This window comes from Cucurbita moschata, unplaced genomic scaffold (assembly GCF_002738365.1).
Source record: "Cucurbita moschata cultivar Rifu unplaced genomic scaffold, Cmos_1.0 Cmo_Scf00006, whole genome shotgun sequence".
NCBI lineage: Eukaryota > Viridiplantae > Streptophyta > Magnoliopsida > Cucurbitales > Cucurbitaceae > Cucurbita > Cucurbita moschata.
In genome coordinates this window covers 3,797,391-3,867,317 of record NW_019268522.1, presented here as the reverse complement: position 1 = coordinate 3,867,317, position 69,927 = coordinate 3,797,391, and the positions used below count along the sequence as shown (strand labels likewise).

The 69,927-nt window shown below is 37.1% G+C and overlaps 7 protein-coding genes across 14 annotated transcripts; 3 read left to right on the top strand and 4 right to left on the bottom strand.

Moving 5' to 3' along the window:
• Window positions 1-2,309: 2,309 nt before the first annotated feature.
• LOC111444069 (ubiquitin carboxyl-terminal hydrolase 23) lies at window positions 2,310-10,042 on the bottom strand. 3 transcript variants are annotated; one of them, XM_023082002.1, is made up of 12 exons: window positions 9,820-10,041; window positions 9,517-9,738; window positions 8,654-8,768; window positions 7,893-8,003; window positions 7,329-7,501; window positions 6,869-7,198; window positions 5,949-6,074; window positions 5,213-5,827; window positions 5,003-5,104; window positions 4,230-4,908; window positions 3,529-3,619; window positions 2,310-2,807 (listed from the first exon to the last, which is right to left on the bottom strand). In XM_023082002.1, exons 1-12 carry the CDS (start codon window positions 9,829-9,831, stop codon window positions 2,648-2,650), a joined length of 2,736 nt encoding a protein of 911 aa, XP_022937770.1. In that variant the 5' UTR covers window positions 9,832-10,041; the 3' UTR covers window positions 2,310-2,647. The 3 variants fall into 3 exon arrangements, with proteins under 3 accessions (XP_022937770.1, XP_022937769.1, XP_022937768.1); XM_023082001.1 differs by having other exon boundaries at window positions 5,249-5,827; window positions 9,517-10,042; XM_023082000.1 differs by having other exon boundaries at window positions 9,517-10,041.
• Window positions 10,043-25,812: 15,770 nt separating this feature from the next.
• LOC111444214 (transmembrane protein 184B-like) lies at window positions 25,813-36,316 on the top strand. Its single transcript, XM_023082224.1, has 8 exons — window positions 25,813-26,011; window positions 26,104-26,263; window positions 26,414-26,570; window positions 29,968-30,041; window positions 30,536-30,685; window positions 34,152-34,437; window positions 35,322-35,555; window positions 35,647-36,316. The coding sequence occupies exons 3-8, from the start codon at window positions 26,415-26,417 to the stop codon at window positions 35,989-35,991; spliced, it is 1,245 nt and encodes a 414-aa protein (XP_022937992.1). The 5' UTR covers window positions 25,813-26,011; window positions 26,104-26,263; window position 26,414; the 3' UTR covers window positions 35,992-36,316.
• Window positions 36,317-37,933: 1,617 nt separating this feature from the next.
• LOC111443901 lies at window positions 37,934-39,981 on the top strand. Of its 3 annotated transcripts, XR_002710596.1 has the most exons (4): window positions 37,934-38,411; window positions 38,593-38,706; window positions 38,789-38,845; window positions 39,639-39,981. XR_002710596.1 is itself a non-coding variant. In XM_023081745.1 (3 exons), the coding sequence occupies exons 1-2, from the start codon at window positions 38,211-38,213 to the stop codon at window positions 38,842-38,844; spliced, it is 552 nt and encodes a 183-aa protein (XP_022937513.1). In that variant the 5' UTR covers window positions 38,073-38,210; the 3' UTR covers window position 38,845; window positions 39,639-39,981. The 3 variants fall into 3 exon arrangements, 2 of the variants coding, with proteins under 2 accessions (XP_022937513.1, XP_022937511.1); XM_023081745.1 differs by having other exon boundaries at window positions 38,073-38,706; XM_023081743.1 differs by lacking the exon at window positions 39,639-39,981 and adding an exon at window positions 39,013-39,173 and having other exon boundaries at window positions 38,074-38,706.
• A 2,041-nt stretch (window positions 39,982-42,022) lies between these two features.
• Window positions 42,023-43,996, bottom strand: LOC111444388 (germin-like protein 5-1). The gene is made up of 2 exons (XM_023082477.1): window positions 43,735-43,996; window positions 42,023-42,779 (listed from the first exon to the last, which is right to left on the bottom strand). The coding sequence occupies exons 1-2, from the start codon at window positions 43,844-43,846 to the stop codon at window positions 42,244-42,246; spliced, it is 648 nt and encodes a 215-aa protein (XP_022938245.1). The 5' UTR covers window positions 43,847-43,996; the 3' UTR covers window positions 42,023-42,243.
• Window positions 43,997-49,994: 5,998 nt separating this feature from the next.
• On the top strand, window positions 49,995-56,640 carry LOC111444459 (protein NRT1/ PTR FAMILY 4.5-like). Its single transcript, XM_023082555.1, has 6 exons — window positions 49,995-50,082; window positions 50,522-50,739; window positions 51,419-51,841; window positions 52,907-53,034; window positions 54,666-55,029; window positions 55,984-56,640. The coding sequence occupies exons 1-6, from the start codon at window positions 49,995-49,997 to the stop codon at window positions 56,638-56,640; spliced, it is 1,878 nt and encodes a 625-aa protein (XP_022938323.1).
• Window positions 56,641-58,085: 1,445 nt separating this feature from the next.
• Window positions 58,086-59,406, bottom strand: LOC111444189 (transcription factor MYB86-like). Its single transcript, XM_023082185.1, has 3 exons — window positions 59,235-59,406; window positions 58,957-59,086; window positions 58,086-58,882 (listed from the first exon to the last, which is right to left on the bottom strand). The coding sequence occupies exons 1-3, from the start codon at window positions 59,365-59,367 to the stop codon at window positions 58,363-58,365; spliced, it is 783 nt and encodes a 260-aa protein (XP_022937953.1). The 5' UTR covers window positions 59,368-59,406; the 3' UTR covers window positions 58,086-58,362.
• Window positions 59,407-63,208: 3,802 nt separating this feature from the next.
• On the bottom strand, window positions 63,209-69,516 carry LOC111444298 (transcription factor PIF3-like). 4 transcript variants are annotated; one of them, XR_002710676.1, is made up of 9 exons: window positions 69,159-69,516; window positions 68,483-68,593; window positions 67,362-68,352; window positions 67,174-67,275; window positions 67,017-67,082; window positions 66,816-66,881; window positions 65,220-65,699; window positions 63,645-63,828; window positions 63,209-63,593 (listed from the first exon to the last, which is right to left on the bottom strand). XR_002710676.1 is itself a non-coding variant. In XM_023082345.1 (9 exons), the coding sequence occupies exons 2-9, from the start codon at window positions 68,551-68,553 to the stop codon at window positions 63,757-63,759; spliced, it is 1,764 nt and encodes a 587-aa protein (XP_022938113.1). In that variant the 5' UTR covers window positions 68,554-68,593; window positions 69,159-69,514; the 3' UTR covers window positions 63,209-63,756. The 4 variants fall into 4 exon arrangements, 3 of the variants coding, with proteins under 3 accessions (XP_022938113.1, XP_022938111.1, XP_022938112.1); XM_023082345.1 differs by having other exon boundaries at window positions 63,209-63,828; window positions 67,362-67,657; window positions 67,742-68,352; window positions 69,159-69,514; XM_023082343.1 differs by having other exon boundaries at window positions 63,209-63,828.
• Window positions 69,517-69,927: the final 411 nt, after the last annotated feature.

The following is a 69,927-nucleotide window of genomic DNA, read 5'->3' as shown; positions in this document are numbered from 1 at the left end:
GTAAGATTCCAACCGTAAGTTTACTTATCTTGATTGCGGGTATATATATACTTCAATTCTCCATGTTTTCAAAGATCAATTTCAGGTATTCAATCTAAATTCATTTATAAAAATCAATACTAGCTCGTAACCAATTCAATCCTATAAGTAAAGGCTTGAAAGGTATTCCCAATTTTGAAAAATTGTTTAAAATATATCAAACCAAGCCAACACCACCAAATGGACTTGAAAGGAAGAAGAGAATTGTGTCGGCCAAAATCTCTTGGACGGACTGAGATCAGGAAATTTTGTGTTGATGGTTGATTTTTATCATTGACTTTTTATGTTAACTTCGATTGAACCCAATACTGAATGAATCTTACTCAACTCATTTATGTCGCTAGTTAATAATAATTTTGATTGTTTTCTTTAGAATTTAATATTATTTACTGTATAAAAAATCTAAGGTTGTTAGTATAATTTTGAATAATTTTGATTGTTTTCTTTAGAATTTAATATTATTTACTGTATAAAAAATCTAAGGTTGTTAGTATAATTTTGAATAATTTTGATTGTTTTCTTTAGAATTTAATATTATTTACTGTATAAAAAATCTAAGGTTGTTAGTATAATTTTGAATAATTTTGATTGTTTTCTTTAGAATTTAATATTATTTACTGTATAAAAAATCTAAGGTTGTTAGTATAATTTTGAATAATTTTGATTGTTTTCTTTAGAATTTAATATTATTTACTGTATAAAAAATCTAAGGTTGTTAGTATAATTTTGAATAATTTTGATTGTTTTCTTTAGAATTTAATATTATTTACTGTATAAAAAATCTAAGGTTGTTAGTATAATTTTGAATAATTTTGATTGTTTTCTTTAGAATTTAATATTATTTACTGTATAAAAAATCTAAGGTTGTTAGTATAATTTTGAATAATTTTGATTGTTTTCTTTAGAATTTAATATTATTTACTGTATAAAAAATCTAAGGTTGTTAGTATAATTTTGAATAATATGGGGTTGACATATCATGAATTATATTCAAGTAATAACTTAAGGTGTCTAAAGTATATGGATAATATTGGATGTCTTATCCCAATAACACTTTTAATATTTAATATGACCCACCTTATAATTGTTACAAATTATTCGATAAAAAGGCATGTGAGTAGAAGTGTCTTATATAATGAGTTTATATAAGATTGAACCACAAAATATTTAACCTTTCTATAAATCTGTTATACGACTCAATCTTAATATTAAGTCAATTATTACTCCTACAAGTGATCTGTTATACGACTCAATCTTAATATTAAGTCAATTATTACTCCTACAAGTGAAAGTTTTGTTCTTTAGTTTGCATTAGTGAGAATGAGTCAATTCAATTGTTGGATCGGTATGAAACCCTTGATAAGCTAATTGCACAAAAATTATGAAAAATTACCCCCAACTTTTAATTTAAAATTTTAGATTGTTGACTAAAATTTAAAAATGTAATTTTTTTTTAATAAATATAATATTTCATGTTATAAAAATCATTTAATTTTTGTTAATTCGAAATATGTATAGTATGTTGGTAACTAATTTATGGTTCATAAATTAGTATATCATATGATAAGTATACAAAACATATTCATAAATTAATTAATTTATGGTTCATAAATAGATTATCAACCGCATTTTAAACGATAGCAACATAACCTAGAAATTGAATCTCTCTCTTAATTCATTTGTAAATTACTCGGGGATCATGTAGCCCATGCTCGATTAATCGTATTCTGAGCCAGAGTGAACCTATTTGAAGTGGCTCATTTTGTATATGAGAAGCTCATGTATGGACAAGGATTAATTTTACTTCCCCACGAAGCTACTCTAGGATGGGGGTAGGTCCCAATGGGGAAGCTATAGACACCTTTCCGTACTGTGTCTGGAGTACTTCACTTAATTTCCTCCACAGTATTAAGTTTTGGCAGTATTTATCATGCACTACTGAGACCCGAGACCCTTAAAGAATCTTTTCCATTCTCGAATCCTATTAATATCAAATCAACTTTATATCTTCCAATACATTCCTACTTTTTTTTAAAAATTACAAATTCGAAGAATCAACTAGAATAAAATTGGATTAAAAAACAAAGCTTTTTTAAGAGAAAATGAAAGAATTTACAAGTCCAACAAAAAAGAGAGCAAGAACTAATTACAGAAACAACAAAGGCTTGAATCCAACAAAATCAAACCAACACCTTTAAAGTCTCTAGCTTATAATTCAACCAAAAAGCATCAAAAGATTCGTACTGAGATGATCCAGAGCCAAAGAACAGAGTTAGAAACTTTTATGAGTTTAAATAGAAGAATGATAAAACAGTTCACCAAGTTGGAAGTGACACAATTAATTATCAGTCTCATTCTCTCATGAAGTCAAATTCATCATATAAAAACTCTAAAGATTCTATCATCCTCTTTTCCCAAGGGGGAAGGGGGGGAAATAACAACACACACACTTAATCAATGGACAGCCTTCAGACCGACAAGAATGCTACACATCAAACATCAAAATTGATAGAAGTGTTACCCGCAAGTAGAGTTGTAGTTGTGGTTGGTCGGTCAAGTGGCAAAACTTACAGCCGCCTTGTGGACACCTCCTCTCCTGCTTTCTTCTTCATATCCTAAATGGTTCGTTTCCAGATCCACATCTTTCCACCTTTACCTTCTTAAACTGTGATTTCTTGGTAGCTATCTCTTGGAAAGGATTTGGTCCATCAAATGTGTGTTTAAATTGTCGGATCTTCTTCCTCTTCCCTTGATCGTATTCTTCGTCCCTGTAAATTTGGCATATATATATAAACGATGTCAAAATAACTTACATTCGAGTTATAGCTTGCACCCACCTCGACTATTTTCACAAGACTTCGGGTGAGAATATAACTCGTAGGATATTAAATTTTAGGTAAGGAGTCACCATGGCTTGAACTCATTCCTTCTGACAACTACCCCTTTTTTATTATTTACATGGTCCTTATCATCGAGCACTAAACTTACCTACCAATATGTATTTCGTTAAGCATACTAACTTCTGGGTTTGTGTGTGTTTGTTTTGGAAATGGATATCTTTTATCTAATATTATAGTTGTGAGATTCCACATTGGTTGGGGAGGAGAAAAAAGCATTCTTTATAAGGGCATGGAAACCTTCCCTAAAGAGAACAGTATCTCTTAGCGGTGGGCTTGGGCTGTTACCATAGTTTTACCACTTTGGCCTATTATTAGTCTTTCTAAGACAACCACAAACACGAACAATAGCGAATATGGTCAATATTCACACCCAGAATGCTAAACAAACGGTATTGACCAGATTGAAGTGGTACTAGACTATTGGATCAGTCATTAGTAAAATCTGTATATGCGTTCAAGATAAAAATTGAAATAAAGCTACACTACAGCTTGTAACTTCTCCTCACAACTTTCGTCATCTTGAACCGATTATTACCACCTAACAAGCATTGGTAAATAAGAAAGGGTCAATGAGAAACTTTTAACTCACCATTCATCTGCAACGTAGCCGATGCTAACATTTTCCATACCAGTGAACCCATTCCCAGATGAAGGCATGTCTATCCCATCCCACTGCTTGACTGCAATAAATTCAATTTTTTTGACTCGTTAGAAATATAAATAAGCCGAACAAGTTTCAGCGTCCGTAATCAATAGTAGTATAAAGTACAACACTTGATCTTCCCATCAGAACTAGACAAGTAACACTTTATAAGATTTCCGTGAATCAATGTGTTATCTTCCCATCAGAACTAGACTAATATGTGTAATATTTGGTTTGGGACTTACAAAGGCTAGTCTTTCAATCAACGTAAGAAAGCTACAAAAGAGAAATGATCAAAACCAGGGAATGCTTTACTGAATATGCAATTTCAAAATGAGATTGCCTATGTATAACAATGAAAATGTGAATATGACTAAAGAACGCCTTTCCAGAGGAAAAAGTGCACAACTGAAATCTTAAGAAGCAGTCTGAAAGGCATCATTTCTGATACAGATACACAAAAATAATAATAATAATAATACCATAGATAAGGTTGGAATTTCTCATCTGATGTAGAGTTTACATATCTTAACATGTAGCAGGAAGGTTATGCAATTAAAACAGGTTCATAACAAGCGTCAGAGAAAAATGCTTCCAGACCTGAAGTATAATAAAAAAAATGTAGGAACGCAGCATAAATTGCTTACCAACTGTATCTTGAAAACCATTGGTAAGAGCACGACACGAGCCATCTTGATTAGAACTTCTTTTTCTATCTTTTAAACCATTCGTTTCAACAGACTCATTGTGATTAGCCACTATGATAGAGTGAGTACTACAATTCAATGTGTTCATAGTTGCAACCACAGAATGTACCTCTGTACTTCTCTTTTCACCTTCTTTATCAACTATATTAGTCACCGACTCCACTTTATGACCTTCTTTCCTTGCGCAATTACCATTACTTTCTCTAGAACCATGCTTATCCTTCTTCCTGGACTTAGAAACTAAGCAAATGGACTTGGATTTCTCAGATGTAGATGGACCAAAATCAGATGACAGATCGTTTCTACTGAACAAGCTCTCCACAGTGAGACTTTTGGAGCCTGGAGATTGGCGTTTTTTCCTTCTATGTTTCTTCTTCTTACACAGGCTTAAGGATGTCTTGAAAAGAATGTTTGAGCTGAGATGCAAACTTCCCGAAGGATACTTCAAAAGTTTTCTTTTCAATCCTCTGCCATGCTTCGAATCAAGAGTTTTTGAGAGCAAAAGTCCCTCTAACATAGTTGAACTTGATATTTTATTTGACTCATCGGGCATCTTCTTACAATTAGAAGCATCCCCAGAAGACAAGTTACCAGCAGAAATTTGATCTGAAATGCCAACCTGGAAGAGTGAATGAACAAGAATAAGTTGAAGAGACCAGAAAACTACAATTGTGTTGAGGGCTAAGGCATTTCAATGGAATATAAAGGTGGACCTTGCTACTTTCTGACATTGGTTGATTTGGTACTACTTCAGGGTCAGATTTCTTCAACGTTTTACAGCCAGACTCTAGGATTGAAGCAGCAGCATTATCATTCTGCAAGTGAAACCAAAAGCTTTTAAGCAAAATGGGTCTTTTTGCAAATCAAATTGGTAACAACAAATACTCCAACCTGTAAGAAATGGAAACCAAGCATCAACTTACAGCCTGAAGAATGGCAGATGCGTTGGCATCAATTACACTGAGAGAAGTAGCAACTGAGACACCCAAGCTTCTGTCGACATGGTTGATTTCCGAATCAGCTGCTTTGGCCAAAGAGCTCTTGGAATTAGTAGCATGAAAGCTACTGTTCATACCTCTGGGTAACGATGGTAAATCTTCTGCAGAACTAGGGTTCGGAATAATTTCCTTGTTAAAAGTTTTTAGTGACGAGATTCCCAGTGAAGGAGATTTTGGCATGGACGATGCCTCCGGTACTGAGCATTCTTTACTTGCCCGTTCAGTTTCTCTCGGGACAGATGGTCCATTTGAAATTGTTGTTTTTGATGTACCTACGTTTGATGAGTCTTTTAACTCTTTTACCAATTCATCATTGGAGGGGCCATTTAATTTTTTTTCAAATGTACGATTCTGTGTACAGTTGACCTTCTGACCTGGGTTGACAATGGAACCAGGTTTATTTAAATTGGTAGATGTTTTCATATTCTCTTTCGAAGCAATGTCGACGGGTTTCTTTGGAACAACTTTTCTTCGGTCCCGTACATAAAATAACATGTACGCCTGTTGCTCAAAAACTGTCCTGTCACCAACATGCGAAACCTGTAACAAGCAAATGAATTCAATTTAAATTGGGGGTAGGTTAAGTGGAGATGGAAATTTCATCTATATAACTATTCAACACAGTTCTCTTAGGTAGAACCATTAACCTTATATCACATACCCGATTGTCATCAAGGGCATACCACATTCCACTGGATGTTCGAACGTAACAATAATAATGACCACTACGGGTGCTACCACCATGATGAACCAGAACCCCATAAAGAGTGTACTTCAAATCTCCATCCTGGTAATGCAAGAAGCTCAGTAAAACCATAGGATTGCATAAGCACATAAAGATACAGATAATGAAAGCCAAAACAAACTATAACCAAGTCGCATAGGTTCAAGGGATTTGGCAATTTTATATTAATATCTCACTTTTCACGAAACAAAAACAATGTTAACTTATTGGAGTCATTGTACTATGACAGTACCAATCAACCCTTTTATGTTTTCTGTTCATTGTTAAAAATATAGCCATATAAATATTTGATCATCAACACAACACCATAGAGCAATCAACAAGCTCAGAAAATGGAACCTAACAAGATATCATAGCAAAGGTATGTTTAACAGGCATGAAACAATTTTTACAGAAGAGTATCACTGTCATAATGAAAGAAAAGGGAAAGCCAATCTGTTCCATAAGCCAGAGTTTAACACACTTATCATTTATATGATTTATCCAAAGAAGCTCAACATACACTCTTATCTCCCTCTTCACGTAGCTTACTGATGCATTAACCAAGCAGCAACCAGTAATAAGCTAGAAGCCTAGTACCATTATAAATTTCTGTAAAATGAGCAGGGAATTGCTGAGGACTGTATCAGAGAACAATTACATAAGATTGAATTTAGTTGGAATTAAAATACAAATATTGCTAGTTGTTAATTGATGATTATGCTTTTTTCAAGGGAAATTGAATGATTAGCTTGCAACAGCAGACTATTAGCAAGCTAATAGTGCACAATACAATAAACAACGACCAAGTCTATAGCACCCAAATGAAATAAAATGTGTATGAATGAGAAGCTTACAGCATAGGAACCACTGACAAAAGGAGCCAGATCCAATGTAGGGCTAAATTGAATCTTTTTGTGGATCTTTTCTTCAAGATTGTACGACTGGAATCGCTTGAGATGAATAGTTAAAACATAAGGCGCCTTGTAAACTGTGAACTGCTTAAGAGCCTTAACTTTTTGCTTGCATCGTTGACATTGATATTGCCTTTCCCCTCCATCCAACAGCTCAGGAGTAGTGAAGTTTTTAAATGCTTTATGAATAGAATCAGCCTTCACTATGTCCAGACTTAGATCTAAAAATGGATCAAACTTGTTGGAGCAAAAAGAACATTGCATGCATTTGACCTGAAATGAAGTAGAGGAATTACATGTCAACAGAAGAATTTACATAGAGGACAATGCAACCTTTAGATATCATTCTTTTTTCCACCATTTCAGGTTGTGACAGATCTGCTGATCCCAACTAAGAGATTACCTGACTTCGGAGGCGACCACCAAAAATCTTGTGTACCAAACTCTTCTCATAGGCACTAGGAGATTCACTTGGCAGGCCTAAAGGCAAGCAACACCTATGCATTGATTCAAGCAAGTTTACCATGTACTCATGAGCATCTTCTTGTCTAGCATTTTTGAAGTTGCGAGATATACCTAAGAGAACGGTTAAGAATTGAACAATCCAACATCATAGGGAGATAAAAGACAGTCTACATCCAGCTAAAATGGTTACTACTAAGAAAAATAATAAATATACCAACTTTAAGATATGATAAACTCGTGCGGTTTTTATTATGAAAGAGCCAGCCCACAACATTTGACTCTTTGTTGTCTCTTAGATGACAAGGACATTCTTAGACCATCTTTTCAATGAATAATTTTTTTCCCTGATAAGAAGCAAACATAACAAAGGTTCCTCTTCAACTTTTTGCCTTAACTGTTGTTGATAGCATTTATACTATATAACAGTTATCCGTTTCCCAAGAATCTCGAGTAAAACTAAACAATAAAGAATTATATTAACTGTAGCGAATTATAAGGATACATCGCAAATTAGAAACAAGATCCTTGGGTGCTAATATTCTCCCACTTGACTGCAAAGCACGGCTGACATGCTTCTGGATGGCACATAGAGCACAGAATCCAGCTACATGGCCTTCACAAATTACGAAACTGAATTAGGCAAGACCAAGCATAAAAATCTTAATGCAGACATTAAAACAAACCGAGCGTATTTGCATGCGACCCTATACATACAATGTGCATGTGTCCTAATTTTGCATAAAATGACAGATTGCATTATGCTCCTAGCTTTTAGACGCTAGCATACTCAGAATACATCATACCAGCTCAATAAAATTGGGAACTTAAACTCATTTTTCAAATCTAAACTGAATCAAAAAATAGAACCTAGGCCTAAATTTAAAAACATTAATTATCAACATGAGCATAAATTAGTAGTTCAAGTATCTACTCCTTTCCTTACATTTGTAGTACTAAAATCAAATTTAAAAATATGAAATATAATTCTAATAGAAATGGGAATTCAACCCCAAATATATAAATGTCAAACGCATGTGTTAGAAATAAATTAGTGTAGATATATGAACATATATATTTCCTGTTCAAAATAGAACAAATCTTCTATAAAATATATAAGATTTTGATAGAGGAAAGTCGAAACTATTTCACATTAGGCTTACGGTTAAAAATAAAAATGGCAAGGGCAAGTTTGCTAAAATGTATATCAAATTTAAATTCATTGTGTTCTAAATCTAAGGAAGAGGAATATGCAGAATAACACACAAGAATTTTGATGCTTCCCGCTTTGAAGATATGCAGCCAGAGGCTCTGTATATGTCAAACACTGCAACACAGAGTTGAGAAAACATGTGTTCCCAAGATTTTGCAAACCAGCACCCTGCGAAAGGAAACCCCGTAGTCCTTAAGTGTGATTTCGAAAAAAATAATTGATATTCAAACTTCAAGAAAATAACATCCCAGGCAATAAAGAATCTATGAGCCATCTAAATGAAGTAAAAAAAAAACACCCAATTCAGCACGAATTACAAAACAAAAGATGAACATTTAGAAATTGAAGAGACAAATTCCTAGAGATCCAAGGTTCAAAATTTTATTGAAAAATCGAGCAATGTGAAAATGTAAGATTTAAAAAAACCAGCAGCAACAGACTGATAGTTACAATGGTCTGGATCAAAGACCATCTGGAAAGAAATGAATTCCAAAACTTTATGATAAACATATGCATGATACGTTTTCTTGAGATAAAAGGCGAAATTAAACAATTCTGGTAGAAGTACAGATACGAAGAATATAATAGAAATAGATTATAGACAGCTTGTAAAATGAGGCAACAACGAAACTAATTAGCCGCAAATTAGCACTAAAACGCGCACAAGATTCAAAATACGAGTTCTCAAGAACGCCGAAGATGCCCTTTAAACTACAAATAGACAGGGCATGAAGCCACTGAACAGAGTAGAGAGTAACAACGAAAAGAAATGAAAACGGCCACATCAAATCTGGGTCCGAAACAAAAACTGACAATTATAACGCATGGGTACCCATCAATCAATCAAACACTCAAATAAAATCTTAAAACCGACATATAATGACGCAATATCAACAGAAATCATAAAGCCACTTACAATTCGGCGAAAGGTGATCTCGAAACTGAGCTCGGGGTCCAACCCATTTTCCAAAAGCTCCGACCCATCCAATTTCTTCCCCTTTAGAGCCGAATGATCCACATTAGAACCAGATTTCTGACCAAACGAGCTATTGGGGTTTAGCGTCGTGAGTTCAAAATCGCCGCCGCCGTTATCAAACCCCTTGAAAGTTCTCCTAGCTGGAACATAATCCACCCTCTTCTGAAACAGAGAAAACACTAAATCAGTCGATGTCCCAGGACAATCCGACTGATTATCACCAAGCTCCGGTTTGAAAACAACCCCGTCAGCCATTGGAAAGCCTTTCCAACAAAAAAGGAAAAAAAAAACGCGATTCCAAAGAGATCAAAACCCTCCTCAGATTCTAAAGCGGATTTTGAGAAACAAAATCGTGAAATCTCCTTGAGAGGGCGAAGGATTCAGGGATTGGGCTGAGAGGCAATTGATTTGCAGAGCCTTCGCGCGTTAGCACGGCTTCTGCGAAAGAGGGAGAGAGTGAAAGGCGAAAGCGCCAGTATTAAACCCTACAGAAGTCTTTTTTGGCTTTTCTTTTTTCTTTTTTTTTTTTCGGAATTGGTGCAGCTTAGATTACGGTGGGCGCGCTACAGCGGATTCTGGCTTCGCTGACTTAGCCAATAGATGAACGCCACGTTTTGATTTGAGGAGAAAACCGTACTTTCACAATGTCACTCGGAATCTGCCATAGCCAATTAAAGAATGAAACGTGGAAAATAGACTCAATTTCCCACCCCGAAAAATACGTTCTTTTTTGTGTTTTAAATAATAAAAATAATGATTTCAATTCAATTCCACGTAATTTAGATTCTAAATTTTTATTTATTTTGCATTTTAGTCCTTTTAAAAATAATATCAACTAAATAAAATTTGAATGATCTAAACATGTAACCTGAACTGTGTCGAATTACAGTGGAGGCATTACAATAGATTCTGGCTTCGCTGTGGTGTAGAAATCGACTTGGCCAACCGATAAATCCCATATTTTGATCAGAGGAGAAAACAGTACTTTCGTAATGTTTGTCACGGAGAATCTGCAATAGCCAATTAAAGAATGACACGTGGAAAATAGACTCGACCTGAAAAATACATTCTTTTTGGTGATTTAAAAGTAGGGAAATTAAAAATAATAGATTCAATCAAATAATAATTTGAATTCGTTTAATTTTTTTTATTTTTTATTCACGAAACCAAACTAATATAACAATTTCTTATTTCTTATTTCTCAATAATAAAAAAATATATACGTTCGAGCCAAAAATAAATTTTAAAAATTTATTTTTTTTTTAGGTTGGAATAATATCAATTAAGTCAAATTTGAATGATTTTAAATATGCAATCTACCCGATAATATAGTGTCTCACGCTAAATTATAACTTAAAATATGAAATATATATATATAATTGAAAATTACATTAGAATATTTATAAATTCGAGAATTAAACATCAATTATTTGTTGTAGACCATAAAGAATAGATGACCTCAAATGTCAAATCACTGTTCGAATAAATGAAGCTTGATTGCTCTTTTAAAGAAAGTCCAGCTATGTCTGAATTCATTAAATACACCTTTTAGTTTAACTTTGATGAACCTTACTTGATCGGGTGTTTAGGCATTAAAAATTATATATTTTAATATTTTTAATTTTTTAAATCTCGGCTAGTATTTTTAAAATATTTGTAAAAAACATAGATAATAATAAATAAATAAATAAAATGGTTATAAAATTAATTTTCAAAAAAAAGTATATATCTAACATAGCTTAATTTACTATTTAATCTTTTAATTTATACAAAATTTAAAAAGTTTTTGTTGATTTATAAGCATAAATATTATTTAAAAATATTAATTAACACTTTTAGATGGGATGAGGGCAATTTGGGAATTACATTTCACTTTCTTTTTCCGTCCATTAAAGTATTAATTAAGCATAGTTCAACTAACACTATCTCAATCTTGTTGCAAGTCAGCTCGAGTCATCATCTTGTCACCTTAGTTGTCTACTTACGTAGACCTTATTAAAAATCGTCACTAACTCTTAATGTACTTTAAAACTAAATCGATATAGTACTTACCATTCATCACTTCGTCTTTAATTCTTTTTTTTTTTTTTTTTTGTACGAGGATTTTCCAACCATCAGCTAATGTCTTTTGAAGCTAGGCTCTCGTGAACTTTATGTTGTAATATGAATGTTTATACGGGTAATTTCTAAAGTAATTGGTATTCTTGAAATTTATGGTCGCGTGTTCTTAATCCGAATATTTTTTTTGGTTTGGTTAGCTGAGAATAATCACGAGCACACTGTAATATTGGGAGGATTAGAGTGTATAGAGTTAATAATATCGTAGCATTTCTAAGTTTAGGCATACAACATGAAGCATTAGAGTGTCAAGATGGCAACTCGAGAGAATGAAGTTAGTACCATGGCACTTGGGAGGATTAGATTGTATGGAATTAATAATATCATAGCATTTCTAAGTTTAGGCATACAACATGAAGCGTTCGAGTGTCAAGATAGCAACACGAGAAAATGAAGCTAGTACCATACTCGGGGTACTTGGGAGGATTAGTGTATGGAATTAATCATATCGTAGCGTTTCTAAGTTTAGGCATATAACATGGAGCATTAGAGTGTCAAGACAACAACTCGAGAGAATGAAACTAGTACCATACTCGGGGCACTTGGGAGGATTAGAGTGTATGGAATTAATCATATCGTAGCGTTTCTAAGTTTAGGCATACAACATGAAGCGTTCGAGTGTCAAAATAGCAACTCGAGAGAATGAAGCTAGTACCATACTCGGGACATTCATAGAGTCGAGCTTCCCTCCCGAGTTCATATTCCTTAAGGGCTCAGACTTGGAGTATTCCAAGGCCGTGTTATCTTTTTCTTTACAATTTCTTTTCTCTCTCCTAATATTTTCTTCCTTTTTTTTTTAATTTGGAATTAACACGTGTAAGGCCTCAGACTCGATGACTCTAAAAAGACGGTAAAATTTTCGTAAGATAAAATAAAGAGAATTTGAAACATAATATATAATATATTTACATTATTTCAAAATATAAAGTTCAAAATACAACATAAAAGTTAAAATACAAAATAAGAAACGGACATAAAATATTTAAAACAAAAGGGCTGAGGATGACGGGTGAGGATTGTCTATGGTACCTACTCCAGAGTCCGTTTCCGGCTTTGACTAGCTCCTAATTTACCTGAAAATATGAAGTGAGTACAAAGACTCGGTTAGTTGCCTACTTGTAGGCTCTTAATCGCGTCCTTCGTACACTAGGGTACCACACTATTTCTTGGTTTGTTCTAGTTCTTGTTGCAAGTACTTATGCCCTTAGGTTCTGTTATGAGTAATGAGTTCTTGACATGTTCTAACTTGAGGGCCTTGGTCCTTGTATTCTAAAGTCTCAACCTTGGTTATGATAAAAGGGCCTTAGTACTAAAGTTATGGGTTCTTGCCTTTAGAACAAATCTTGATCTATGTCCTAGTCCTTGATCGTTATCTTGTTCTTGGTGACTTTCTATGATATTGTTCTTGTTCTTGTTCTATTCTCCAAGACACTCCCCTTAAGATTTACGGTACGAGTCATGAACCTAACAACATATCTCCAAGGCTTCTTACGTTCCAAGCAATGCAGTCTGTATCTACGTCTAAGGTTTCATGTGTTCCAAGCGATGTAGTCTGAACCCGCATCTAAGAATTACCCTGCAATACAGTCTGAAAATCTATGCCCAAGGCTTCATGCATTCCAAGCGGCATAGTCTGGATACCTATGCTCAAGGATTCTTACATTCCATACAGTCTGAAAATCTATGCCCAAGGCTTCATGCATTCCTAGCAGCATAGTCTGGATACCTATGCTTAAGGATTCTTACATTCCAAGTAGCGTAGTTTGAAAACCTACATCCAAGGCTTCCTACGTTCCAAACGATGTAGTCTGATCTTGCATCCAAGGCTTGCCCTGTGATACAACCTGAATACCTATGCTAAAGACTTCATACGTTCCAAGTGGCATAGTCTGAGTCAAGACTTCATACGTTCCAAGCTACATAGTCTGAGTCAAGACTTTATACGTTCTAAGCGGCATAGTCTGAGTCATGAACATTATCATGAGAGTTTTAAGAGGTTCTTAATTCATGAGTAAGGTAATTTACTCTCTTCTTGTAGTTGTCCCTAACGTGGCCCTAGATTACTCCCCATGAAAGACTGAGAAGGTCACATGATCAATGCAAACATGAAAGTGACATAATGCAAACATGAAAGTGACATCCTGCAATTGTGACTAAGGTACCTCTAACATGGTGCAGGGAATCTCATCTAGGTGAGGGAAAACATGAGACTGAACATGACATCTTGCTAAGAAAAACATGGTGCAGAGCATCCCACCTAACAGATGATGTAATGGTCCAAGCCCACCGCTAGCAGATATTGTCCTCTTGGACTTTCCCTTTCGGGCTTCCACTCAAGGCTTTAAAACGCGTCTACTATGGGAAGGTTTTCACACCCTTATAATCCTCCCCAACCAATGTGGGACATCACAATCCACCCACCTTCGGGGCCCAGAGTGCTCACTGGCACTCGTTCCTTTCTCCAATGTGGGACTACCATCAAAATTCACCCCCCTTCGAGGCCCAGCATCCTTATTGGCACACTGCCTTGTGTCTACCTCCTTCGGGAAACAGCGAGAAGGCTAGCACATTGTCCGGTGTCTAGACCCAGGAAAAAGAAAATAAGAAGGAAAAAGAAAAATAATAAAAATAAAAATAAAACTCAGTCGCCAGAAAACCTGCGAGTTTTCCAATGACAGCCGAGTTTCGTGGATCCCACGCAAAACGACAACTACATCCCGCTCAGCCTTCAGCCCACGACTCCCAGGACACCTCAAATTACCTGCAAGCAAAGAAAAGAAAGAAAATATGAGAGAGAAAGATTTTGAGTAAACGCCAGCGAGTTGCAAACTTTTTTCGACGAGTCCCAAACCACCCGAAAATCGACGCCAAACGCTCAGTTACCATCACGCGAAGGATCCCTAACGATAGCACAATAACTCAAGGTATGTTTTGTGCCTTTTCGTAAGCCTTGTCGTCGGTAACCAAGGTCAGAAAATTGGGTTTTCCTAAACGTTCTTATATTTGTGGTCTTAGGAATTTTTAGGCCACAAAACTTCGAGGAAGGAAAGAGGGACGACAAACAGAGAGGAAAAGAAAGAAAGAGGACCGAAATCGACAATGGAAACGTCGCGAGAAGGAGAGACAAAATGCACCGAAAAATTGCACAGAAGTTAGGCAAGGAAGAAGGATCCATTGGATCCGGTCAGCCCGAACCGAGTACCCAGACCCGAGGGCCAAACCAATCTAAGTCCAGCCGTGAAATCGAGGTTCAAATTTCGATTCAGCCCAAACCTCAATCCAGCCTAGTAGCCAATGGTTAAGCTAATCCAACCTGAGACCAAACCCACCAACCAACCGAACCGGTCTGCAACCCAAACACATGCGGCCCAGTCCAATAAGTTGAGGCCCAACAATCAGTCTGGCCCAGTAGCCTTCTGCCGCCTACGATCCGTATCGCGATCCGAACCCGACTGTGACCCACGCCTCGACCCAACGCCACCGCACGTGGCATGTTTTGATGTTGCCACGTGGCACACAGCAGCACATGCGGTCCCTCAGCTCGACTCAACGCAAATGGCTTCGGCTCCCTCCGGTGACGCTCAAGTGGCTGTTTAGCTCGGCTTACCTGTTTTCGGCTCGATTTCCACTATTTCGACCCTCTCGTTCCCGTTTTTGGCCCCGATTAAGGTATTCGAGGTCGTTTTAGAGCTATATTTCACATTTATTGAGTTATTGGTAAATTAATTCTGAAATACTAAAAGAAGGTGGCGAACGGTGTGATAGAAAACAAACCCCGGCAACGTAGGAAGCAACTTTCATGGAACGAGAGCTTACGTTTAGCTAATTAGGGTTACTTCGGCCAAGGCCAACCAAGCAAGGCCAACCAAGCAAGTGGCCTTATTATAGGATAGGCTAAAGATTGTATGAATTATGATGATGTATGAGTATGACGTTGTGCTGTGATGTATGTTAAATGTGTAACGACCCGAAATTTTCTTCCTAATTTAAGGTCGCTACTATATACATATCCTAAACATTGAATGCGGAATATTTCATTTAAATTCTATAAAACATATCCTTTATCTTAAAACACAACCATGGACTTACGTGTTTCGAAAACATCTATAAAATAACACAACAAAAGACCCGAAATAAAATAAATAAGCGTTTAAGTTAAAAACATTCTATTCTAGCCTAAGTCTAAGAAAATAAATACCACTATTCTATGCATGTGTCATGGTCTCGAGTTGCGATGTCGTCGTCAGCCGTACAGGAATGTCTTACCTTAACCTGAAAAAATGTAGTAGCATATGGCTTGAGCATTTAAAGAAATACTCAGTAAGTGACCCCCTATCGAGGTTATGCAACAATCACATGCAAATGAGATGATGGAATCTACCTTTCAATCTTTCTTCCTACGGTGTTGTGTTAAAGGGTAATTTGGACGTGTACCATATACTCTACACACAGCCCATACGTGCGAGTATGGGCTCATCAGTCAGTTCGCACACCGCTAGGCCACTTTCCTTGTTAGGCGAGCATACTCTAGGAGCTCCTTAGGCCGGACACCGGTTAAAACCAGTAACCGTCACGGCAGCGCTATGCAAAACATAACGATCGTTGTCCTGCCATTGGATGTACGTGTCCGTACCCTCGTGATGGAATTTGGGTATCCCCCCAATGCATGAGCACACATAATGCATGAGGTCCCCAATATTTCTACTTTTATCATTAATGATTATAATCCCGCTATCATCTTTCATGTTTAACATGTCATTTCTCATTTTTCAGTCCACGTATCATACATAATCCTAACGGGGTTACATTTCATGCAATTTATCGTGATTTCATGTCATACATTACATGCTGTTTACATTCCGAATTATAGTACCATTCACGCCAGAAAAATCCAGACACATCATAAACGTCATAAACATAGCACATCATATCACTTTAAACAACATACATTCATATTTCACAAGCGTATTTAATTGAGTATAACAAGCTAGCATACAATTTAATGACACGTGCAAATCCACGGGCACGTGCCAACATACAACATACAACGCGTAACCTACGACGGGTGAGCCACTTACTTGGTAGGTCTTAGCCGAAGTACTCCCTAAAATATAAACGTAAGCTCCTAGCTCCTCGTATACGTCCTACGCTTCCGTTGGTAGTTGGTTCCTATTGGATCATTCGACACCTTCGTTAGTATTTCACAAACATAATTAATTTCCAACTTGAATTTGTGAAATACGGCCTTATAATGATCTATTTTACCTTAAACGGGGTCGAAATCAAGTCCGAGAGGATTGAAACAGTGCCATTAGGTTTCTCGAGCTGAATAAGCCGCTGGAGCCGAGGGGGTGTCGCGCTGCAAGCGTGCCACGTGGCACAACCATTGGCGTGACACGTGTGCAGCAGTCTCGAGTTAAGGCGTGGGTCGTCGGGTCGAGCGCGCGGGTCTTGGGCAGTCGGACTCTAGATGCGGTTTTTGGTTGTGATGGGCTGTAGGGTTTTGGTTGCGGTGGGCTGGGATGGACTCTACTGTTGGGTCACAGCTTGTTTTCATGGGCCGAGGGTTTGGCCTTGACAGGTCGTATCGGTTCGGGTCGCGGGTCCGGATCTATGTCGGACTTCGTCTCGTTCACTGGAATAATAGCGAAACTTTTCGGCGACCCTCTCTCTCTCTCCTCGGTCACGTCGTTCTGAGGTCCTTTTTTCTTCTTTTTCCTCCGTTTTTGAGTCTCCTCCTCCCCCTAATCTTGTTTATGGTGTTTGTTTGGTTCTTAAGGGCCTAACACTCTCGGATCTGAGAGGGTTCGAAAATCTGACGTTCTGTCTTCCTTATCCAATGGTGTACGACGTGTAAACAACGTCGAAATCTACTCCTGGTGTGTATAAAGGTCTCTGGGATTATTTTCGTTGCGTAAATCGGAGGTTTCGACATCGATTTTGTAGGGTTTGGCTTTGTCAGAGCTTCGTCGGTTTTCTCACTGTCTTTCTCGTTTTTCTCACTATTTTTCTTTCTTGCAGGTGTTTTGGAGGTGGCTGAAGGTCGGGTTTGGTTTTCATGGTGACCCTGACGTTGAGCGCGCTTTGTTGGTCGTGTGTGAACGAAAACTCCGACATTTGCTGGAGTTTTCAGTACTGCCGACAACCACGAATTTTTTTTTTTTATCTAATCCGTTACAAAATGTATGTTGTTTATATTTTGATGCATGACGTACATGTTATATTTGACACACCTAATGGCTTTTATGATGAGTATGATGTATGCATGACGATGTTATTAACATGATGATCTTTTCCATGTTGAACATGCCTTATGATGTTGTATGTCATATTGCATTACGTCGTAGAATGACATAGGACATAACTCTAAGAGTATGAAAGTGATATTAATGTAAATATCCATGAGCACGTGTTACACAGTGTAACAAAGAGATGAGACTAGAGGGTTGTGTCAGAATAGACGCATAATTGGATTTAGAGAGACCTCATGCATATTATGTATTCATAAGCATAGGGCTACTTCCCCTAGAGATGATAGTGCGAACGCACACCGTATGATGATGAGTGCGAATGCGCACAGATGAGGGTGTTCATGAGGTGCATGACACTATAGGGTTCCACTAACCTCTGGACATCGTTACAAATTAACTTGACCAGAGGGTCCAAGGGGTGTGCGAGCGCCCTGGGGAGTCACACTTGCACGTGTGAGTCGTGTGTAGGGAATTACTACACATCCAATTTATCTGAGACTGGAGGTCATCCTTATGATGATTAGAGATAGGTCCCTAATTCATGATTGCATGTGTTTGCATTAGTATGGCCCCTATAGTGAGGTCACTTACTGAGTATTTCTTGCCGTGTGCCATATTGTTTTTCAGGTAAATGCAAGGCGCCCATGTACAGTTGACGGTGACATCGTGATTAGAGACTGTGACGCATGCATAGGATAGTTGCATATTTAAAATTCCTAGTCTTGGTTAGAATAGGGTGTTTGCATTTCATTTGTTTAAATTATTTAATTTGTAATTGTTTTTATCTTATTTTGAACTCCAGCGTGATGTATGAAACATGTAAGTTCGTTTTCTAGTGATTTAATGTATTCTGAAGTTTTAAATTTTTCCTCTATTTAAGATGAGCATCTTTAGAGTTATATTCTGCATTAGAGACGAGCATGAGACATTAGTGGCGACTCTAAATATGTGGAAATTTAAAGTCGTTACAGATGAAAACATAGGCCTCTAAAAGCACTGCGCGGTGGGAAGTCTTGGGTCACCTCAGGCATGATTAGAGTATGACCTAACATTCTTTCATGGGGAGTAATCTAGGATCACGTTAGGGCATGAAGTGTAATATTTTATCTTGGTAGTTGTAGAGCTCGTGTGGTATTTTCCTTGGGTTGTCATTCATAAAAAATTTAGCTTATGAACCCATCATAGTAACATGCCTGAGTTATTCTAGAAAGTCATAGAGTCATAAGGTCTTGAGTCTTGGATAAGGGTTACTTAAGTGGTTTATTTTAGGCGTTTCTTACGTCCTATTGCTCTAATTAACTTAAAACCTTAAACACGTCTACGTATCCTTAGGAATAGACCTTTAGACCTTATAAAAAGTAGCAAGTCATTTGAAACATGTTTGGACCTTGAAATATCGTAAGGAGTCCTATGGGCATTTTGGTCAGTTTATTCCTATTTCTTGGTTTAGCTACTTAGCGTATTCTAATGACTTTCAAACTTTGCAACATCATCAAATATCATAAAATAAGGTCTAATACAAATTTGCATAGTATTTAGAGGACATTTAGATTATGAACAGATAAGTTACCTTAAGGACGTTATGGTCATTTTACGTGATACTTGGTTTAGCTAGTTAACCTTGTCCAATGACCAAAAAAATTCATATATAATCTTAACACGCCATAATAGGCTCAGTATTAAAAAATTTATAGGTAGCGGAGTTCATTTAGTGGGTTATTTTAACGTTACTTAAATCTCAAGAAAATCGATCGGTTCAAGGTCTTAACTCACGGTTCTTGGTGTTTTTCATATTACTTAAATTCATACTTGATTTAAGGTTCATACGAAAATCTAAGCGATTCTGTAAGTATTTCTTACAAAAAGTTCAAGATGACTACTTACCTTGTCGTTGACGTTTAGTACCTTCGTTCTTGAGCTTTCGGTATCCGAATTACTTCAAATTTCCCTTCACACAATCTTAGGGTGCCTATTTTCTAGAATCATAAAATTTTTCATGAGAATTGATCTGGAAGAGGGTTAAAATTGAGAAAAACTGAGGGAAGGTCGAAGTTTGGGTTAACATTGAACTAGCCACGTCGTCGTCTTCTTCCTCGGGAAGTAAGAAGACGCGCGCGCTTCCGTTAGAACCACCGTCTAAAAATAACTCTCTATTTTTTTTCATGAAACTAAAAGATGGTGTTGCAAGGAACATATAGGGATTGGTTTCATACCTTCTCGTGGATCGTAGCTTAAGTTATTTGTCTCCAAAGTTGGTTGGAAAACATATTTTTTTGCCCGAGTTCAAAACAGATGATTTCTTATTGGGCAGCCGTTTCTAGAATCTCTTCCTTATTATTCCCTCTAGCTAAAGAAATTTTTTTTGGTGAGACGTCTTTGAGTGTGTGGCTTTAATTTTAGAAAATCATCATTGGTCTACAACTCACCCGAAAATATAGATTTTCATTTTCTTAAGCAACTCGTTCTACGACGTTTTAGCTCTCGATTCCTTCATCAAAGTTACTCATCTCGACCTTCTTAAGCTAAAATAATGCTTAATTTTAAGTAAAATGAATTATAGGTAGGAATTCGATACTTACCCCGAAATTATACCCAAAATTGATTTTCATCAATTGGACACGTTCTTGGGATTAATTCTCTTCATTGTGTTCTATGAAAATACACCTTTGAATGTGCAAAACTGCAGAAACTGATTGGGATTGGTCTCACTCGACAAATTGGCTTGTAGGATTGGATTGAAATTTCAAGCTTACTTTGAATGTCTTCAATGATGGCCACTATTGGGGGAATAAGTTCTAGGCTCTTTTAGCGCTCGGTTTCTTCATAAAACTTGTGGGTAATCTTGTTTGGAAGCTGTATGAACAGATTTGAAGGAAAATTGTGGATAATTGCTCTCGAATTTTGAAAAAAAATTTAAATGGCTATAACCCACAATTGAGAGCTCAGCCTTACTCGATTCTTGTTCCATACTAATGCCCCAACTTCAGACTTTATAGGGGAGCTTAAACCGATGTTGAAACTTCAAGGATTGTCATGATTTGAAGATTGAGTTTTCTAAATTTCTTATCGAAAATATCATCTCCGATCAATGAACTACCGACCTTCAATTTGAATTATGGTCATTGGATGTGATGACGTGTGTCTTCTCTAGGAACATACTCAAATTTGGTAAAATTCCAACGGTTGAATTTGAAGATACGGTCAATAAGGCAAGAAAAAAAGAGAAGAAATCTAGAGAAAAAGAAAATCCCCCCTCGGGTTTAAACCTTAGGTTCATAAATTGAAGTAGATTTCGAACTTGAGCTTCGGTTGGAGGAAAACTGAAACATAGGCTCTGTTCCGAACCTTGCAGACTTGGAATCCACGCGTTCATTCCAACTAGACGCATGGTCTTCATCGCATCCTGCCTGTCTCCACGTTTGCCGCTCACAACTCTCGTCCAACATCGCAGCCCAGCTCGCCTTGCGACTCTCCACAATGGTATGATACTGTGCACTTTGAGCATAAGCTCTCATGACTTTGCTTTGAACTTCCCCAAAAGGCCTCACACCAATGGGGAGAGTATTCCTTGATTATAAACCCATGATCATGTTGGTATTAATATAACACATGCGGAAGCAATTTGGATCTTAGGCACTTTTAGAACATCAATTATTGTAAATTACTAGCATGTTCATAAGTATTAAAACTTAATGAGTTTAAATACTAACCTTTTGTAGTTCAAACTCCTTTTGCCTCACGAACCGGTTTCGAACCACCACTAGTGTCTTCTCCACTATCCTCCGGTCTTAGAACGGGATTGTAGAATCCGGTGAGTGACTAAACTTGGGAGGGATTTTGTATACGTGAAGAGAGTGTTTGTGAGAGGTTTTTCTCAAGGTTTTTCACCAAGATGAAGAAGACCTTCCATGTATCATGATCACTCTATTTAAAGAGTTATGTTTGCATGTTCATGCAAACTTGAGATCACCAAATTTTGACACTTAAAATTCCACTCAAATGTTTGGGATTATGTGGCAAGCATGCATGTTTGAGTTAACCAAATTTTGAAACTCAAAATTTCACTCAAACTTGTGGGGTTTATTTGGCAAGCATGCAAGTTTGGTTAAACCAAATTTTGACACCTCAAAATTCCACTAACATGGATTTTTCCATTAAATGAAGTCAACATACATTTTGACTTTCTTCATTTTAATTCAACAATTAATTTGAATAATGAATTTCAAATTAAAGTAACATTAAATGATTAATTAAACTATTTAATTAATATTTAATATTAATTCAAATACCAATCCCAATCAATTCCGACACCTAATTGATTAAGATATTTAAATCTTATTTAAATATCTCAGATTCTCTCTTTTCGTTTAATTCGTAAATAAAACAAAATTGCGGTTAAATATATCGTATATATGTAACGCATATTCCCTAATTTGAATTCGAACACTTCGAACTCACTCGTCACATTGTTCTATGGTTTAGTCCGATATGAGCTAGCAGAGGGACCTAATGGACCTATAGATCATGGGCTCCAACGATCCAAGATTAACCGATTAAACTCATTAACCTGGTTAACCAACATTCGTTAACTACTAGGACACTCCACTATAGCCTAGTAGTTGCACTCCCCTCACTATAGATATATTTCTGTCCATCTGATATAACCATGATTAGTAAGTCGATCCTTCACAGGTTGTTCGTAACTAGAGCTGGGTCAATTTATCGTTTTACCCCTGAAGTTACTTCTTGTTCCTTATGTCTCACTGATCCTCTAATGAACAATTGGTTTGTGGTTCAACCAGTAAACCGAATCCCTCTCAGGCCAATGAGAGGGTGGGGCCCCTTGTTCAAGACCTGGAGTCAGTGCTTAAGGGAACTACCTTTCTTCTATCCCTAAAAGTGGGTAGGAGTGAATTCCGTCTTGCACCCCACGTCCCTAGCCATTCACCCAGTCTTACCCCTGAAATGAGAGGCCTGTTGAGTCGGCGAACTAGAGCCACTCTCACCCATGCAAATCTAAGGATAATTCCGAATAAACAGGAGTTCATGGTTAGCTCAGGATTAAAACCGAGTTACCTAGGTTATCGAATGAAAAGAAAATCAGTCTCAATAGTAAACGACTTTATAAAGTGAGAGTGGTTTTCTTCATGGTCCAATCTTATGCAATACTCATTGCATAGGACGCCCCCACTCACATGTTTCCACATGCACAATTTAGTGATCACATTGTTTATATCATATACAAAAGTGGGTCGCATCCATAGTGTCCCCAGAATAAGGTACTCAGCCTTATCCTTATACTATAGATCATTTTGACTATATACTTGAACTTGATCCACTCTTATGTCTCTACATATAGTTCAAGTAATCATACTATAGCCAGAGTGTTCTTAGTTTATTGGATTTAGATTAATGATCGTAAAGTTCACTTTATTCAATAACAATTTTTACTGAATAAACATCAATAATAACTTTATTGAAAATAGAATATATCTTTGTTTACAAACTATGAGTTTTAGGACATAAAACCCAACAGATCATTCCTTAAATTAGCAGATGTGAGACTTTCATCTAACACGTGTCAGACCATCTCCAGCTCTCAGCTTTCGTGCGGCTCAGCTAAGTTGATTCCCCTATCGTCTGCTCCACCCGACTCAGTGTAAAATATTTTAAAATAATAATAAAGTCGCTATTATATGCCTGACATAATTAAGAAATGCTAAAAATCTTTTAAGATATTTCAAAATAATGTCATGAACTTAAATGTTCATAGCAAAATCGTTAAAACAATTACTGTTGAAACGTATATAAAATAAAGTAAAATAAAAAATACCGTGACCTAACCTAAGGGCTACAAATAACATGAATGCTTCTACTCTATCTCCAGTCTCATGGTCAGCATTGCGACGTCACATCTGAGGTGCCTTGTGATATGAAATCACTACCAGAGGAGTAAGATTTGGATTACCTTATTGATCGAATATCTCAAGGCAAGAACATTTGTTTGAGGTTCGAATCACTCCACAAGCAAGATCGATCATGTATAACTTCAGTGATTCTAAACATGCAATCTAAATTTAACCCTAATGATAAAAAATCACTACAAGGGAAAGTAAAATTTAAATTATCTTGTTAATTAAATAGTCAAGACAAGAACACTTGTTTGAGATTCGAATCACTTTACAACCAAAATTGATCATGTCTTGTTAATTAAACAGTCAAGGCAAGAACACTTGTTTGAGATTCGAATCACTTTACAACCAAAATTGATCATGTCAAGCTTGAATGATTCTACATGCAACCTAAACGGTAGAATTGCAAATAAACTTAGACATTGGCTAAAGGGAGCACAAATGTTTTTTTTACTACATTTCCAAGTCTCCTTACCGTAGTAACATACATGACTTTATATAACCTCAAAATAAAACCGAGTCAAGAGTTTGTAACATTCGTACTATATGACTATAATTAACCATTATGTATACTTTATGGCCGTAGTTATCCACCGTGTAAATAAGTTTTAAAATACATTAAAAAACACCATAACTCTAAATTATGATCCACCCAAAATTTATAACAATGAAACTCCATTCTTCCTCAATGTGACATGAATTGAAATATCTTTTGATAATTTCAACAATATTTTCGTCACATTTTCATTGAAGTATATTTTATGATTGATGTCACTTGGTTCATATCATTTTAAGTTTATCTTAAAGGTAAGAGTAACGCATGTCTTGAGTATTTTAAGAAATATTCAGTTATGATCAGAAAATGCAATCACATACAATCATGTATGGGACATGTCATAAAACATCATTTCATGGTCTTGGTCTCAACTTCCAGCTTGGGTAGGATTGGATGTGTAGTACTTTTCAACACACGACCTATGTACACACACATGAACCCTCTGGAGAGCTCGTATATGTACCCAATGGACCTGACCTTCGACTAACATTGTGATGTCCCACATTGGTTGGGGAGGAGAACAAATCACCCAAGGGTGTGGAAACCTTCCCCTAGCAGACGTGTTGTAAAGCCTTGAAGGGAAGCCCGAAAGGAAAAGCCCAAAGAGGACAATATTTGCTAGCGGTGGATCTGGGTCATTACAAATGGTATCAGAGCCAGACACCAGACGATGTGCCAGCCTTCTCGCTTTTCCCCGAAGGGGGGTAGACACGAGGCGGTGTGCCAGTAAGGATGCTGGGCCCCAAAGGGGGGTGGATTTGGTGGTGGTCCCACATTGATTGGAGAAAGGAACGAGTGCAAACGAGGACGCCATATTGATTGGAGAAAGGAATGAGTGCAAACGAGGACGTTGGGCCCCAAAGGGGGGTGGATTGTAATGTCCCACATTGGTTGGGGAGGAGAACGGACGCTGGGCCCCGAAGGGGGGTGAATTGTAATGTCCCACATTGGTTGGGGAGGAGAACAAATCACCCTTTATAAGGGTGTGAAAACCTTTCCCTAGCAAACGCGTTTTAAAGCCTTGGGGAAGCCCGAAAAAAAAAGTCCAAAGAGAACAATATCTGCTAGCGGTGGATCTGGGTCGTTACAAACATACATATGTTATCATAACATCACGACGAACATAAATGTCATAAGGTACGTGTCCGTACGAATATAGCAGGGAATTATCTAGATACACGTGAACATACAATATGCATGAGGTCCCCGTTGTTTAATACATAACATAATCATTCCATGTTATTTCGTAAGGTAATATTGTATACAATATGATACAATACTTTCATAACATGTCATATTCATCAACATAGACATAATAAACAAACATAACAACATGATATTTTCAAATTAATTTCGGTATTACTAAAACAAAGTCCATAATTAAGAACATTTCTAAAATTTAACATTTTATTTTTACTTTTGAATTTGCGAAGGTTCTCCGTTGTTCTTCCGGGAGACTCTAAGCCGCTATTGTTCGTCTCCAGTTCAGCTTTCATCTTGTTCGTTTCAATTCCAACGATTTCTTGTTTCCTTTTCCAATTCACTTCCACCCCCAGATCCGCCTACTATATATTATTACTCCTCAATCTTCACCAAAGGTGATGATTCTCTATCGATTTCTTAATCTGAAAAATTTCAATTATGGCGTTTCGTACGAGTTCTCATTCTATTCGTTTTTGGATTCTGTTAGTTTTTTCAATGCCATGCGGAATGAACTGAACGTTCAGCTGCCGAAGTTTGACGATTTCTTTTTGGGGTCTGCCTCCAGTTAATTGTGCATTTGGTGGCAGACTAGGGTTTCTGTCAATCTTCTCCTTGTTTTCGAGATCAGGCTTCTGAAGCAGCAACAGGCAAGGGGAGATTTCCTTTTTTATTTAATTTTTCTATTTTTTTTCCTGTTTGATGTGTCTGGTTCTTGGTAAATCATCTTCCTCACATACATTACTTTAATTTTGATCCTGTTGATAATTTCCGCATACACCTTGGTGTTCATTTTGCAGTATGGTGGATGCGGTTCAAATCTACTACAGTATTATTGCGTTTTTTTGCACGGTTGGAGCCATTGCTCTGGCGGTCCTTCATATTTACCGGCATCTTTTGAACTATACGGAGCCTACTTATCAGAGATATATCGTGCGAATCATCTTTATGGTCCCGGTTAGTTTTCCTTCCCCACGTTTCATTTTTAGTTCAGGAAAGATCCTTTGGCTTTGTTTGGTTGTGGGTTCGTTAGAAGGCTTCCTTATTGACATGTTCATGGTTGAACACCACGTATCTCTGATTTATGCACCACATTATGTTCCTTTATATCCTAGATGATATGCATGTTTCGAACTTGATGATTTAATGAAAATTTATATGTATGTGTTCATCTTTGTTCTGTTTTCTTGTTGTGTTACCTTGTATGAATTCTTGGACTTTGTATATTATTGCTTCGAGGAGGAAGCCTCAAGTTGCATCTTGTTGGAAAATCGCGAGTCTTAACTTTTGACACAGAGAAAGTCGAGTAAAAGTTTCAAGTGTCGGGGGGCAGTTTATATAGCTTTTCTCTCTAGATGTTTTAGCCACCATTCTTACGTACTTTCTTTCTTACCACATTCCATATAAGCAGCATAAATCTCGTAGAAATTCCAGAGAAATTTCAATTGGGAAGGTTCTAAGATTGAAAGAGGATACAATTTAGCTGAGGAATAAATCTCTTTGACCCTGGTTGAAGGATGTCCAGGCATTGGAAATATTTGAAAAGAAAATGATGCTCTTTTCATATGGAGATTTCCAGAGAAGAAGAATCTCTATGGCACTTAATTATAAAGAGAAATTATGGATCTAATTTCAATGGTTGTTGTACTGACAATAGCAATTTTTTTAGCGATAAGAAATGATTATTGAAGTCAGCATTCTTTTTGTTGTTATTATTGATAATGACATTACATTCATCAAGGAAAATGCAAGAATTACAATAAAAGCTACACCAAAAACCATGGCAATATAAGGGGCAACCACAGCCTAAAGTGAGAGAAAATTACAGAAAGGAAACAAGTTGCAGCCAAAAATCTCAAGGAATATATTGAAATGAGCATCAGAACGAACATCGTCCCACACTTTTTCCTTCCCTTGAAATGGCCATTTGTTTTTATCCAGCCAAATGTGTCACTACAAGCATGAGTTTCTTCTTCATCTTAGATTGGCATACATTATGAGAGTTTAAAAAATGGGAAGGAAATAGAGAGGGATAACACTCAAAATAGTCTAAATAAGGGTGAATCTTTTTCTTTTAAAGAAAGACGTCTTCTAAGAAGAACCATCTTTCTAAATCACTGATCATCATTGGATTCCGGAAGCAACTTGTTTAGGATTATCACCCAAAAGCAAACCTAAGTAGGGAGAAAGGAGTTCAATCTCTAGTTGTATTCTTTATACAAGATTGGTTTTCTTTTTTTTCTGTTCTTTTTCCTTCTTCTTCTGTGTTGCCCCATTTACTGAAAACTTATTATTTTCTTTTCTATTAGAAAAGATTTTTCATCCATGGGTACTGCAACCTACAATGTTACTGAACTTATTGTGTACTGATGATACCATCTCGCCAGACTTCTTCCTAGGGGACACCTTCACAGTTCCTAAAACTCTTACCTTTAACTTCAAACAAAAGTTAAAGATCAATAGAATGTGCAAGGTTCAAAGAAAATTGTTTGATGTGGAAAGGAATAAAAGAGTTGGTTTTGTTCTGAATTATTAGGTGATGTTGTGTAAAAATTCAGTGAGATGTTTTTGTAACTTAGAAAGCTCAGGAGCTTTCCTTCTAACTCCAAACAAGAGTTAGGATCAATAGAATGTGCAATCTGTAAAGAAAATTATTTGTTGCGGAAATGAACATAAGAGTTGGTTTTGTTTTGAATGATTAGCTGATGTTGCTTCAAAAGTCAGGGAGATGTTTTGTAGCTTAGATAGCTCAGGAGCTCTCTTGTAAATTCCTTGCCTTCTGTCTTATCAACAATCCTCAATTCTCAAAAGAACCACTCTTATCTGATTTGGAAAGGAAAAACCCACAAGTAAAAAATTTCCCTTCATTCCTAGTTCCTTGAGTATTAATATACTGGATTAACAAGCGGAAACCTCGATGGCCTTTCTTCTATTAGTGTTTCAAATGCAAGATAGGTGGTGAGGACATGACAACTTGTTTATTCACCATCCGTTTGTGTATGGTTTGGTGGACTCAACTCTTAAAGATATTCAATGTTTTTAGTGCTCCCCCATAAAGTTAGAGTTCTATGTTGAAATGCCTTCAAAGCCTATTCGTCACGTTTTGTGAATCAATAGATTATTATTATTATTATTATTTTTTAGGGATTAGAAACCAAATTTTCAGTGAGAAACATTTAGGGATATACAAGAGCATTAAAAAAGACAACCCAATCCTGTAAAAGGGTCTCCAATCCAAAAGAGTAAAACTTAATGAATAATTACAAAAGGCCTTAGAGGTCACCACTCACAAGGAGGTATTAAATCTGGTATTTTCCCAAAGAACATCTCAAGATCGATCAACCCTAAAAGATTCTGCTATTTCTTTCCCCATGGCGATCTCAGAAAGAAAAAAAGCCTCTCAAAGAACTTTCCATTTATCCTTAAAGGGAGGGAACAACACGATGTTGGATCTTCAATCCCTATTACGAACAAACGGAATCCCAAAGGTGTCCTAAAACTTGTCCAAATCAAGTGAACAGATTGGCAACTCTACAATAAATCATCAATATCCTCAGAATCTCCTATACACACAAATGCACCACTGAGGATCGAAACACGAAGAGCATCTTTGAATGCGATCCAAACTTGACTTTCCCATGCAAGGAGGGAATCGGTAGAAAATAATTTGAAATTTAAGAAGGGAAGACTTCCTTTTTACGGAAATAATTAGTTCATTGCCTCAAAATAGAGTGCTTTTCACATAGATTTTTGTTACTTCTCTTATTTCCTTCTAAACACCAATTGGAGGGTGTGCTTACAAGACCTTGGTTGTAGGATTGGGTTCCCCCTCCCATCTAAACTTTGATCCCTTGTTTGGGGAATCTATCAACCCCTGCTACCCCTGCAATAAGTTTTCCTGGATTACTACATGCCGAAAGAGGTGTTGGAGCTCAAAATAGCTGCTTGAAACTTGCCATGGGTCTTTTGGAGTTTTCTCAAAAGGCATCGTATTTTTTAAAGGGTTGGGATGAGGTTGCTCTATTAAACCCTTGGTGAAGAAATTGGGATTTACTTTAAAGAATGGAGCGTTGAAAACCATTTATAAATTGTGTTCTAAGATTACAAGTGGTTAAACTGGGACAACAAAAATACTTCTAACTAACTACCACTTTTGTTTGCGTAATTTGCTACTTCATCTTTCCTTTTCACACCATCTTTCCTCCAAACTTTTTACATTTACGTTTTTGCTTCTTTATATGTACTTTCGTAGTAAAACCTTTGTGTTTATTCTTTCTTTCTTTCTTTTTCTTGTTTGTCTTCCTTTTTGCATTATGTTATTAGTAAATCCTAAAATTGCACCCTTGCATCACAGGTATATGCACTGATGTCCTTCTTGTCTCTTGTTATACCTTCGAGTTCAATCTATTTTAATTCAATTCGAGAAGTGTAAGTAGTCCTTGCTTAATCAATTCTTTATGGAATTTTGAAGTTTGTCTGTTTCTACTTTGTTGCAAATCCACTAATTTACTTTTCTTGTGGCTTTTATTTCTACTGTGAGGTCTATTTGTGGAAGATTACTGAGGCCTACCAAGAATAATATGAACTTTTTTTTTGGGGTGGGCATGGACTTTGTAAAATGAGAAGAGTATAATTTTTTTTCTTCACGATCGAATCATGTATTTAACAGCTTCTTGGTCATTCCTTTTTCTTGTATTGTTGGATTTCTTTAATGGCCATCTAAAACATGCTTCTTGAATGCTCCTTTCTCCCAAAAGTTTGTGTAGAGAAGTTATATGCAAATAAACAAATTTAATAAGAATGAAATGCGGTCATTTCAGTTCTCATGCCTTCATTTAAACAGTAAAAACAATTTCGTATCATTGTCCTTTCGGTTATGGTTATGGATCAAATATCTAATCATTAGTTTTGATTTTTTTTAGCTATGAAGCTTGGGTCATTTATAATTTTCTGTCATTGTGTCTGGCATGGGTTGGTGGTCCTGGAGCTGTTGTAATAAGTTTAAGTGGTCGTGTACTGAAGCCATCATGGGGCTTGATGACGTGTTGTCTTCCTCCTGTACAACTAGATGGGTAAGTTCACAAAAGTTCAATTTTTTTGGATTGATGTAATGATTGAGTTATTAATGGCAGCATATACTAGTCAACATTGAATTATGTTAACTCACTTGAATATAATAGATGTACACCAGACATGTAGGCATAGTTAGTGCATGCTTCATTTTTTTTCATGCATTAATGCCTTCTAACGGAGAGTGTCCATGAAAAGGATGCTGCAGAGAGATGCCTATTTTAATGTAATTTAAAACACTGTGCTCCACTTAGCTACTTGTATTAGGATTTTCTGCTAAATGTATTTTCAACAAATCCTACTCTTTTTGCAATGATTCCCCCCTCTACTATTTCCTAAGCTTTTCATATGTTTCCAGTATTGGATCTCCCTTATGAATTCTCTTGCTACTACAAAATGCTTTTTCTATGGATCTCCTAAACTCGTGAGAAAAAAAGAGGGAGGGAGAGAGATCCTCAAACCATCCTTTCTCTTGCGTCTCAATTCTTCGAACATTGTTGGAGTTCTGGACAATTTAGGGAGAGAAACGAGTTTTTTAAGAGTGAATGAAGATCTCTCTCCCTCCAACAATGTTCGAAGAATTGACTCTTAAAAGAAACAAGTTTTTTTTAGAGTTCAATTCTTCGAACATTGTTGGAGTTCTGGGATATTATTCTTTTCTTTCGATGTATTATGTGAGTTATATACCCCTCATTCTGTCACCTCATTTGGTTAATGTAATAAACTAAATTAAAAATAGTGGATTTTTTATGATCTTTTGAGAACTGTACGTGTTTTGTGGAATTGGTGAAAATAAATAAAATGCTCAAGAATACGAACTCCATTAGGAGAGAAAAGAACAAAAGCCCAGCCAAACTAAAAACACAGCCAAAAAAAAAAAAAAGAAAAAAGAAAAAAGAAGAGAATATAGGCTCTCCAAGAACAAAAGGACCCAAGCATTGAATTTCTCAGAAATGCTCAGGGTATTGTTCCATCTCTAGACTCCAAGAGTGAAGACAATTTAGGCATATGTTGGTATAATCTTAGCCATTTTGCAGATGCGCAGGTATTGTTTATCTTTCGGTGGAAATGTTCTGGGTATTGTTCCATCTTATGTAACTATGAAGTTTTTGCTGGGCTATTTAGAGCAGTAAGAAACTAGCCCATATTTAGGCAAATATTATGGATGAGAAGTTATTTATGTGAAGAACGTAAAATGATGTTAAAGGTTGCTCCAGTATATATTTATCTGAAAGTTAATAATTCCTGTTTTGTAGATTAACATCTTAAAACTGTCTATAGTTGTATTAGTTCTGGAAACTGTTTGAAAAGATATCTTTGGTTCGTTGTTTTATTCATTCTTCATATAGTTTAGAAATAAACACAGTTATGTGAGAAAAAAAAATAAGATCAATATGTTTAATTTAAGTTTTACTTAAAAAATAATTAGTATAGGGCAAAGCACCAGCCAAAGGGCAAATTAAGTAAAGATGAAGGTAATATTCCCCATTTATATTAATTCTTTGTCTAGTAGCCATGGGTTTTTTATGACACCCATTAATCCTTTGGTTATCTTGCTGAATGTTTGGATTTGAATGAATAATTTCTGGTTTTAATAATACCCAAGTACATTCAAAAGTTGGTTCAATTGAATTTCTGTTCTCCCACTAATGATTTTGAAATTATCTCTATACTTTCCTCCATTTTCACCAAAAGAATCAGTTATTGCTTCTCAGTTCTAGATCCATAGCCACATTGATAAATCTCTTAGGAGACTTTTTCTTGTGATCCACCTAGAACTCCCAAACTAGAGGGCTCAAAACCTTGAGAGCGGACACAATTTAGTCGAGAAAGTAGGCATCTACACACGTTGAACTGTATGTTTCTTGTTACCTGGATGTGCTTGCTATTCTTCTATTCATCTAAAGTAAGCGTCTTTCCCCAGTTGTTCTTTCGATCATGTTAGACAACCTTACGAGCAACAGCAAGTTGAGTTTTAGCAAGTCTAATATAAACTCCTTTTGATCTGTGAAGTATCTTGTCATATTCAATACCTACTAATCTCCAATCCTTTATTGAAAACATTTACTCTGTAAATGTAGCGCCTTTCTGCAGCCATCATGCATTGACCAAGTAATCATTGGGGCTAGTGAAGAAGTAAATGGACTTATAGGGAATGAGTTGAAACCAAGATGGTTACGTACATAGGATTTAAATTCCTACAAGTTTCTTTGACATGGACGCTGAGATTAGCTGAGATGTGTGAAAGTTGGTTTAGACACCTGTGGATATGAAAAAAAGTATCCTTTTCCTCAAATATGTGGATAACCTTTCCTTAGTCCACATCTTTCTAGGATATTTTGCTAGGAATGACATATTCATAATCACCGAACACCATGTTGGATCTCTTTTGGACCTTTTTTATCGACATCTATGCTAACATATGACAAAAATAATCAATCAAATCAGCATTGTTCGATTATTATAGATTACTAATAGATATAGAGAGAGTGAGAAGAATGAATTATAAATATTAAATAGCTCACCCTTTGAATTCAAGATGGTCAAAGCTCAAGAAATTCTTGAATTTTTACGCAAATAGCTTTTGGCATCTCTGAGCAGTTAACAATGTGCAAGGAAAACCATCATCTTAGAATGTGTTCCAAGCGAGTATGAGAGAGTGAATTGAGGTTTAAAATAGTGGAAGAGATAGATAGAGACCATGGAGGGCAGAGCGGCAAAGAGTGAAACGAGTCAGAGAGAGGCAGAAAAGAGTGAGATAGAGAGGCAGAGAGAGAGCTTATGAGAGGAACAGAGAGAGAGAGTGAGATGGAGAGATGACTAATAGAGCATCCAATGGATAGAAGGGCAGAGGGAGAATTGTTGGAGAGTGAGAGGAAGAGAGATTGAGAATGAAACGAAGGGATAGATAGGGAGGGTTGGAGGGACTACAGAGAGAAATAGAGAGACCTTACTTAGTTGTTGCATGCTTTGATGAGAGAGAGAGAGAACAAACTAGACATTTCATGAATGAGGTTCAGTTGAGTAGGTTGGGTAAGGAGACTAACATAAGTGCCTGAATCTGTTGCCTCATGTCTACACATTATTAGCACAAGTGCGCTTCACAAGGGCACCATGCCTACCTAAGGCAAGGTGCTGTTCATGCTATTGCTTCTCCTTCTTGCTTTCATTTGGAGAAATGAACCTAGTTTGCTGAGCTTTCTTTGTATTGTTAATTGCTTTCTGCTCTCCATTTGCAGAGGGCTTTTAATTATTTGTAATTATAATCTATTTCAAATAGTACAGAATATTTAAGTAAGCTTCTCAATGTTTGTGATGTTTAGTAGTAATTTCCTCTAAAACCTAACCAGGATAACCCTTTATCTAATATCTAGTTATTGGGCATTATATCTTTCCTCACTTATCAGGAAAACAAAAGTATCAATCTGAAACTTCATCAGATAACCTTACGGGTTGCTTTCTATGCAGGCGTTTTATACGGAGGTGCAAGCAAGGCTGTTTGCAATTTGTCATTCTGAAGCCTATACTAGTTGCTGTTACACTTATTTTATATGCAAAAGGGAAGTATGAGGATGGAAATTTCAATCCAAAACAATCATACCTTTATCTCACCATCATCTATACTATGTCATACACAATGGCTCTTTATTCATTAGCATTGTTTTATGTGGCATGCAAAGACTTACTTCAACCATTTAACCCGGTCCCGAAGTTCATCATCATTAAGTCTGTTGTCTTCTTGACTTACTGGCAGGTGAGTGATCTTTAGGTTCTTTTTCTTTTTCAAATCACTTGCTTCTCTATATGGATGTTTCTTTCGTTAGTGTGTGTAGTGTGTGTGGCGTTGTGTTGATTCTTACAACATACTCAGAGGAAGGTTATAAATATGGTGGCTTTGAAATGTGAGTGTAATCTACTATGGGAAATAATGTGTTTTACAATTTAGTTTTAGAAAACTTATGGAATGAACGCAAGTTAGACTTCAGATAAAATGTGATGCTAATCTTCGTTACAACCACTCAAACATTGAGCGGTTACCCGGTATTATTCAGTAGGCTGGAGTGTGCGCATTTTGTGGGGTCCTTGGGATAGAGGAACTATTTAATTTTTAGAGGGCTTAAGAGATTTTGTGAGATCTCACATCGGTTGGGGAGGAGAACGAAACACCCTCTATAAGGGTGTGGAAACCTCTCCCTAGCAGATGCGTTTTAAAAACCTTGAAGGGAAGCCCGAAAGGGAAAACCCAAAGAGGACAATATCTGCTAGCGGTGTGCTTGGGCTGTAGCAACGTTTGATCCCTAGGTAGATTCTATGTTTCTCTGACTTTTGTGGTAAAACTTTGTTGTAATCACTTGTTGGGTCTAATTTTACTTGATTGGAGGTCCTTTTTGTAGTTTGTCTTGCGGAGTTGTTCTTTGTATGACCTTGTATTCTTTCATTTTCGGTTTTCGTTAAAAAAAACATCCTGGGTAATGTACTTGTTTCTCAAATTATAGCTTAATTTATAGACCAAAACAACTAGTATGCGATCATCAAAATGTCTTTTTAGTTCAGATATTGTTGTCACAACCTGAAGCATGTAGAATGAACATCAACTGATTCTATAATATGATTTCTTCCCTATGTAATTTGGTTTAGGGCGTCCTCGTTTTTCTTGCTGCAAAAACTCAATGGATCAAGAATGCAGAGGAGGCTGCTCAATTTCAAGATTTCCTCATATGCATTGAGATGCTTATAGCCGCATTGGGCCATCTTTATGCATTTCCATACAAAGAATATGCAGGAGCTAACATTGGTGGTTCGCGTGGTTTCACCGGAAGTCTTGCACATGCCTTAAAGTTGAATGACTTTTACCACGATACAGTCCACCAAGTGAGCTTTTTTTGATATAGTTTTCAAGTTTGAGATTGTTTTGCATCTCTTTGCTGGATTCTTCATTGCCCTCACCACTTTTCTCTTGCAGTTTGCACCAACTTATCATGATTACGTTCTTTACAACCATAGTGACGGTGACGAAGGAACGAGGAAGTACCGATCGCGCACCTTCGTGCCTACCGGCCCCGAAATGGACACTGTTAGAAGAAACAAACACATGTTTGCAAACAAGGTAGAGGACATTCCACTTTCCACAATCCCTCAGAATTCCTATACCGTTCTCGAACCAGCACATCCCGATGCAATGAAGTCATCTCTTCTCATGGATGCCTCTAACTCTTTATCCACACCGTACGATATGTCGCTTATCGACTTGGATATGTCGAGCTACCCCTCGAAAGTTCCTGCAGCAAATGAAACTGAAACGAGGTGACGAGAATTGTCGGACAGGTAGGAAAAAAACGATCGTGTGAGGAACTTAATACGCAAAGAAAGATATAATACAAATAGAGATTTTAGAGAGTATGTATGCACACTGGCATTGCGGCATAACAGAAAATTGTGTAGAATGGCGTGTTCTTCAGTCCATGGTGATGTATATACATACAATACACGATTCTGATTTCTTATGAATTAGGATTTGATACACAATCATGCAATATAAATTCATTTTAATTACCATACTGTAATATGTGGAGGGAATAACCTTGATTTGAAGAATATTGGTGTAATTCCATTTCATAAGGGAAATTAACCTATTTAATATTGTTTTTTTTTTTGTGCCCTTTTGAATAGCTTCCTATAGCATTTCTTTATTATAAATAGGTTTATGTACATTTTTGATGAATCATAAGAGGAGAATTATGTAATTTGCTCTTGTAATATGGTATTAGAATCTTCGTAGTTATCGAACATTTATCGTATCTAAGATTTATCTTCCCTTTCGTTTATTTTGCCATTATATTAGAAGAATCAAAGGTTCAACCATTTGATTGGTGTCATATTGAATTAATGGAAAAAACTTCTTCGAATAGTCCAAGTTATGTGGAGTCTAAAGTCGACTTTTGTGGGAGGAATATTGATTTATGAGGACCGTTGTTTGGCTAGAACATGTTTCTATTTTGGAAATCATATGATGAAGTCTCGAACCCGCGAAGGAGGAACTAGGAAGCTAGCCTACTATTAAATATTCACTCTAGTTAAGGTAGTGTGATGGGTAGATGAATGGCTTAAGACGATTTAAGTTGTGTAAGATATGAGTGATTTTGACAATGTTTCATGAAAAAGAGGGAAGTGGAGCACGCCCCACTTGGAGTACCCTCACGAAGGATCATGCTCAAAGTATATACGACAATAGATCGTGCTCAAAGTATATATTTCTCCATCGACAATGGAAATTACATTAGTGGGAACATAAACTAAAACATCTCCGGACTGGGTCTCAACTACGGGCAAAAGAGTCACACTTCCTTCATTTAAAGTACAACTTGATTCAACGGCTCTTTTCAAGAGGCGTAAATGCAAATAAAAAACATATCTTGGATAAGCTTTGCGATCCTACGATCTTTGTAAAAGAAGAGACAATCGTTGATAAGGTTGTGCTGGTTTGGATAGATTATCATATATGATTGAAGTGTGTTGTTTTTTTGGACATAAAATATTCAGCCAAAGTTGAAGGTATTGCAATGTAGTTAGAGAAGGCGCTCTATTGAGATTCAGAGTGCAGTCGATTTGATAATAATCTAGTGACATTACTTCTTTAGTCCAAACCTACAAATCGTTAGATCATTTACGTGGAAGAGGGTGAGCTTCAAGAGAATGACGTGAAGTTTTTGCAGCATGAAATTGTGCACTACTAGACACGAGATAGATCTTCCAAAGAACAAGATTTTTTTCGAATAACCCAATTCATTAGGAATCTTGCCGATCCACTCCTATTCAAAGATTAGTCTTTTGTCTCTGTGTATTCACATTAAGAATTCTTTACCGAGACAAGAAGAGATGCCAAATGAGCTGTTTACTTCCCGAATAAATATTCCTACATCTATATATAAACGCTAGTTTATCAAGAATATGCAAGAAAAACCAATAGTTTATTATCTAATAGATTTTTCCGTTCTAATACTTCACCCGAGAGTTCTCGGTATTTACCAAACCTATTCCTATCTAACACAACACTATCCGATCAAATGACAAAAACATTGTTGAGAACAAGATGGTTTTTTTCAAATGAAACTAAAGCCGAATTCATGTAACTAGAGAAAAGTTTCCCATTGTTTAGCCGAACAAATATAGAACCATGAAACAAGAATTAACTGGATCAGAATTGATCGAGAGTCGTGAAAACACGTTTTTCTTCCAAATCCATAAAACAATATAAGAATTGAAATCTTAAATTTTTAAAATACAAATTTAGTTGTTTCAAGAAAAAAGAGTTCAAATTTGTTCTCTTCCGTTACCAAAAAGTTCATCACACAAACAATTTGCCAATCACTCGCCAACAGATCCACCTGGCCCTGTCTGTCATCGGCCCACATCGTTTCCAAACAAATTTCCTTCAAATTTCTCCATTCGAACAATTTCATTTCAATCCAATCCCATCCCATTTCACTCCTTTGTTTCTGTTCTTCAATTTGTGAATCGCATTTATATATGTTCGAATCAAAACATATTGAAAACCAAATCTCAGCTGTTGATTGCAGTAGCGTTAATGGCGATGGCGACGAGAATCGTAAAAGAATCGCGACGGCCGAAATCAGGCGCGATGATGATGATGACGACGACGACGACGACGACGACGATGACGATGGAAAAACGGAGATCGGTAAAAAAGGCTTTGGAAAAGCGAAACAGGTGATGTTCTATCCATTTCGAAAGGCGAAGAAACAGATTCTTCGGTGTAGGATTAAGAGGACCTCTTCTTGTTCTTCTTCGATTTTTAGTATTACAAGAACAAATTCTTGGGATAAGAGTGTTTATGATGCGAGTGTAAATCAAGGCTGTGGTTTCTGTTTTGCGAAACATTCAATTTCAGATTCTAAGAATGGATCTCCGACTGATCCGAATCATCCGAAGTTCACTGATGAAATGTTGAAAGTTCTTATTGAAAAGAATGATTTCTATTCCAAAGAATCCAATCCTCATTTGGGTATATTCCTCGTTCTTCTTGTTCATATATCTTGATAGTTGATGCTTGTATGCAGTTTGTTCATACTGTTTTTGTTTGACAGATTTTCAAGTGGACACTAAACAGGAAGAAGACATCCAATTGGGGTTTGCTTGTTGAGGTATGTAACAAATGTTGTTCATATATTGATGGAAATTTAGTATTGGGTTAGACTAGCATTCTGTTTGGTTGATCTGAAAGTAGCCTGTTGATGTATGTTCATAGTTGGAATATATACTCCGGAGGAATATATTGACACTCCATAGTTATTCGCATTTGAAAATATAGTGTGACATCGCACGTTGATTGGAGAGAGGAATGAGTGTCAACGAAGACACTGGGCTATGAAGGGGTGGATTGTAAGATTCCACGTTGATTGGAGAGAGGAATGAGTGCCAGCGAGAACGCTGGCCCCTAAAAGGGGTGGCTTGTGATATTCCATATTGATTGGAGAGGGAAACGAGTGTCAGCGAGGATGTTGGACCTTGTACGGGGTGGATTGTGAGATTCCATATTGATTGGAGAAAGGAACGAGTGTCAGCGAGAATGCTTGGCCTCGAAAGAGGGTGGATTGTGAGGTCCCACATTGATTAGAGTGGGAAACGAGGTCAGCGAGGACGCTGGCCCCTAAGGGGGGTGGATTGTGAGATCCCACCTCGGTTGAAGGGAGCAACAAATCATTTTTTATAAGGGTGTGGAAACTTCTCCCTATCATACGCATTTTAAAAACATTGTAAAGAATGTTTCGTTTTAAAATGCGTTTGCTAGGGAGAGGTTTTAAAATGCGTTTGCTAGGGAGAGGTTTTCACACCCTTATAAAGAATGTTTCGTTTCTCTCTCCAATCGACGTGTGATCTCACAACTACAACTACTTCATTAATGAATGTTAATAATGTTTGCCTTTCCTACTACAGATTGAAAGTTGCTTGAAGCTGCACTTTGTGTCTGTCTAACTGATGTTAAGGTGTGGAAGATGGTCTTTGTTCATTGTTTGATGATAACTTGGATTGGAGGTCCCTCCAAATGATCCCTCTTCCCAAGCCATTGTTATGGAGGCAGGACCTTGTTTGAGCCTCTCTGAGTCGAGTTCGTCGTCCTGCTTTCGTTCTCCGTTCACCGAGGAAGACCCCGTTCAATATGGAGCTGAAACCGAGATTATTTTGATGACTAGAGTTTCTGGTTTTGATTGTTGGTTCTTCAGTCTGGAGGGTTTTGGCTATGGTTTCCTCTTTGATGGTAGCGGCCATGGCTTTGCTTGTGGAGTTTTCTTCTTCCATTTCTCTTCATCTGTATTTTTAGTTTGGTTGTGTATCGAGTTTGTATCTTTGAGTATTGTATATCTACATTTTCTAAAAATTTCTAAAAATTTCTAAAAATATTACCATTTCAGTTTAAATATTACCATTTCAGTCTAATTCTCGGCCTCCTTATAATAAGCTGGGCGGAGAATTGGACAGAAATGGAGACAGAAAATACAATTTCATGCCCGACCCCATTTATCTAATAAAAAAAAAATTCTCCATTCCTCTCATATTTTCCTATTCTCCGTTTAAATGGAGAATTCCCTCCCATTCGAGACTGATCCCTACGAGTAAAATGGATATCTGACTATTGAATTTAATCACATGGTTCGTTCGTTCTTATCTTGTTTAGAATATTTAAAAAATAGTGGTCAAAATTAATAGAATAAAATAAAATATATGAATATTTAAAAAATAGTGGTCAAAATTAATAGAATAAAATAAAATATATTGTCCGATTAAGATGCCATTTTCACGTGGAGAATGGGGAAAATTATATATTATTCTTTTTTTTTTCTTTTTTAATAAAAAAAATTGCTTCATAAATGGACGTTTGACGTAATGCTCTTATCCACGTGGCAAAAAATGATTAGATAATGCTATTTAATTCAATTTAATAATCATGATAATTAATAAATCTAATACCTTCCGTTCTTAAATAATTTTAAATTGACGTGTTTGGTGATAGAAGAAATCTGTTTGTTTGCATAAGAAGGTGATCGAGACTATAAATGTGAAACATCAAAATCTAATACGCAACCTTTCATAGAAAGTTAACTGAACTTCGATTACACGAACTAGCTGATGCTAAAATTTATAGACACGTGCATTGTATTACAATCGTAGTAGAAAAAAAAAAAAATAGATTGTGACCCACATGTGGTTTTTTTTTAAAGAAGGCGACATGGTGCCTAATGAACCACATGATGACCGAGAGAAGAATAGGTTGTGACTCTCATTTGTAGAGATCATGTGAGGGTCGAGAGGAGAGTAGGTTGTAACTTCTACATGAAAGGGCCACCTAAGGGTTGAGAAGAAGAGACTGTGTTGTAACTCCCATGTAAAGGGACCACGTGAGGGTTTGGAGAAGAGACGAGGTCGTGACTCCCAGGTGAAGGTATCATGTGAGGGCTTGGAGAAAAGACTAGGTCGTGACTCCCACGTGAAGAGACCGTGTGAGGGCTGATAGAAGAGAGTAGGTTGTGACTCCCGTGACTCCCACTTGAAAGAACAATGTGAGGCTCGAGAAGAAGAGAGTAAGTTGTAACTACCACGTAAAAGGACCATGTGAGGGCCGAGAGAAGACAGTAGGCTATGACTCTCATGTGAGGACCGAGAGAAGACAATAGGCTATGACTCTCACATGAGGACTGAGAGAAGAGAGTAAGTTATGACTCCCACGTGAGGACCGGAAGAAGACATTAGGCTATGACTCCCACGTGAGGATCGAGAGAAGACAGTAGGCTATGGCTCTCACATGAGGACTGAGAGAAGACAGTAGGTTATGACTCCCACGTGAGGACCGGAAGAAGACATTAGGCTATGACTCCCACGTGAGGACCGAGAGAAGACCGTAGGCTATGGCTCTCATATGAGGACTGAGAGAAGACAGTAGGTTATGACTCCCACGCGAGGATCGGAAGAAGACATTAGGCTATGACTCCCACGTGAGGACCGGAAGAAGACATTAGGCTATGACTCCCACGTGAGGACCGAGAGAAGAAAGTAGGCTATGACTCCCACGTGAGGATCGAGAGAACACAGGAGGCTATGACTCCCACGTGAGGACCGAGAGAAGACAGTATGCTATGACTCCCATGTGAGGACCGAGAGAAGACAGTAGACTATGACTCCCACGTGAGGATCGAAACACGTGTCTTAATGCAGCTGAAGATCGATGCAATCACAATGCAAGGAAATTACTCGTGTTTAAAAAAGAAAATTGATTCTAATAAAAAATATTATACAATCTACATTATCAAAAAATGATTCCAAAATAATGAAGGGAGAGAGAAATGAAGAACAAATCCCCAAATCTCAATTCTTATTCAAATTATGAGTGAAACAAAGGAACCCAGAAATGCAATAATACAAATCACAATACAAACACAACACAACAACCAAATCAAATCAAAATCAAATCAAATCAAAATCAAAATCCAAACACAATCTTCGATTTCGATTTCGATTCACGGAAACCGCCATTGATTTGCCTCTCTTATTTTGGCGCAAGTCTCGATTTGATCTTCTTAACCTCTTTAGTTCCAATCTGAAACGCCTTCGTCAACACATTGTCCGGCACCGGCGGAGATGCGGCGAAAAGCGTTGCCGCAATCGATTGAGTACCAGGCAACTGACTGTTGAATGCTGCAATCACTGCCGCTGGAACCTTTCCATTGTTCTTCTGGAAGTGGACCAATCCCTTGGGGAACACGAAGATCTCGCCCATCTTGATCGTCTTCGAGACGAGGACATTCGCGGTGGTTATGAAGCCGACGTCGAGTTGGCCTTCGATGACGAACACAATCTCGGTGGCGCGCGGGTGTGTGTGCGGTGGATTCAAGCCACCGGGGGCGTAGTCGATCCGCGCTAGGGAAACGCCGAGCGTGTTCAGGCCGGGGATAAATTGGACATTGGCGGCAGTTACTCGCGAGCCTTGGGTGTTGTTTGTTAGCCCTGGTTTGGCCAATCCATTGAAGAAGAAATCGTCCGCTGAGAAATTTGACTTGCAGGTGAATCCGTTTACTTTGATTCCTGTTTTGATTCAAATGTTAACATCTGGAAAAATAAACTGTTTGGAAATGCTATGATCTTGCCTAGTTTGAGCTTAAACTTGATGATTTTGCTTGATATTGTTAGGTTAGAAATGTGAAAACTGTTCCACATGGATTAGAACATAGGAGAATCATTGAATCTTGCAGATTTTGCTTGATATTGTCAGGTTAGGGATGCGAAAACTGTTCCACATGGATTAGAACATAGGAGAATCATTGAATCTTGCAGATTTTTCTTGATATTGTCGGGTTAGGGATGCAAAAACTGTTCCACATGGATTAGAACACAGGAGAATCTTTGAATCTTGCAGATTTTGCTTGATATTGTTAGGTTAGGATGCAAAAACTGTTCCACATGGATTAGAACATAGGAGAATCATTGAATCTTGCAGATTTTGCTTGATATTGTTAGGTTAGGATGCAAAAACTGTTCCACATGGATTAGAACATAGGAGAATCATTGAATCTTGCAGATTTTGCTTAATATTGTTAGCTTAGGGATGTGAAAACTGTTCCACATGGATTAGAACACAAGAGAATCTTTCAATCTTGCAGATTTTGCTTGATATTGTCAGGTTAGGGATGCGAAAACTGTTCCACATGGATTAGAACATAGAAGAATCATTGAATCTTGTGTTCTTCCTCTGTTTACTTTCCAATATCAATGTTGTCAAAGTTTGAAATGTAGTTCGAATTCAACTTCGATTCGAAGAGAGTGCAACATCTCATTCTTTCACGTTGAATATCGTTCACATTTCTAACATGACAACATTTCTATTAGTACGAGACATTTTGAACGAAAACAAAAACAACTCTAGACCCACACAACCTTAACCCAGAACCCCAAATTAGAAACCAATGATTATGCAACTGTTAGAGAATTGGGGAGACCTAAGAACTTGAAAGAACAGAGCTAGAACACTTGAAGTAGGTACCTGAAGCAAGATCGGCAACACAAACGTCTTGAAGCAAGTCGGGATCGGCGATGGTGACGGCAAATAAGAAGGCAAGAGGTGCAGCAAACAGAGCAGGGAGAGGTAGCTTCATGGTTGAGAAGAGAAGAGTATGAGAAAATGGAGGAAGTGATGGGTATGGTAGGTGGTGGATGGGGAAGTTAATATATAATTGAAGCCAAGAAATGAATATGAATAGAATAATGGTGTGACAGCATTGTATGAGCAAAGGGGAGGGAAAGGCAAGAAATATGCCACTTCTTAGAGATGAATGGGAAGTCAATGCCTTGAGGCAAGGCAATGGGCTTTGTCCTCATCTTGTTTTCTTGTGGAAATTTTGGACACATCAACTTAGAGAGTCACATCCCTTTTCTTTTACGTCTCTTGGAAGCATTCATTGACCAAAAACAATAGAGAAAAAAGGTTTCACCTACTTGATATTTTGTCTACCTGTTGACTTGAGTGTTGTTGAATTAATGGAGGCAAGGAATGTTCGACCATAAGGATAACTCATTATAAAAATACTATTTGGCTAGGATTGAGCAAAATTGTAACAAGTCGCACTTGTACTAGTTGGAGCTGTTGGAGCTGTTAAGAGTTAGCGACGTTGGTAGAGGGTTAGCATGATGTCATCTAGTTTCTTCGATCTAATTCCTTTTTTTATGGTTTTAAACTTCTCCCATTTTCGAGTTGTTTTTATTAGTTGTATTATTATTTTTCACTTGATTTAGGACATAGTTGTGGAATTATAGGAAATTTGGAATTTTGAACCTAGAATTATGAACAAGGAAAAGGGGTCGTTGCCTATATATGTGGTCTGGGTGAAGGACGTATCATGCTCGTCTTTTTTTACCTTATTTTGACTTTTCATGTTTTGATTCTACTATGATACTTTTAAATATGTTAATCTCGGATAGAGATGTTCATAGGATATGGTAGGGATGAAATCCTTTTGTCCTCGTCCCTACCGCCTGTTATTATCATCATTCATGTGAAAATTTTCATTTATTTTTGTAAGGATTAAGTTTCTTATCGAGAATTTCTCTATTATATATATATTAGTGAAAATTGTTTTAGAAAAAATTATTATACATTGTGCATCTAACTTCTCATCATAGTTTAGTGATTCGACCCGAAAAGATTACTTAAATCAATTCAAGGTACTTCCTTAGCCAAACCCGAAAAGATTACTTAAATCAATTCAAGATGCTTACTTAGGCCAAAAGTATTTGATGTCCTTCAGCCATTTGACCCTTATTTTTATATGAAAGATCTATTTTTAGGTGAAAGATGTATTTTTTGGTGAAGAAATTAACTTAGATCCACCAGAACACTAATACATATTTTACCATTTCTTCGGATTTTTTACAATTTCATTGGAATTGTGCTCTAGGCGCTGATTTAATGGCTCGATATGAAAGACAACCAGCTCTCCACTAGTTCTACGCGCTGATTCAATGGCTCAATATGAAAGACAACTAGCTCTCCACTGGTTCTACGCATTGATTCAATGGCTCGATATGAAAGACAACCAGCTCTCCACTGGTTCTGATAAATTTATAAATCTACAATCATAAAAATATTTAAATTAATCCCTCCTACATTCATCAACTTGGTCGGAGGTTAGATTAAGAATATGTTTTAAATCATTTATTAATCGTAACTGCAAAAAAGAAATGCTTAGAAAGTCATTAGATACCTATTTTAATTTAATATAATTAATTTAAGACTATGTAACCATATAATTTATTTAAGTTTTTATATTTTATAAAAATAATCAAACTAAAGATTAAGTTTCCATTTTTTTAGTTCATGATTAAATTTTCTTTAAAACTCTATAATTCAGTTGTAATTATGATTAAGCTCTTAAATTTTCGTGAAAATCGATACTTCTATTATATTATAAAATAATTGATCAAATTGTAATTAATATAGATCTAACATTAATAATTATAAAATGTAAGTTTATTTAAAAATAGTAAAATTCTTGTTTAATTATGGTCAACTAGCTCAAAATCAAAAATAAAATTTAAGCATTCCTTTAATCCCTTTTTCAATTACTACTTATTCCATACTATTTTAGAGTTTTTAGTTGTGATGTCTGACAAAATGGAGGATGAGAACAAAACACCTTTATAAGAGTAGGCCTGACAGGAAAATCCCAAAGAGGACAATATCGGCTAGTGGTGGATCTGGGTCGTTACAAATGGTATTAGAGTCAGACACCGGACTATGTGCCAGCGAGGAGGCTGTTCTTCGAAGGGGGTTAGACACGAGACAATGTGCCAGTAAGGACGTTGGACCCCAAAGGGAGGTGAATTTGGTGGGGGTCCCACGTTGATTGGAGAAAGGAACGAGTGTCGGCGAGGACGCAAGGCCCCCTTGTGATGTCCCACATTGGTTGGGAAGGAGAACAAAACACTCGAGTGTGGAAACCTTCCCCTAGCAGACACATTTTAAAGCTTTAAGGGGAAGCCCGAGAGGAAAATCCCAAAAAGGACAATATCTGGGTCGTTACACTAATAGATGAGTTGTAAATGGTCGAGAGTGAGGTATGGTAAGACATAATTACCCATTCAAAAATTCAAGATGAGTATGCTCGATATGAAATAACACGTATGTATTGAGCTAATAGGAAAGTGAGGCCTCCCGAGCATATAGCATGATATTCTGATTCTGCTTATAGGCCAGAACACATTATAAAGTGATTGCTATAGAGGGTACGAGTAATTGCGTTGGTGAGATAACACTACACCGTGACTAGTAGATGAGTCCTCATAATTATCGATATGATTTAACTGGTAGGCTTCACGAAGAGCTATCATTTTATTCTTAAATAATATTTAATTGTAAATTACATTTTGATTTATATTATTTTTAGACTAAGATGCTATCATCACTTCTACAATAGCTTTAATAAATAACACAATTAGTAAAGTCAACTACTTTTAGTTGACTATTCCTTCATTCCACAAAATTATTAGAATTTTATATCTTTTATTAAAATTTTATTTTTAAATTTAGTGTTTTTTTTTTTCATAATAAAAAATATTATCCACATTTTCCTTCCACATTTAACAACTTTTTAGTTATTTATCCAACTTGTATTAATTATTTCTCCAAATATATAAATATATAATATCGCGTAACAAGAAGGAAGAGACTACCTGGAGAGCCAACCCGATTTGGGGTCGGTGGGTCCATTGTATTCGTAACTCAATGGATTTCATATTCATCATTTTCGGAAGTGAGCTACCAAAAAAAAAAAAAAAAGCCAAGCTGATTTGACTCAACATGACCTAACGATGCATCTAATACCGATGATCTATGCCTACAATGCAGTGTTAGTTCGGTGCTCTAAAAAGCGATTAAACTGAGGGCTTCCCTTTCTTTACTTTTTTCACGACGAGGGAACCGTGTCTACTAACATAAACAGAGGTGGGAATGTTTTAATTGGATCATACCGATTAGAATAATAGTTTACTTTCAATTTCCACATGGATTAAAATATTAAGTCAATAATTCATTTTAAATTAGATTACAATTATATAATTCTGGTAAGTAAATCAATTCTTTGACTAAGCAAGTTTATTAGCTCACACTATCGAAGGTTATGATTTGGAGGTTGCTGTGTCGAAAGCTTGTAGCCATGCTCGCGATGGGCTTCGAGTGCTTGTCTCTCTCTATCTGTTGCTACCAAGGGGTCGTTGATCGTTCGTCGAGGGGCTGGATCGTACGAGAAAGAAGAAAAAAAGAGAAAATAAAAATCAAAGTTTGTAAAGTCCAAATCCTACCTAACATTTTGCTATGTGCCCTCCATACATTCTCAAGCTAATATACACAAATTCAAAGCTATGTTGGATTTGTCTTCTAGATAGTTATTTTTGACTTTTGGACTAAACCTTAACTAAATTTGGCTCGGTTTGAGTTCGAAGAGTTAAAAATTTAAAGTTTGTCTCTTAAAGAGTTCTTCGTGATGTTTGGAGTAAACGCTAATGAAACTGGATTCTTTTCTAGCGTTGTAGGAATTCTGAGTTTTTTTTTTTACGAGAAAAAGCGTTAGGAAAAGTTCTCTCAAATAAAAACAAAAGACAGTGAGTAGTTCGTCTATCAATTGTCTTCAACAAAGCCTTTGCCAATGTTACTCGTGTGACATTGACATTACTAGAAACTACGTGGCCACCACTTTAGCATGAATGTGCACTAGCTGAAGGGCATGTTAGGAGGTACGTATACGCTCACCTGGTGGATCCATGTGCGCATGCGTGGGCCGTGTGTAGAGCAGTACTACAAATCCAATTTTCACTTGTATTGGACAATAGAGTTCAAGACCATTATATACTTTTAGGAAAAGAGAGCTCCCACCATAATTGCTTGTGTTTGTATTTCTCGATTCCAACAGTAGGACTACTCGATTTTTTTTTCTTTTTTTTTAAATACTCAAGTCACGTGCTACTTTTTTTTTTTTTTAACGTAAACGTAAGATACCCCTATATGAATGACATTGTGGCTATGAAGGTCATGGAACCAAAACTAAGATAGTTGCATTTCTGTTTAACACAGTATTTTTCATTACTTGAACCATTTGACCGCATCCAATCTGATCCACCCCCTGCATCCGATCGCTCTGCTCCGAACCGACTGGACTCACTTGTCTGTGTGTGTCACGTGTCACCATAAAAAAATCAATGCTCCTAGAGTTTCGAATGCACGCCATAGAGAATGTGATATTTTGATCTGTGCTTCGGGGTGATTGAGGGATATTATCTTTTTATTGAGCTTGTTTGAATGTATGATTTATGATTTATGATTTTCGTGTATTAGGTGATTGATAGGAATATCTCCTTGATAGACATGTATGAATGAATATAATATGTTTTTTGTGCTTTAGGTGATCAATAGGAATATCTCTCTAGTAAAGCATGCATGGGTGAACCGAGTTAAGATTAGGGTGCTAGAGCTAGAGTGGTTTACACGTTTGTCTAGGTTAGAACATTTTCATTAGACCTATCACTCTTAGATCGTGAGGGCGATTAGAGTTCCAAAACATGAGTGCACAAAGAGATCATATTAGCCTGAAGGGCTAACTCTTAGTGTTCTGAAAACACAAGAGGTAGGCTAAACTGCTTAGATGCCTCTAAGAACCAGTAAACCTCCACGACATCTAAGTAAGATTAAGGAAACTTAACAGAACCTTGAGATTACTTGAGTAACTATTGAGTGCAGAGTCGGGACAAGGCTGACATCGCGATCCCATTAAACCAATTATGAGAAGGGACTTGGGACTACACATATAGTTAGTTCAAGACGAGAACCCCTATTGAGTGTAGAAATGAGTTAAGATAGAAGCGCTCGACTCTGTAAACTGGTTTTGTAAGAAATTAGGGACTACACGAGTAGTGGCGTAGGGTGAATATTTCTATTCAGTATAGAAACGGGTTAAGACTAATGTCACAGTTTCGTAAACCAGTCTCAGAGAGAGAGATTTGAAACTACACGGGTAAAAGATATGTGATGGTTGCTCTTGGTGAATATGGTAATGGCCCCAAACCCCGAAAGGGTTTGCAACATGTAAAGGAACTTTCTAGAGTCTATAAAAAAGCCCATGGAAATTTAGTAGTAATTGGATGTGATAAGGGCCTACAAGTAGGCCTGCCCGTAGGTTACTTACCGACTATTTTTATACTCATCTGTTTTTCCTATTCTTTTTTTAGGTACCATTTGAGGTGGAAAGCTGCTCGGGAGTTGTATTGTCACAAAGGGATGTCAACCCGGGGCATCAGCTTAAATTGTATTCCTTTTGTATCTCATTCCCATCCGTTGTTTGTAAACATATGTCGACAAGAATAATGATGATATGAACTTTGATATGATCATAATTAAAGCTGTCCAAGTTCTTTGTTTTTGCCCTAATTGTCTTTATCTCACAACAAAATAAAAAAACCCTAAAATTTTCAAGACAAAAACATGGAGATTTCATTAATGAATGGCGATTAAACTTATGAGATGAACGTTATATACAATGCTCCTTAGGCTATATACAATAATGCAACCCTTTTATGTTGTTCTTGGCCATAAGTTTCCGAGCTTATCTTCTGAGCTCGACAATGGTGCGTTTGGATTCTGATATCACATTTTTACGCTTTTTGATTATGCTTGGTCATATTAATTTGTAGCGTAGATGACCGTTGATATTCGTTCTTGTTTGTCAATTTGAGTGTAGTTGGTTTGACATAGATTACATGCAGGGATCGGAGGAGAAGGAGATCAATGTGGTCGGTCCAACAAATGAAGGAAAAGGCGGATTTCGAGCTACCATGTTCATTTTCGGTGAGTCATTAAGTTCAATTAGGTTAAACTATAGATGGAAATATCGACGTTGATAACGATAGGTTGAGGACAATAATGAATTAAGATGTTGATTTTATGGAAATTTGAGTCGATAGAAGATATTAGGCTCCGTTTTTAAACTAAAGATGAAAATATCGACATAGAGTAATGAATGTAAACGAGTAAAAAATTTGATATTCAAAACAATATTCAACTCACACGTTCATCAGATTTCTCGTTTATTTTACTTGGTTGACCTAATCTATGCTACATCTTATCAAAACTATTTCTTACCGTAAATAAAAAATTTAAGTTTAAGAGCTAAATGTATATCACAATGATCAACACGAGTACCGCACCAGTAATGATATATACTCATTTTCTTGAGTCGAAAATTCAAATCGTTCGATCGGGATCCCTAATGTGTGAATTTTGATAGCCCTGCTGACGTTTGAGAGCATGGGGTTTGTGGCAAACATGGTGAGCTTGGTTCAATACTTTCTTATGGTGCTGCACTTTGATCTTCAAACGGCTGCAAATACACTCACCAACTTCTTGGGCTCTGCTTTCTTGCTCTCTCTTCTTGGTGGCTTCCTTTCGGATACGTATATCAATCGACTCACCACCTGTCTTATTTTCGGCGTGCTCGAAGTTCTCGTAAGTTTTATTCTTTTAAAAAAAATCTACAAATGTATTTTCAGTCAAATTTTAGAAACAATTGTTTTTGTTCAATTTTATAAAATTTGATAATTTATTGTAATATCTCACGTTGGTTGGAGAGGAGAACGAAACACTTTATAAGGTTGTGGAAACCTTTCTCCAGTAGACACGTTTTAAAGTTTTGAGCGGAAGCTCGAGAGGGAAAACCCAAAGAGAACAGTATCTGCTAGCGGTGGGCTTAGACTGTTATAAATGGTATCAAAGCCAGACACTGGACTATGTGCTAGCGAGGAGGCTCTTCCCTGAAGAGGGTAGACACGAGGTGGTGTGTCAATAAGGACGCTAGCTCCAAAGGGGTGGATTTGGCGGGGGTCCCACATCAATTGGAGAAAGCTAAGGAACGAGTGTTTGCGAGGACGCTGAGCCCTGAAGAGGGGTGAATTGTAATATCCCACGTTAGTTGGGGAGGAGAACGAAACACCCTTTCTAAGATCGATTGTTTCTTATAAAGGTGTAGTAACGAGAACATTGGGCTCCCTGTTATAAATGGTATTAGAGCAAGACACATTGGTTAGAGAAGGGGAAGCTCGAATAAAAATTACTAATTTAAATGTGACCATTTTAGTTAGGTTAGTTTGTATTTATCAGTCATATTGTGACAACTTCCACGATACAGGCATTGGTGATAGTGACAGTCCAAGCCTACTCCCACGATCTCTTACCAAAGGCCGATTGCCCAAAGGACTGTGTCCGAGGTCGCATCGCGTTCGTATTCTACACTTCCCTGTACTTACTAGCGATCGGGTCGGGCGGGGTGCGAGGGGCCTTGCCAGCGCTCGGGGCGGACCAATTCAACCAAAAGGATCCAAAGGAGGCGAAGGCATTAGCCACATTTTTCAACTGTTTGTTGCTTAGTGTAGTAATTGGGGCAGCCGTGGGAGTGACCATGATTGTGTGGGTAGCTGTGAACAAGGCATGGTATTGGGGGTTCTTCATCTCAGCTTTGGCTACTGCTGTTGGGTTCATTGTGTTTGCCCTTGGGAAGCCATTTTATCGCCTTCATGTGCCTGGTCAAAGCCCACTCTTGAGGATTATTCAGGTTTTTTTATTTTTTTATTTTTTTTGGAAAAAATTATTTATTTTGAGTTTCATAAATTACCTAAATTATTTAAAGTTTAAGAACCTATTACACGTAAAATTAAAAAATTTAATGTTAGTAATAGAGTGTTTTTTATTTAAGTTTATAGGTATTTGAATTTTTTCTCGACTAATTCTTTGCAATAGCTTTACTACGAGCACAAACCATTTTTGTTTTGTTTTTTGTTTGTTTTCAAACGCTTAGTTCGATATTAAAGGCATGTATAGAAAGTAGATAATAAAATTAAGGGTCGATGACTTGAAAAACCTGATCAATTTAGCTCAAATCATAGGATTTGAGTTGAGTTATGAACTTATTTGGATTCTGATCGGTTCAATTAAAGGAAAATTAAAGGAAGATTTAAAGGAAGATTTAAGGGAACTAAAAAAAAAGATAAAATAATAATTTTACTTATTTTATTTTATTTTATAATTATTTATTAAACTCTTACGGATATTTTTTAAAATATATATTGAAATTGAATTAAGATCTTAATTAAATGTTTAAAAATAAATAAATAGATATTTTATTAACTACCATTTTACTTTTATTACAAAAAAAAAAAAAATGAACAACCTACCAATCTAACTAAAAAATTTTATGGTTCAATTAGGTTAGGCTAACTATTTAACAAAGGTTGTTCGGGTTAAAAATTTTTACCGTAACAATTGGTTTGATCTAAAAAAAATATCTCTGATGAACACTTCTAAATAAAAAATAACAAAAAAAAACCCAAAATCGAAATTTTAGTAATTTGTCTTAAATGAAAACTCACTATGACTCAAACTTTCTATAAAGGTTTTTTTTTTCCTCCTATGAGTTAAACTGCTGAAGGTAAAAGATTGAATAGTCGATTTGTAAGATGGTAGTATCAGCCTTATCAATTGAGCTATGTTCAAGTTGACCTGAAATAATAATTAATGTCTTATCTATTGAGCTATACTTGAGTTGATAAAAGATGATAATTAATGTTTTAATAATTAATTATGCTCGAATTGAATAGAATGGATTGAAATTGGTTGACAGGTTATCGTTGTGGCTGTTAAAAACCGAGGATTGGCATTACCCGACACGCCAAATGAACTGTATGAGCTTAGTGACAAGTATTATATGGATTCCATCGACTCTAAGATTGCTCATACCAATCAGCTCAGGTCAATTGATTTTTCTTTTCATTATATTGCTTAATTTAATTTCCATATTAATACTAAATAATCAACTTAGGCTCCATGCATTCAATATTAAATATATTAGTATTTTTTATTTAGATTATCGTGTCGAAAATAGGAGAAAAATAAGTGTTTTCGGGGTTAAAAATGAGTTTAGAGACAAACTTTGGGGTTTTTAGCTAAATTATAAACACGATTATATTTACTGAATCAATAGGTTTACCTTTTGGAATGATGATGTGATACTTGAATAAGAGAAGAGTACGTGAATCAACTGATATCGCATTCTAAATGAAAGTGATCGTGATGATATGAAATTATGATTCAAAAAAAGCTTAAAAGCATTTAATGAATTGATATCAACATTCATGTTTGGTTTGGAGCTATCTTATGTCAGGTGAACTCTTAGAAATTTTTCTAACAAGCATGTGAGTGAGAACAAAACACACTAAAAGAACAATATTGGTTTGTGATGATAGTTTTTGCTATTAGAAGTAAAGTAGCTCGAGATAAGCAAGTACCATGGCCATGTCAAATGAGAATATCAGAGTCTTTAAGTGTTGAATCAAGATTTTAAATCAAAATCTGAATCTAGGTATGAGTTATTACTTATGGTACCGAAGCAAAACCTCACCTAAAAAGATGTGATTTGGGAATGAAGGAAAGTAAAAGCTCGTAGTGTAACGACCTAAGCCCACTACTAGTGAATATTATCCTCTTTCAGTTCTTTGGGTTTTCCCTTTCAGACTTCTCTTCAAGGTTTTTAAAACACGTCTGCTAGAGAGAGGTTTCCACACTCTTATAAAAAATGCTTCGTTCTCCTCCCCAACTGATATGGGATCTCGCTCCCTTTTCCAATCGATATGGGACCCCCAATCCACCCACTTTCAAGGCCCAACATCCTTGTTGGCACATCCCTTGGTGTCTAGCTCTGATACCATTTATAACAGCTCAATCCATCGTTAGCAGATATTTTTTCCTTTAGGGTTTCCCTTTCCGACTTCCCATCAAGGTTTTTAAAACGCGTAAGCTAAGGAGAAGTTTCCACACCCTTATAAAGAATGTTTCGTTTTCCTCTCTAACCGATGTGGGATCTCACACGCAGATATGTGATGCTTGAGTAAAGGAAAAACACATGAATGAACTAAGACCACATTTAAATGAATGCAATCTTCGAATCGATAGTTGCTATCTATACCAACAAGTGTGCTTGACTTGGAGTAATCCTATGCTTGAGTGACCTTTTGAAAATTTTTTAGGAAACATTTAAGTGAGGACAAACATGCTAAAAAGCTTATGTTAGTATGTGATGATAGTCTTCACTTTTAGAAATAACTCAAGACAAGTAGGTAATGTGATCATCTCACAGTGAATGCAGGAAAATATTAGAACCATCACGCGTCGAATCCAGATTCAAAATATTGGACAAGGAACGTTATGAACGAAAGAATTTAGGTTAAAACTAGAAGAACTATATATATTTAAATTATATTGCGAACGTTAATTTAGTTTAGATTTTGGTTAGTTTCTCTCGAATATAGTTTTTAATCAATCTTCACAAACTTGAGAAGATATGAGTAATAGATACTATTTTGATTAATTATTTGGTCGTTCAGGTGTCTCGACAAAGCTTCGATTCTCCCAAAGGACGTAGAGCCACAACCATGGAAAGTTTGCAGTGTAACACAAGTAGAGGAAGTGAAGATCATAACAAGAATGCTGCCCATCTTCATCAGCACCATCATCATGAACACTTGTTTAGCACAGCTTCAAACATTTTCAGTAGAACAAGGAAACACCCAAATCATGGACAAAAGCCTTGGCCATCTTCAATTCCCAGCTCCATCCATCCCTGTTATCCCATTGGTCTTTATGGCATTTCTCATTCCCCTCTACGAGTTCGTCTTTGTCCCCTTCGCTCGGAAGATCACGCACCACCCATCGGGCATCACCCAACTCCAACGGGTTGGGGTCGGACTGGTACGATTCAAACTACTCGTATTTATACAATGCTCACGTCAACAAGTTAATCCATATACTTGAAATAATTTTTTGAAAAGTATAGAAAATATATAATTCAAATTTTAGATCAGAGTTTGAGATGACTTTTGAAAAAAGTACTTTTAAGGAATATTCTAAGAAAACAGGTATTAAATGTTTTTTTTGGAAGCATTTATTGAGATCTTACATTGTTTGGAGAGGAGAAAGAAACATTTCTTACAAGAGTGTGGAGACCTTTTCTTAGTAGTTATGTTTTAAAACCGTGAGGCTAACAACAATACATAATAGGCCAAAGCGGACAATATATACTAGTGGTGAGCTTGGACTGTTACAAATGATATCAGAGCCAGACACCGAGCAATGTGCCAACAAGGACGTTGGGCCCCTAAATGGAGAGAGAAATGAAGCATTCCTTATAAGAGTGTGGAAACTTCCCCTATGGACAATGGATTGTGCCGGGCGGTGTGCCAACAAGGACGTTGGGCCCCTAAAAGGGGTGGATTATGAGATCTCACCTTGGTTGGAGAGGGAAATTAAGCATTCCTTATAAGGTTGTAGAAACTTCTCCCTACGGACAATAGATTGTGGGATCACAATGGATTTTGAGATCCTACATTAGTAGGAGAGGGAATATGTAACGGGTCATAGCGAACAATGGATTGTGAGATCCCACATATTCTAAGACCGTGAGGCTGACGACGATACGTAACGGACTAGCAAAGCAGACAATGGGTTGTGAGATCTCACATTCTTTATAAGAGTGTGGAAACCTCTCCGTAGTACTTTCTAATGGCTTTAAACAAGTTTAAAAACTCAAAAACGACTTCGAAAAATATTTTTAACGATCTAGAAACACTTTTCTATATGCTACCTTCTGTTCTTCCTATGATAATTTGTGGGTATGTTTAATCTTTTATACATATTTTGTAATAGGTACTCTCGGCCGTATCGATGGCTGTGGCAGGGCTCGTGGAGGTGAAGAGACGACACCAAGCAACGAAGCACCCGGACGAGCCGATGAGCCTATTCTGGCTATCATTCCAATATGGTATATTTGGGATAGCAGACATGTTCACCCTTGTGGGGCTATTGGAGTTCTTCTACAAGGAGGCCCCTGTGGGAATGAGGTCCCTCTCCACTTCCTTCACTTGGCTCTCCCTCTCCTTTGGCTACTACTTGAGTAGCATCTTTGTGAATGTTATCAACAAAATCACTAGAAAGGTATCCCCAAGCAAGAAGGGATGGGTTGAAGGCCTCATTCCTGAGGACTTGAACTACAACAATCTCAATCTCTTTTATTGGTTTTTGGCCATTCTTAGCCTTTTGAACTTTTTTCATTACTTGTATTGGGCGTCGTGGTATAAGTATAAGACGGAGGAGTCGATCGTAAAGCTAGACGATGGAGGAGGAGGAGAACGAGAACGAGAAGAAGGTGTTCCTATCCTCCGTGAGGAGGAGAGGAGCGGAGGTGACATAAAGTGTCACCATAGCGAAGAAAAAGAGGATGCTCCAATTTTTCACGAGGAGGAAGAGAGGAGCGAAATCGACCTAAAGGGTCGTCAGAGTGAAGAAAAAGAAGTGAAAAATTAGTGAGGTGAGTGGGTACCGAGTTTGTTGATGACTCTATTACACATGGAATGAAATTGCCTCATCTATTAAGGCGTTTAGTTTCCATAGATTAATACGTGTTACTATTTCGAAATTTTCGATTTGGTTTTTATGATTTAAAAGGTTTGTACAATTATTGAATGTTGATAGCTTTCTTATGTTTAAGGGCTATTGATGCACTCTCTCTACGTGCTAAAAGCCTTCCGGTTCTTAAAAAAAAAATTGAATTAGTACATTATAGGTTCACGTGCATCAAGATACTTCTCTGTTATGATAGTATGGATGCGTACACTAGATGTTATGATATGGTTTTATGTACACTATGATACTATGCGCACTCCCTTCCTTTCGTAGTATATCGGCAACACGAGTGTTGCTAGTCGAATGCCAGGTCCAAAAGGTACGCATATGAGTTCGCCTGGGGGTTCATGTGCGCATGTGTGAGCCGTGTATAGAGAAGTACTACACATCTAATTCTTCCAAATTGAAAGTTAAGACCAAGGCCATGAAATGATAGGTCCTAGACATAATTGCATGTCTTGACTCCTCGAGTAATAGGATTTCTTTTTGAGTATTTCTTTCTTAGTATTTCTTAAAATATTAAGCCACATACTACTCTTATTTTTCAGGTAAAAGTAAAGCACCTCTGCACGGTTGACGACGTAACGATATTGGCCAGGAAACTAAAGTTAGGGTAGATACACTCATGTCGTTGTAGCCCTTCACCTAGGTCAGGACATTATTATTATTTTTATTATTTTACTTAAATTTCAAGTTATTTGTTTTAAAAATTTTATTGTGAAAGTATAAGTCTCGCATCATTTTGAAACGTTTTAAAAAGATTTTTCATATTTCGTAATTAAGTTATGCATATAGCAGCGACTTTATTTCATTAGGAAAAATAGGGTCCTTACATTGGGCTCAACCCTATTAGGTTAGTAATGATCTTTTAACACGTTCTACACCTCCCGAGTCTTGCTATAAATCCTACCAAGGTTTACCTTTTTAATTCTCCTATTTTTCACTATACTCACATCCTCATAAATAGTTCTAAGATATTCGTTAATCTAAGTATTTCATTATTAAAACACAATTTCAATAGTCATCTATCTCCTTTGTTCGAGAATTCAAGACGGATTTTTTATATTCTCTTTTAGCTTGATCTAGTAACTAGTCTCGATAAATTGTCTCCATCATGAAATTATTTATATCTTAACAAAAATTCAAACATCTAAGCAACAACGATATTGATAATATCAACTTCTACAATTATTAATTAAATTTGTTTATGAATCGATATTTATAAGCGTTATTAAACACGAGTTTGGCAGGTTGATTCAAAGTAGTAATTTAGAAAAGGATAGATGGATGGCCACATCAAAAAGTGAAAAAAGTCCCCATCTTCAGGAGACAATGATGGACAGCCATTTAAAGAACCATGGTCCATTAATAATTTCATAACGCTTTATATTATCACTCTCAAAACCCATTACAAAATACATATTCGATAGTCGATACGAGTGTCTCGTTTCTTGAAATCCTAATTAATTAAAGGGTTGTTTTAAAAGAATACGAACTATGTCACAAAACCTCGAATCTCTGATATATAAGTCTCGTAACTTTGGCTCATTGGTGGAGAAAAGTTACGAAGGTTTAGATCTAAAACAGATATAGTAACATAACACGTACCTTGCTATGATAGAATTACGGGTAGGTCGGTTGCCCTAATAGTTCGGGTTGGAGGGTCGGGTGACGGTGATTGATCTGATGATGCCAATCACTTCTCATGAGATCGGAGGCGGTTTGAAGCAACTCATCGGGCTGCCACGAGAAGGCGTTAGAACTTACAATAGGAGGATTTTCACATGAATTGGGAGTGGGGAAAAGCAAATTTGAAATGGCTTCAAAAGGGTTGGTGTTATTATTTGGAATAGTTATAGGGATACTCATGTGCTCCGATTTGTCGTTCAAGTAAGTAGTAGTGGTCGACATGTCGGAACTTGAATGCTTTGGAACTACTTCAATGGATGAAGCCTTTTCATGGATTTTTTTATCATCTAATATGGTAATGTTGTTTTCATTGCTGATTTCTTTGTCTATGAAAGGCTTGTGAGTGTTCGGGTCGATGCCTTTTTGCTTTAGCTTCTTTTTTATGCACGAGTTCCATAGGTTCTTTATTTCGTTGTCGGTTCGTCCAGGTAGTTGAGCAGCAATTTGTGACCATCTAAACGAATAATATATTATAAAATGAGTCACAAACCAAAAACAAAAGGGAAGAACAGAGAAGGGAAAACAAACCTGTTGCCTAGAACGGAATGGAGCTCAATTATCAAATCTTCTTCTTGTTGTGAGAACGGGCCTCTTTTTAAATCTGGCTTAAGATAATTAATCCATCTCAATCTACAACTCTTCCCGCACCTTTGTAAGCCTAGAGATCCATAAGGGTCGTGTTAAAAAGTTAACCTTTTCTTACTTTCTTACTTTCTTTCTTTTCTTCCTCGAAATTCGAGAACTAAATCTCAAATCTTGTAACTTTTTTGAACCCATTAAAGGGAAGAGGATGAAAAGTTAATTACCTGCGAGTTTAGGGACCGAACTCCAACAGCCATGACCATGTTTGGTGATATGGTTAAGGAGCTTCTCATCTTCTTCAGGTGACCAAAGCCCTTTCCTTAGCTTCTGCTTGTAACAGCAAGAGTGCCTTCCCATATGAACTCCTTTTCTTCAACTCCAACTCTTTAATTTTTATGGGCAAATATATATATAATATTAAATTGGGATATTTTGAAATTAATTGAAATTTATTAGCTTTAAAGAGGGAGAGAGAAGAAATGTGGGGATCTAATTAATAAATTGCTAAGTTCCAAATGGAAATGTCTATTTCAAGATAGAGGAGAGAAGATAGATATAAAATTTTGATGGATTACGTGAGATTGGAGGTCAGTTAGAGAGGGAACGAAACTTTTCTTACAATGGTGTGAAAACCTTTCTTTAGTAAACGCTTCTTAAAAGCTGACAACTATAAGTAACCAGCCAAAACGAACAATATCTGCTAGTTATGGGATTTTACAAATGATATTAAAGCTAGACATTGAGCAGGGTGCCAGCGAGGACACTAGGCCCTCAAGGGAGGTGGATTGTGAGATCCCACATCGGTTGGAGAGGAGAACGAAGCATTTCTTATAAGGGTGTTGCAACTTCTGCCTAGTAGACGCGTTTTAAAATTGTGAGGTTAACAACGATACGTAACGAGCCAAAACGGACAATATCTGCTAATTTATCTAACATGTTCATAAATGTCGGCATGTATGATGGCTTCATCATGATCCTACACGTATTTCGACATGATAACGATAGGTAACGGGTCAAAGCAAACAATATCTTCTAGCGGTGTGTTTTTACAAATGATATTAGAGACGGACACCGGGCGGTGTGCCAGCAAGAATGTTGAGTTCTCAAGGGGATAGATTGTGAAATCTCACATCGGTTGGAGAGGATAACAAATTATTCCTTATAAGAGTGTTGAAACTTCTTCGTAACAGATGCTTTTTAAAACTATGAGGCTGACGACAATAAAACACAATGAACTAAAACGGACAATATTTACTAATTAATATAATCCGTTTATTTAATAATAGAGTCGTCTTTAGTAGAGTTATTACATGAAAATGTAAATGTGGATAATCGATAACGGGTTTAAGTGAAGAGATGGATTTTGAATCAAATCAGCTCATTTAGACAACCATGGGTGATATTTTATATTCAATAAAACCATGTAATCATGTGCCAAATTTAAACTTGTACCTTTTGCTTTGAGTTCTAATGAAGCAAAATCTATCCCTTTTCTTTCATTTTTTTCATTTTTCCTTTTTAAGTCAAAATCACTCCTAAGTCCCAAAGTAAAAATTAAACATTTTGATGCTTAAATTGAATCAAGTTATTTTGTTCGATAATTTATGTGTACACATTCGGTTATATCTTACATTTCGCGTTCCTTTCATTTCCGATAGTTTTTGTTGTTTGAGCATATATCTGCTCATAGAAAAGCCTAGAAAGTCTGATACACATGATTATTTAGTGAGTTCACATGTGCATAGAGTCATGCATAAAGGAGTAATACAGATCCAATTTCATAGACATGTTGCATGGGTTTGCATTTTTCATCTCAACAATAAGTTATTTATTAGATATTTTTCAATACTCAACCTTTTTTTCTTTTTTTTGACTATGTTGTTTAGGTTAGAACAAAGACTTGTTTGAACAATTTGAAATTGAATTAAATTGGACGATGGGTGTCACAAATTGATCATTAGAACCCTGAAAGAGGATGAGCTACCACTGAAAGGATGTCGTTGTTGCCGTGAACGTCAACCTGAGCATAGCTATCAATTCTCTGATAATAGATAGAGGAAAAACGCTCAAGGAAGGCCTACATCCACTGTAGAAAGCAATAAGTAAAGATTTCTTTCTCAAAGAAGCAATCGAAACAAAAAATACGGAGTACTTTCAAACTCTTCTTTTCACTATAGGGTCAAGTTCATGTCACGCCTACTCCGAACAACCTGAATCAACCCAAACCAAAATTTATGAATGAGTTGTGTTGGGTTCAATATTTAACAAGGTTTGTTTGAGTCGAAAAGAGTTTATAACCTAAAATTGGGTTGGGTCTAAAACAATATCTCAACACGACCCAACCCAATCCACGAACACCTCTAGAATACACTTTTTTTTCCTTTATTTTATTCAACTAGATTACATTAAATCATTACCTTATGTCAACGTCAACTTAACACAATTCAATTGATTAAGGTACATACTCTCAATCGAAAAATCTGATATCTAAATTCCCCTACTTTCTCATATTAATTGAATACAAAAAAACTGTTACGTCAAGATTTAAGTAACACCTCAACATTACGATTAAATAAACACAAGAACATGTTAACTAATATGATGTTGTTGGGAAGAGGCAAAAGGGATAAGGTGAGTGGTAGCTAGCTAGCTAAGGCTAGTAGGTGTCCTTAAAAGGAATAGCAATTTGTGGGGAACATTTTCACATTGTTTTGCTTTTTGTCCCTTTGATTTGACCTCAATATATCTAATCCAAATGGGCCATTAACATTAGTTGGGAACAATAGCACATGCATTTCCCCTAATTATTTCATAAATCACTACCAAATCATCTTGTCAATGTTTGTATCACCTACCTTAACCAATCTAACACGATCTTTTTGAACTTTTAAGATGATTATATTTGTCTTAACTTGGAGTTATCTCTTACACACATATATATTGTCTGTCTCGACTTCGCGTAGTTGGTTGGATGTCACTTTCATATCGCTATCTTGTCGAGTTTGCACGTGAGAGTCGCAACCTACTCTCTTTTATAGTATGGTTGTGATAGAGAGCTGACACCATGTGTTTGGAATCACTACTAGGGAAATAAATTTTGGATTTGTTGTTCGAATATTTGAAGGCAAGGACACTTGTTCGAGATTTAAATTACTCTATAAGTAAGATCAATCATGTTAAGCTTGAATTATTCTAAACATGCAATCAAAACTACATAAAATTGTACATAAACGTAGCCCTAATGATAAAGGAATCACTTCAAGTGAAAATTAACTTTGGATTACCCTGTTAATCAAATATTTCAAAATAAGAACACTTGTTGAGATTCGAATCACTCAACAAATAAGATCGATTATATTAAGCTTGAATTATTTCAAACATGCAACCTAAACTACAGAGATTCGAATCACTCCACATGTTAAGCTTGAATTATTTCAAACATGCAACCTAAACTACATAGAATTGCAAGAAACTTAGTAATTGGCTAAAGAGAGCACAAATTTTCTTTTTATAGCCTCAAAATGAAAACCTTTGACTTCCATGACTTTCCACGAGTTATTTAGAGCACTTTCATATTTTATGACCATAATTAGTCCTACATAAATGTAATCTTAAAGTAAATAAAAGTCCGAAAATACATTAAAGAAACACCGTAACTCTAAATTATCATCCACCCCAAATTTGTAATCATCCAAAAATCTTCCTTGATGTTCATATTACATGAGGGATATCTTGGTTCATATCACCATATCTTCCTCTACACCACTTTTTAAGACATTTCCAATTTTTTTGAAATAGACATGATTTTGACAAATGATCATACGACTCCGTAGTTTTGACAATTAAGTACAAATAATTGCTATGTTTCCTATATACAACAATCGTGTATTAAGTACAAATCAAACGAGCCTTTTAATTGTCACAATTCGAATTCAAAAGATGAAACATTTGAAGAACGTATGCACGAATCGTTTCTTTTTCTAATATATGAAATACACTCACACAATCTTTGACGAGAGGAAGGAGCATTCAGTGGAGTAAGTGAATTAGTCCTCACTAACCTGAACGATCTCGAGAACTAAATTTGCCTCGATTGTTTATCTCTGGAATACAAATAGACTAAGATGTGAATAGCAAATATTTAGCTACGTTATGGTTCAACCAAAAGATATTTGTTTTGAGTGAGACTTTCCAAATAGAAACTAAGATGGTCAAACTAGACCACAACCAATGTACAAATCCCTAAGATGAAGAACATAGTAAAGTGGGTCATTGCTTGTCTAGGTGAGATCACGTGGGCTATAGCCGATATGAAACTAGAAGTACCCAAACAGATCGTAACCCAATTAAGTTAGCAAGTTCTTGTAACAAATTCAATAAACTCGATAGGACGCATCGTATAAAATATCATCGAACTTTATAATCTTAGTTCAGTCTCGATATCATATAACTCAACGCCCTTTTTCTTGTTCTTACAAATTTTCATCATATCCAAGTCCCCTCAAGATAATTGATCAATCAGCTAATTCCATTGAAAGATCATCCTGCCAAGTCCCCTCCAAGTGGTAGCAAGAATTACATATGTCCAGATCATCCTGCCAAGTCCCCTCCAAGTGGTAGCAAGAATTACATATGTCCATGTCCAAAGCGGGATGATCTCCTACTTCATCTATATTTGCTGATATCAAGTGAAGTTCATGAACCAATGCCATGAGCCCTGACCAATGATGTTATTAACAAAGCTAGTTATAACGTCGTTTCGTTATTGTTGGTCGGGTTCGTACCACTGCCATTGACACTGGAAGCTTGTTCGTTACCCTGCAGCAACAAGATAATTCAATATTTTCATGTGCAATCTCATATCGGTTGGAGAGGGAAATGAAACATTCTTCATAAAGGTGTGAAAACCTCTCTCTAATAAACGCATTTTAAAACCGTGAGATTGACGACGATATGTAATGGGCCAAAACGAACAATATGTACTAGTAGTGGGCTTAGACTGTTACAAATGGTATCAGAGTCAGACACCGGGCGATGTGCCAACAAGGATGTTGGCCCCCAAGAGAGGTGAATTGTGAGATCCGTAGATTGGAGAGAGGAACGAAGCATTCTTTATAAGAGTGTGGAAAACTCTCTCTAACAAACGCGTTTTAAAACCGTGAGACTGATGACGATATGTAACAGGTCAAAATGGACAATATCTGCTAGTAGTGAGCTTAGGCTATTATAAATGGTATTAGAGCCAGACACCGGGCGATGTGCCAGCGAGGACGTTGGCCCCCAAGAAGGGTGAATTATGAGACCCGACATCGGTTGGAGGGAGTTACAAAGCATTCCTTATAAGAGTGTGGAAAACTCTCCCTAACAAACGCGTTTTAAAATCGTGAAACTGACGACGATATGTAACAGGTCAAAACGCACAATATCTACTAGTAGTGAGCTTAAGCTGTTACAAATGGTATTAGAGCCTAACACTGGGTGATTTGCCAGCCGATGCTGGACCCCCAAGAGGGGTGGATTGTGTTACAAATGGTATTAGAGCCCAACACTAGGTGATGTGCCAGCGGATGCTGGACCCCCAAGAGGGGTGAATTGTGAGATCCCACATCGTTGGAGAGGGAATCATTCCTTATATAAGGGTGTGGAAACCTCTCCCTAGTAAACGTGTTTTAAAACCGTGAGACTGACGACGATACGTAACGAGCCAAAACAGACAATATCTACTAGTAGGGGGCTTAGGCTGTTACAAATGGTATCAGAGTGAGACACCAAGCGATGTGCCAATGAGAACATTGGCCCCCAAGAGGGGTGAATTGTGAGATCCCATATCAGTTGAAGAGTGAAACGAAGCATTCCTTATAAGTGTGGAAAACTCTCCCTAACAGACGCGTTGTAAAACCGTGAGACTGACGAGAATATGTAACAAGCCAAAACAGACAAAATCTTCTAGCGGTGGGCCTGGACTGTTACAAAAGGTATCAGAGCCAGACATTGGGCGATGTAACAGCGTCGGCCCTTTTTTTAACCATCTCATCATCTTCTTGCCAACACCATCCATATCAACAATGATAAAAACCCTCTCCCATTTGAAGTTTGTAATTCCGAGCATTTGTCTCTTCTCATGTTTTAAAAAAAAGGATAAAAACTCTATCCTACCTTCACATAACATAACATAATATCACATGCTTTTAAAATTTAAATCTACACACCTGTCTAGGAGATGTTATTAAAGGGTCGTTGCCACCATTTCGCACGGTCGGTGCATTCATCTTCGGGGACGAATCTTTCGAGCTACAAGCTGCAGCTAAACCGAAACTCTCTACAGGAGCTACTGCCACACTGGAATTAGTCATAAAAGGTCCTCCACGAAACGGAGCAATCGGGCCATGTGGCATCGACAAGGGGAGTCCTTGACCAGGAAGTCCAAGGACATGAAAGTTAGAACCTGGCATTCCATGCATTACAGTTTGAGCTGGTATTGATGGGCTCGGGAAATGCGTTCCTTGCACGTGTGGCATTTGAGCCATGGGATAGCCAGGAGAACCACCATTCATGTCAGGCATAGCTATCCCATATCCCATTCCTATTCCTACGCCCATGGGTGAATAAATATGAGGTGCATTCATGGGTGGCAGTCCTCCAGGGAACATCATGGGAGGCATGAACAAACCAGCTCCCATCGACATAATCTGCATAATATGTGAAAAACATGGACAGATTACTTGAATGTTGTAAACAATGATCGCTTCTGAATTGTCGGGGTGGAGAGATAAAATGTAATCGCCCAGGCCCCGACCCACCGCTAGTAGATATTGTCCTTTTTGGACTTTCCCTTTCGGGCTTTCCCTCAAAGTTTTTAAAACGCACCTGCTAGGGAGAGGTTTCCACACCCTTATAAAGGGTGTTTCGTTCTCCTCCCCAACCAATGTGGATCTCACAATCCACCCCCCTTCGAGGCCCAGTGTCCTAAATGGCACATCGCCTCATGCCGCCCCCCTTCAGGGCTTAGCGTCCTCACTGGCACATCGTCCGGTGTCTGGCTCTAATACTATTTGTAACAGACAAAATCCACAACTAACAGATATTGCCTGTTTTGGCCCGTTACGTATTGTTGTCAGCCTCATGATTTTTAAAACGCGTCTGCTATGGAGAGGTTTCCACACCCTTATAAAGAGTGTTTCGTTCTCCTCCCCAACCAATGTGGGATCTCACAATCCACCCCCCCTTCGGGCCCAACGTCCTTACTGGCACATCGCCTCATGCCACCCCCTTCAAGAATTAGCCTCCTCACTGGCACATCGTCTGGTGTCTAGCTCTGATACCATTTGTAACAGACAAAATCCACAGCTAACAGATATTGTCCGTTTTGGCCCGTTATGAATCGCTGTCAGCCTCATGGTTTCTAAAAACGCGTTTGCTAGGGAGAGGTTTCCATACCCTTATAAAGAGTGTTTCGTTCTCCTCCCCAACCAATGTGGGATCTCACAATCCACCCCCCTTCGAAGCCCAACGTCCTTGTTGGCACATCACCTCATCTCACCCCTTTCGGGGCTCAACCTCCTCTCGTTGGCATATCGCCCGGTGTCTAGCTGTGATACCATTTGTAACACACAAAATCCACCACTAACAGAAATTATCCGTTTTGGCCTGTTACGTATCGTTGTCAGCCTCATAGTTTTTAAAACGCGTCTGTTAGGGAGAGATTTCCACACCCTTCTAAAGGGTGTTTCGTTTTCCTCCCCAACCAATGTGAGATCTCACATAAAAGAAATACATTTTTTCTGCCTCAGGGAAAAGAGCATCACCTGAACCTGAAGTTGAAGCGTTTTCAAGTACTCGATCGCTTCATCGAGCATGGAAGCTTTGTCAACCTAATAGTTCCATTACAGAATCCAGCTCAAGAATATAGCTAATAAAATTCAAGTCAAACTACTTTCAAGATGTTTAAAATATTCAGTTGATCGAGCAATAAATGAACCCGAACAAGAGAGTATTAATAGCCGAACCTTATTACAATTCGGTATGAGTTCTTGCAACGCACGCATCTTCTCGTTGATCCTATCTCTACGTCGCTGTGGCATAAATTTAAGAATGAGTTCACTAAAAAGGCTCAATGTTGTATTTGAAGCAAAAAAAAGAAACTTTCATAGCAACAAGACTCACTCTTTCTGATAAATTATGCACTTCTGCTGCCCTGCTTCGTTTCGAACCGTTTCCTCGAACAGGAGTCGCTCTGTTCACGTCATTGCTTTCTTCTTCTACATCCTGCACTTGATGAATTCTTTTCATTTATCGATTCGAAAAGTGACCGAGGTACACAGAGCAAGACGAGTATACAATTTGGTACTCACATCACTGTGCCATTCGGAATCCTCGGTGTCGTGACATTTTCTCTTCCTAACGACGGTCGTATCATCCAAAGCTCGTTTCATGCTAGTGCGTGAACAAACAGAAGCAGCTATTACAGATTCAACAACCTTCTCACTATCTGACAATCCTTTACTTGCACCTGCTTCAAGACACGGTTCAGGATGGTCATCGTTTTTGGCTGAATCTCCCAAACAAGCAACCTCTGGCTGTTCGACAACCTCCAGTGTCTCAGGAGCCTTGACACCTGATGGATTGCTATTATCTATGGAAGGCACTACTGCATTTTCACAGCATGATTTCGATTCATTTCTTATACTACCACGAGTTTTAAAAAACGATGATTCATAAGGTTGAGTATTACCTGCTGAACAATTCTTATCCACGCTGCCTACACAGCGCATACTCGAAAAACCGACACCTTTAGTCACGTCACGATTCTGATCATTGGATTTAAGAACAGCAGGTCGCAGAAAATGGGAAAAATTCATGATATTCGATGAATTATGCCTTGCTGTGCTTGAAGAACTGAGATGTGGAAGTGATATCTGGCTTTGCTGAGATGCTGATGAATGTAATTGATTCGTGCAACTTCTAGCTCGAGCGCTCGAAACATCCATCGAAGAAACCTTGGAAACATTGCCACCTTCAAGACGAGCACCGTGCAAATGATTGAGCTGCGCATCGCCATCGACCTGCTTACTGGTACTATTGCGCGAGAGGGGATCATTAACAGTGACCCCAGATAATTCAAGTAAGAATTCAGAAGAATGTTCATCAAGAGGATAATTAAGCCAAGGCACCATATCATCATCATCATCATCATCATCATGTCCCAATACATCTCTGATTACAGAATCAGTACCCTTGGGACTATGAAATGGTACACATGAGTTCTTCCTGGCTTTACTGGACTGTCCTTGCAGCAAAATTTGGCCATTCTCCCACACAAGTTCATAAACATCATTTTCAGGGCTTCATGAAAAAGCCACAAGGAACAAGAAGCTAAGATTTAGAACAAAACCCAGAAAGAATAAATGAATTTCACAAACAATAAACAAAGAAACAACGATTGTTATGATCCATAAGTCAATTTTTTGCTTACTTTAGAGATGAATCTGCAGAAACCATGTTGTTCTTTCCTCTGGCCACACGATAAAGCTCAGATAGAGGCATGGATTTGCCTCTTTACAGGGAAATAAGCCACGTTTAAACACTAAAATAAGAAGAACCCAGATGAATTTAAAAGGGATTTGTCATGTTTAGAACATTAAAGTGGCTTAGAATGAAACCAATGTCCCTATCATAAACAGAGTTTTGGGGGAAAATATATTTTAACAACTCAAATGGGTAATATCTAATTGTTTAATGAATCTAAGAGACACCCAAATCCAAAATCATGCTCGTTGTAGTAAAGAACTCAAGAAAAATAGGCAAAAGCAACAGATCCCAGATGAATTTAAAGTGGATTTATCATGTTTAGAACATCAAAGTGGCTTAGAATGAAACCAATGTCCCTATCAGGGGAGTCAAACAGAGTTTTGGGGGAAAATATATTTTAACAACTCAAAAGGGTAATATCCAATTGTTTAATGAATCTAAGAGACACCCAAATCCAAAATCATGCTCGATTCAAGAAAAAGAGGCAAAAACAACAGATCCCAGATGAAATATTTCTTTAATTGTTAGATTCTGACGAACAAGAAAGAAAATGCAAAATGGGGATAAATCGAATGAAGATCCCAATGGAACGTAAAAGAGAGAGAAATGGACGGTGGCACCTTCTTAATCGTAGTCTCAAATTAGGTTGAAGTGGGTCCACCGTGAAAGCTCTGAATGAGATGAACTGGGTCAGTGCCACCACCGTCATCGCCGCCGTGAGCCGGCGGCTAGAGTCCAGTGAGTGTGACATTCATCAATGATTAGAAGAAGGCTCTTGGTGTTGTTCTTGTTCCTCCAGATTGCTCCCTGAGATTGAGGCAAAACCCGATTGTTTTGAATGAAATTGATACCCAAATTCAATATCAATCAAATAAAGTTGCCCCCCGTTTGATATTCTTATCTGGGTGGCATCTTTTTTGGTCCGTTTGTTGTTTGAATATGATACCTAGCTCTTTGATTTGGGTGCAATGCATGCATTGGGTGCTCTTCAATATCAATTTATATATCCCCTTCTTCTTCCGACTCTCAAAATCTCTACTCATTTTTGAATATCTGTTGAATTAGCTGGTCTATGTGTATCAATATATTGACATGAATAGATATTCAAATTAGAGTAGTGTTTGTGAGATTTCACTTCGATTGGAGAAAAGAATAAGTGTTTGTGAGGACGTTAGGCCCTTAAAGGTGGATTATGAGATCCCTGGTTGGAGAGGAAGACAACCATTCTTTTTAATATAAGGGTCACACCCATTTTAAAAACTTGAGAAAAAATCTAGAAAGAAAAGTCCAAAAAGAACAATATAATATCAAATGGTATGTGTGTCAATGAGGACGCTATGCCTCGAAGGGGATGGATTGTGAGATCCCACATTGGTTGGAGAGGGTAAA

Bases quoted from the DNA above. Each gene is read 5' to 3' on its own strand.
- LOC111444069 (XM_023082000.1), bottom strand. From the start codon at position 9,831: ATGGCTGACGGGGTTGTTTTCAAACCGGAGCTTGGTGATAATCAGTCG. The intron at 8,004-8,653 runs GTGTGTTATTCT...TAATTTGTGAAG, and splicing joins CGGGAAGCATCAAAATTCTT to GCCATGTAGCTGGATTCTGT. The intron at 5,828-5,948 runs GTATGTGATATA...TGCTTGTTACAG, and splicing joins ATGCCCTTGATGACAATCGG to GTTTCGCATGTTGGTGACAG.
- LOC111444214 (XM_023082224.1), top strand. From the start codon at position 26,415: ATGGTGGATGCGGTTCAAATCTACTACAGTATTATTGCGTTTTTTTGC. The intron at 26,571-29,967 runs GTTAGTTTTCCT...CTTGCATCACAG, and splicing joins GAATCATCTTTATGGTCCCG to GTATATGCACTGATGTCCTT. The intron at 34,438-35,321 runs GTGAGTGATCTT...AATTTGGTTTAG, and splicing joins TCTTCTTGACTTACTGGCAG to GGCGTCCTCGTTTTTCTTGC.
- LOC111443901 (XM_023081745.1), top strand. From the start codon at position 38,211: ATGTTCGAATCAAAACATATTGAAAACCAAATCTCAGCTGTTGATTGC. The intron at 38,707-38,788 runs GTATATTCCTCG...TTTGTTTGACAG, and splicing joins AGAATCCAATCCTCATTTGG to ATTTTCAAGTGGACACTAAA.
- LOC111444388 (XM_023082477.1), bottom strand. From the start codon at position 43,846: ATGAAGCTACCTCTCCCTGCTCTGTTTGCTGCACCTCTTGCCTTCTTA. The intron at 42,780-43,734 runs GTACCTACTTCA...GAATCAAAACAG, and splicing joins TGTTGCCGATCTTGCTTCAG to GAATCAAAGTAAACGGATTC.
- LOC111444459 (XM_023082555.1), top strand. From the start codon at position 49,995: ATGCAGGGATCGGAGGAGAAGGAGATCAATGTGGTCGGTCCAACAAAT. The intron at 51,842-52,906 runs GTTTTTTTATTT...ATTGGTTGACAG, and splicing joins CACTCTTGAGGATTATTCAG to GTTATCGTTGTGGCTGTTAA. The intron at 55,030-55,983 runs GTACGATTCAAA...ATTTTGTAATAG, and splicing joins AACGGGTTGGGGTCGGACTG to GTACTCTCGGCCGTATCGAT.
- LOC111444189 (XM_023082185.1), bottom strand. From the start codon at position 59,367: ATGGGAAGGCACTCTTGCTGTTACAAGCAGAAGCTAAGGAAAGGGCTT. The intron at 59,087-59,234 runs GTAATTAACTTT...ATGGATCTCTAG, and splicing joins TTCGGTCCCTAAACTCGCAG to GCTTACAAAGGTGCGGGAAG. The intron at 58,883-58,956 runs GTTTGTTTTCCC...TTATTCGTTTAG, and splicing joins CATTCCGTTCTAGGCAACAG to ATGGTCACAAATTGCTGCTC.
- LOC111444298 (XM_023082344.1), bottom strand. From the start codon at position 68,553: ATGCCTCTATCTGAGCTTTATCGTGTGGCCAGAGGAAAGAACAACATG. The intron at 67,276-67,361 runs GTGAGTACCAAA...CATCAAGTGCAG, and splicing joins ATTCCGAATGGCACAGTGAT to GATGTAGAAGAAGAAAGCAA. The intron at 65,700-66,815 runs GTGATGCTCTTT...CATATTATGCAG, and splicing joins CGCTTCAACTTCAGGTTCAG to ATTATGTCGATGGGAGCTGG.